A 72,089-nucleotide genomic window follows, 5' to 3' on the forward strand; every position below is an offset into this window, starting at 1 on the left:
GACCCAAAGCTCATGACCACAGGTGAGGATGGGAAGGTAGATCGACCGGTAAATTGAGAGCTTTGCCTTCCGGCTCAGCTCCTTCTTCACCACAACGGATCGGTACAACGTCCGCATTACTGAAGACGCCGCACCGATCCGCCTGTCGATCTCACGATCCACTCTTCCTCCACTCGTGAACAAGACTCCTAGGTACTTGAACTCCTCCACTTGGGGCAGGGTCTCCTCCCCAACCCGGAGATGGCACTCCACCCTTTTCCGGGAGAGAACCATGGACTCGGATTTGGAGGTGCTGATTCTCATTCACACTCAGCTACGAACCGATCCAGTGAGAGCTGAAGATCCCGGTCAGATGAAGCCATCAGGACCACATCATCTGCAAAAAGCAGAGACCTAATCCTGCGGCCACTAAACCGGAACCCCTCAACGCCTTGACTGCGCCAAGAAATTCTGTCCATAAAAGTTGTGAACAGAATCGGTGACAAAGGGCAGCCTTGGCTGAGTCCAACCCTCACTGGAAACGTGTCCGACTTACTGCCAGCAATGCGGACCAAGCTCTGACACTGATCGTACAGGGATCGGACTGCCATAATAAGACAGTCCGATACCCCATACTCTCTGCGCAGGACTTCCCGAGGGACACGGTCGAATGCCTTCTCCAAGTCCACAATGTTTTTATTCCCTTATTCCTATTTCCTGCGTAAGCTGATAATGAGTTTAGTTTGTGATGTTTGCAGATGTTTGGATGTTGGAGAAGTTCATTCAGATGGAACTCATTTAGCCGTGACACACAAATGAACTTTAAGACAACATTTACGGTTCAAGTAACGGTGTGCATGGAAGCCGATAAAAATGACAGTGCCTTAAACTTAACTTGTATCTCCATAGTCTAAAACTGATTGCTTTGTCAGGAAATTAGTTTGAGTCCTTGACTCCTTTGACATGATGGAAGCCTTTTGATTGATGCTCGCATGTCCAAGTTGATATCAGTTTGTATATACTTTTACTTGTATTACTTTCTCCCCTACTGTGCAGCATGAACTGACTTGGTCTGCACTCAAAAGAGTATGTTGCAGTGAGTATTGGCTTTTAAAAGCTGTTAAATGACAAATACAATTACCAACGTATATAACAGTGATGAGTACATATTACTTAAAGACCTACTGAAACCCACTACTACCGACCATGCGGTCTGATAGTTTATATATCAATGATGAAATATTAACATTGAAACACATGCCAATACGGCCTTTTTAGTTCACTAAATTGCAATTTTAAATTTCCCGCGAGTTTCTTGTTGAAAACGTCGCGGAATGATGACGCGTACGCGTGACGTCACGGACTGTCAAGAAATATTAGCGCTGCACCACTCGCGGCTAAAAGTCGTCTGCTTTGACCGCATAATTACGTAGTTTTTTGGATATCTGTGTTGCTGAATCTTTTGCAATGTGTTCATTTAATAATGGAGACTATTAAGAACAATGCTGCTGGTGGAAAGTGGTGGATTGCAGCTGTCTTTAGCACCGAGACACAGCCGATGTTTCTTTGTTTGTTGTGAAGCGGAGCGGTCAAGTGAACATGTTTTCTCTACGTCAACCAGCATGTTTTTGGATGGGGAAATTGTGATATATATCTTACGGGAGAAATAATTGGATTATTTGTCGTCCTGCAGCAGCTGTTTAAAAGGCAGCTGTGAGTTTGGCTCCTCGGCTTCTCTCTGAGACACTTCGTGTTCACCGCAGCCTTCCGACCTCGAGGTATGTCTTTACAATCTTTAAAATCTCACTAAAACACTATTAAAACAATACGCAGATAAGGGATCTTCCAGAATTATCCTACTAAATGTGTCTAATTACATCTGAAACGCTCACACTGCCGTCGCCAGGACCCGTCGTTTTTTTTTTTTTTTTTTAATTCCTTCACTATGAATATCCTAATTCACAAATCTTTCATCCTCGCTCAAATTAATGGGGAAATTGTCGCTTTCTCGGTCCGAATTGCTCTTACTGCTGGTGGCTCCCATTAAAAACAATGGAAATATGTGTGGAGACCTGCAACTCGTGACGTCATGCGCACATACTTCCGGTAAAGGCAGGGCTTTTCTATTAGCAACCAAAAGTTGCAAAATTTATCGTCGATGTTCTCTACTAAATCCTTTCAGCAAAAATATGGCAATATCGCGAAATGATCACGTATGACACATAGAATGGACCTGTATTCCCGTTTAAATGAGAAAATCTAATTTCAGTAGGCGTTTAAATAAAAAGACTTGCATTGATTTTATGAAAGTGACGTTTTGACTTTGAAACGGATTGTTTTAATTGCTATATAACTGTTATTCTTATGAGAAATGTGTTGTTGCTGAAATTAGAAAAAAGGGACATTGTGTATGCAAATTAAAGAAAAAACCAAGAACACTATTGTTTGAGTCTTCGCAGTCAAAACAACAAACTCTGCATAACGTAGCAGATAATAAAGATGATAAATAATACAATCGCAAATTATGTTTTTCCATATACACTTTGCATTAAATCAATGGATTTTTATTAAATCCAATCCCTATTTGCTTCTGTGTTTATTGAAGTCAGAGTGACAAACGTTTGACATGTTCACATATGAGCTGACATGTTCACATATGAGCATTATTGTGATTTTCTGAAGTCGACGACTGCACACGAAAATTTCCAAGCAAGTCCACCAATCATTTTATAGGTTTAATTGTCCTCCCACTTTGGAAGGGTTCAGCAGAAGTTGTTAAGATTATATGTGGGCGGTGGGTGTACACTGTAGGTCATAAGATAAATTGTTGACTTCCACATGCAAGTTACTCACACAAGTAAAGTATTGGTTCACTAGAAAATCAACAGAGTATGTCGCTGTGTGCATGGATTAAAATGGCAAATGTCAAATGTGATGGAAAAAAGATTACACAAAATGTTTAATTTTTGTTGCCCATTAGGCAAATTTGTTTGGAATGCTTAATGAAATTAACTATATGTACCCGATGCTAGCTAGTGTGGGTGTGTAATAGTACAATTCTCATTTACCCGGACTTTAAGAGTTGTGTTGGACAATGAGTTTACTGCCCAGGTTATTTATTTTTTTTTTTTTTTATTAATTGGCTTATCTCTCTTAGATTACCTCTCAATAAAGTTAGAAAGTGTGGTCATGAGTTTGCAGGGCTGGACTGCACACAATGATTACTATTGCAGACTGTAAAGATGAGAAGACCGATAAAGGATAGGATGGAATTCATTGATTCTACAATGGGGAAATTATGGTGTTGCAGCGCAAATACAAACGTGAAAACAAGAGGGAAACATCACAAACGATCGCACCATGCAGAGCTGCTGCAACCATCAGCCACGACAGCAACACCATTCCGCTGATTATGAGCTGTAAGTAGTTTGAGCCGTTCTCTGCCTGGAGTTAAAGGCCTACTGAAACCCACGACTACCGACCACGCAGTCTGATAGTTTATATATCAATTTTGAAATATCAACATTGCAACACATGCCAATACGGCCTTTTTAGTTTACTAAATTGCAATTTTAAATTTGAAATTTTAAAGTTTTTTTGTTGAAAACGTCGCGGAAAGATGACGTGTACGCGTGACGTCACGGACTGTAAGGAAATATTAGCGCTGCGCACACACACAGCTAAAAGTTGTATGTTTCAACCGCGTAATTACACAGTAGTTTGGACATCCGTGTTGCTGAATCTTTTGCACTTTGTTCAATGAATAATGAAGAAGTCAAAGTAGAAAATGGAGGTGAGAAGCTTTAGCCTTTAGCCACACAAACACACGGTGATTCCTTGTTTAAAATTCCCGGAGGTGAAGCTTTTCTATGGATCAGAGCGGTCAAGCGAACATGGATCCCGACCAAATGTCAACCAGCAGTTTTCGGTGAGAAAATTGTGGTAAAAAGTTGCCACTTACCGGAGATCAGCTGAGCTTGTGCCATCCATACAGCTGCCGTCGACTTCCATCAGACACTGGCCTCAAGACACCCATGGACACAACCTTCCGACTATCAAGTACTATTAAACTCACTAAAACACTAACAACACAATAGAGAGATAAGGGATTTCCCATAATTATCCAAGTAAATGTGTCTAAAAACATCTGAATCCGTCCCAATGCAATTGCTTTTTTTTTCTTTTTGTAGTCCGTCGCTATCAATATCCTCAAACACAAATCTTTCATCCTCGCTCAAATAAATGGGGAAATTGTCGTTTTCTCGGTCCAAATAGCTCTTTTTGTTGGAGGCTCCCATTAAAAAGAATGTGAGGATGTGAGGAGCCCAAAACGGGTGATGTCATCTTCTGCGACCTCCGGTAAAGGCAGGGCTTTTCTATTAGCAACCAAAAGTTGCGAACTTTATCGTCGATGTTCTCTACTAAATCCTTTCAGCAAAAATATGGCAATTTCGCAAAATGATCAAGTATGACACATAGAATGGACCTGCTATCCCTGTTTAAATAAGACAATCTCATTTCAGGAGGCCTTTAAAGTCAAATGTTCTGAAAAAGTGACCTACTTTTTGCCGGTTGAATAGTCTGTTTTACTTTAGAAAATGACAAGCGTAATGCAGCACAATTCTATTATGACCAATCAGTGCAAAGAAAATCCAACAACAGCGCTTGTCTTCTCTCGCTTTGTGTCTGTTTTGCTGTGATGCAACTAATATAAAGCATCAAAACAAAACAAATCGAAACAAAAGTGTGTTGTACTTGTGCAATGACGATAAAGATCAATCCAATTAGTTCATTACAGTGATGGAATAAGTATACCTCTGGAAAAGGTTTTCACTCATAAAAAAAAGGTTTTTCTAGAGTTATCTGTTATTGTTGCATATTTTGTACAAAAGTATCTGTAAAAAACGAAAAATGCACTTTTTTTCGTTTTTTATTTTGGATGTGAGAAATAATTAAATTGCAACCCACATCAGCAGGTTGACTGTTTCACGAAAAGCTCCACAAAATGTAACGATTGGGTCGCATTGTGATGCGGAGTCGTTCTCTCAGGGTTGCAGTTGGGCTCGGACACAGTGTGAAGGTAAGAACAAAAGATTCATTTAAAATTAAATCAGACCCTATTGTGTTGGCCCTGCGATGAGGTGGCGACTTGTCCAGGGTGTACCCCGCCTTCTGCCCGATTGTAGCTGAGATAGGCGCCAGCGCCCCCCGCAACCCCGTAAGGGACAAGCGGTAGGAAATTGATGGATGGATGGATAACAAAGAAAAACTTGCTCTAGGCACAAAAGGCATAACAAAAAGCCCTCAGCATGGGAGCTAGCATAAACAAAGGACCTAGCGTGGAAGCTAGCTGGTAGCGAACAGGAATACAGAATCAGAAACCAAAGTCGTTACTTGTGAGAACACAAATTACGAATCAAGCCAGAATGAACCAAGGAGGCAGGCTTAAATCAAGACAATGATTAACAAAAACAGGTGTGCGTCTGGAACCTGCGGCAGGTGAAAATAATACGTTACTATGGTAACAAACAGAGGAGCACAAACCCAAACCGAATGAGTCCAAAACAAACAGTAAACACAAAAAGACTCAAAAATCTAAATCAAAAATATGATCCGGCCAGCGGATCACAACACAACACATGAACTCAAAACAAAGAAAAATGGATACATTTGTTTTTGTCTCTGAATTCTTCATCTACTAGGGGGAATGCTGATCTGATATTGATATCAGATATCAGCAAAAACATTTAAATAAAAAGTATTGGAATGAATTGGCTTGCATCCAAAATCTTTGATACAACCATGAATCCTGCAGAATTTTTACTTGTGCAAAACTAATGTATCTATATCTTAATGTCCTCAAGTAATCAATCAAGGTTGGTCTTTACTTTTACTTTAAGCACACAACAGCCTACAAGCCAGATGTTACGTATGGCGGGGGAAGGAGACGACACCACGGGAGGAATTAGTTCAATATGTTTATTGAACTTAATGAATAGGTGGCATGTGTATGCTACTCTAAGTGGTAGGTGCAAAACGATGTGTAGAATTAACCATGTGAATGTTTGTTGTATGTGCGTGCTGGATGAATCCTTCATCAGATCAAAAGGGAGGAGGCGGGAAGGCAGTCCATGGGCAAGCAAGCGGTCGGGGACTGGAGAGAAGCAACATGGTCCGTGTCCAAGCAGGAGTTGAGGATCGAGGAAGGCAGTCCGGAATCCAGAGGGAAGATGAGGCACACAGCTCAATCACGGGAAACAGGGGAAGCACTGCAAGGAACACAAAGGACATAAGACACGGGAACAGGGAAGGCACAGAGAGGGAGAGCAAGTACGCGGTAGGGAAGCCAGAGATGAGATGCTTACTGCGAGAGTGAACTACGTTCCGGCACTAAATCTTCAGCTCCACTCATCATCAGGCTCCCTGCTCTTATCAGACCATGTGCGTTGACTGATGATTGCCTGCAAGGGCAATCCGAGCGAGCAGATGCGTGTCTCAGCACGCTTCTAGCGGAGGTGCCGGCAGATGACATGTGGGATTGTGCACGCGCTGTGACACTAGACATACATAATAAGCGCCCTTAATTGAACAATATTGCTGTCTAAAACATCCCATTTGTTGTACTATACTCAATATAAAACAATCATAGTTGTATATTACTTACAAATACAATAACTAACGTGTCCGCATAGTGAAATGTTAAATTGTACATGGGCTGTACTTGTGTAGCGCTTTTCTACCCCTTTTTTAAGGAGCCCAAAGCGCTTTGACAGTATTTCCACATTCGCCCATTCACACACACACTCATACACTGATGGCGGGAGCTGCCATGCAAGGCGCTAACCAGGTCCCATCAGGAGCAACGGTGAAGTGTCTTGCGCATGGGCACAATGGACGTGACTAGGATGGTAGAAGGTGGGGATTGAACCAGTAATCCTTCAGATTGTTGGCACAGCCACTCTACCAACTTCGCCACACCGTCCCAAGGAGTGAGCCAAACGAAAAAAATCATTAACTACTAAGTGTCACTAAAAAAACAATTACCGCTCCAGTTCAACCAAAAGACAGTGTAAGTCAAATCCAGGTGGTTCATAACAAATATGTTAGTGTTTTTCATACCTACCGTTGTTCTCTGTTTGAGTACTAGCACTTCCATTCATACATTTTCTACCGCTTGTCCCTTTTGGAGTTGTGGGGGGTGCAGGAGCCTATCTCAGCTGCATTCAGTCGGAAGGCGGCGTACACCCTGGACAAGTCACCACCTCACCACCGGGCAGTATTACCACTTGATCAAGGCTTTTCTAACATACCAAACAAAAAAAATGATAAACGTAAATATACTGATATCAACATGGACATACAACCAGCTTTCATCATGTCAAAGGACAAACTTTAAATCTAACTTTCTAACACTACAGCTACTCTTGGACCATTGAGATCAGCTATGATAGGATAGGGTTGGGTAGATTTTTATTTATCCCACACTGTGAAGTTTTTTTACATACAGGAGCAGGAGAAAAACGTAATAAAAAACAAAACAAACTAAATTTAAATACTACATATTGTACACCAATATGTATGGATAAAATATGAAATAAAAACAAAAAAAGAACACTAACATCTGTATTGCACACCAAGAAAAAAGATCCCAGTAATCACATAAGGGTGTTGTAAAGCGTAATGGCTGTGGTTAGAAAGGACCTGTGGTAGCGCTCCTTCTTGCACTGTGGATGTAACAGTCCAATATTGCTCAAGGAGCTACCCAGGGCCAACACGGTGGTAACGCTATTATCATTGGAACCCCTGCACACCATCCTTGGTCTGTGCATGTTGCTGTAATGTTCCTTTGTGTGTCATTGCTAAATGAGTTCCAGCTGAATTAGCCACTCCAGCATCCGGACATCTGCAAACATCACAAGCCAAACTCATTAGCAGCGTACGCAGGAAACAGGAATAAGGGAATAATAACAACACTTCCTTCATCACTTAACCAGAATTACTTTGTTCAACCTCATGGACTTATCGTCTCACACCATATAAATACCGGTCTTTAGGTTCTAGACTTCTGAGTAAAAACAAACAAAAATAAGTAATGTAAACATAGATAACGGATGAAATATATTTTAGGGGTTAGTGGAAAAGGTTATGTTGAATGTTTTGCTCTGTGATGCCTGTTAATCTGGGTTTATGTTTGATCATGTTATGTTTTGTTTTGGACTCTTGTTTCCCGTTTTTGCACTTCCTGGTTTGTTTTTTTTTCCATAGTTACTCATTAGATTCCACCTGGTCTCCAAGTCACGCCCCTGTCCTCAGCCTCACACCTGTTAGTAATCATCATCACAGTCATTATTTATACCATTCTGTTTTTCTGTCCTCTGTCTGGTAACTTTGTGCTTACTACTTGCTACATGCTTGTGTACTTGCTTTACATACCGGACTTTGTATCGAACCCTGATGACCACGCACCTACCTTGCCTTGCCACGCTGATTATTGATTTGACCATGCCACGTAAGATCTTGTTTATATTTATGCCTCCGTGCAAGTTGTGTGTTTGTTTTGTACCATTGATAGTATCTTTTGTTGATTTGTATATAGTCATGCCATTGTGCTGTTTTGTTTGGAGTTTAGTATAGATTATTATCCGCCACTGAGCGTGCCCTTTGTTTTCCCTTTTTGTATTATAGTGTATAAATAAATTAATCATGTACTCACATTCTCGCTTGGCTCGTTCCAAATTCCCTCTGTGTCGAAGAAGCAAAACAAATCCAAGTCAAAGTCCTGACATGCTCATATTTCCTTTGCTACTGATGATCTCGCCATTCTGGTCCAGCATTATTCTCACCATTAATTATGCTTCTTTTATTTTTTTAATTTTGTAACGATATCTTGTCTAAATTAAAAATACAGTAGTTTTTCTTATATTTTTTTCTGTTATTGCTGTTCACGTCTGATTGCCGTCACTCCCTAGCAACAAGTCAAGCGAAAAATGTTGCATAAAACGTATACAAAGAAGAGTTGCCGCTGTGTTAAACCCATCACTCTTCAGCCGAGTCAACAACACCATTGAGTTTGCTAGGAGCACTTTGTCAATGTCTGTAGGAACTTAAATTAGAATGTAAAAGTCTGTTTATGATTGATATACTTTTTGGACGGATGGGGGGGGGTTGGGGACCTGGCGGAGCATTTGAGACTGGTGTCGCCCTCAGTGCCTGCTTGCCCCACAGGAGTCAACACCTCGGGCCGCTGCCGCTGGGCTGCGGGTCTGGGGCCCCTGGGGCCCCTGGGTCCTGCCTCCCAACCATTTCCAGATGCCTGGCTCGGTGGAGGCCTGCTAGGTCTAGTACCCACGTGTAGCTTGTCGTGGCCACTCGGTGTGTCATGTGGAATGCTGTGTTGTTGCTCGGCGACCAGCTGCTGAGGTAATGGCCCTGTTTGTTGACCTGTCAGTGATTACCTCCTCTTTCGTTTTTTTTTATTCCCTCAAGGGCAGTTGTTGGATGTTCCATCGCCATTGTTGGGGTCCCTGCATTTGAGGGATGGGAAGTTCCCGTGGCCACGTATTGGGTGGTGTTGCTGCCGCCGACTGAAACGGGGAAGCCTGGGGCAGACCCCGCCGTTTTCCCAGGGGGGTTTGGGCCCGTGACGGCCCAGTTGCTTGTGGGCTGGGGCGGGTTACCTATCCGTCTGCGGGAAGCCTCTGGACCCCATCGGGATAGAGTGTCTTGTCTTTCTGCCCTTGTGGGGTGTGGTCGCTCGCTGGCTTGGGGGCTGGTTGTCTCCTGCTTCTCCTGTGCCTTGTCCTTGGTTGGGCGCTTCTGTCTACGGCCTGCCGTTGGCCTGCATTGTGGCACAGTGACCCCGGTTCTGGAGGTCCTGTTGCTGGCCGGCCTGCCTGTGTGGGGCCGGTCGTCCCATGTTTCCTGGGTGCCGCACCTGCTGTTTTGGGTTGGACTTTCTGGGTGGCTGGGGCTGTACCTTGGCTCCCGCACATACTGGGAGACATATATATTGTACATGGAAACATAAATACAAAAATACAAAATATAAAATATAAAAATAACACGATCAAAATATAATATTACTTATAAACTTCTAAAAGTTGTAATATTTTTTGACTGTCTTAATACAACAGAATACAACAAACAGAAGTTTAGTGGGTAAGCGTAATGGTGGCCAGACAGAGTGGCTGCGTGATAGTAAGTTGGGTAAAAATATTGACTGCCCTGATGCCTTAAGAGCTGTGCTGTACAGCAAGTGGCTTTTAGCTCACTGACTGGTGCAGCAGTACACTACAGCATTGCTTTCTTCTTCCCCCAAGGAAGAAGAAAATATTTTGCCCCACCCACTCTTCGCCGCGACTATACACGGTATATTTTATCTATACAATTGTTTTAAGTACATCTCTGCATAACAATGTGTTCTTATTAACACCAAATAAAACAAAAAACAAAGGAGAAAAATAATAAAATATCAACTTAGTACAAAAAAAAAAAAAACTTTACAAACTTTTCTTTTCAGTCAAAACTGAAATATATAAAGTGCATTAATTAGCCCAAAATAAAAATGTATCCACACATTTTTGGACTGACTTGAACCATTTGATACTGAAAAATAAAAATGAATAGCTCTAGACATAATAAAACATTCAAATTGATCAACAGTATTAACCCAGAAGCACAATATTTAAAACACTTTTACCTAAAAAAACAAAAATGAGTTAAATGTGTTTTTTTTATTTTCAAAATTAAAATAAGGGAGTCAGAGCTAGGGTTTCACGGTGGGGTTAGTGCGTCTGCCTCACAATACGAAGGTCCTGCAGTCCTGGGTTCAAATCCAGGCTCGGGATATTTCTGTGTGGAGTTTGCATGTTCTCCTCGTGAATGCGTGGGTTCCCTCCGGGTACTCCGGCTTCCTCCCACTTCCAAAGACATGCACCTGGGGATAGGTTGATTGGCAACACTAAATTGGCCCTAGTGTGTGAATGTGAGTATGAATGTTGTCTGTCTATCTGTGTTGGCCCTGCGATGAGGTGCCGACTTGTCCAGGGTGTACCCCGCCTTCCGCCCGATTGTAGCTGAGATAGGCGCCAGCGCCCCCCGCGACCCCGAAAGGGAATAAGCGGTAGAAAATGGATGGATGGAGTCAGAGCTAATAGCTACAATGAGTAGTTTTGTATCACACAGCTTTTCAAAGCGGTGTTTGATGCATGATACTTATAAAGCATGTTACCTTGACCATTGGAGAAAGAATGCACAACAGTTTGTGGGTTGCCGGTTTGATTCCGGCATCTGCAGGGCGGAACTGTTACTTACAGTGAGCCTACCTTGAAATAAATGTGTTTCATAAAACGAGTGATTGTTATAAAATTACTTTTAGATCATGCCCTGTACACCCAGGAGCAAACAGAGGAAGCTTTGTAAATTTCATTTGCAGTCTGGACGCGGAGGAATATGGGTCTCCTCTCAGTTCTGACTGCAGCTGGGACTGCTGCACGATGCTACTGACAACCTGCAAAGAGGGGCTCACGATATTGATACGTGCTTTCATGCCTCGAAAACTTTTGAAAAAGTTGCTCGATTTGTCGAAAAAAACGTCACTAGGAGGGTTGGAAAATCACCAGATTTAGGAAAAAAAGTCACAAAGTTGGCAACACTGATCTGTTGTGATCCGGCTTCCAGATCACATTTCTAGTTTGCTTAAGTCCTTTTGTATTGCCCTACTATGTTCTGATCATGTTTCGTACTCTGCCGATCACTTTGCTAGCGCACTTCCTTGTTTTCATTCATTACCATGACAACTTAATTTGCTCCTCCTGCACGCTCCGTCCACACACGGGTTTGTTATAACATTCTCTGTATTTAAGCCCACCTGTTATCTTAGTTCAGCCTGGCTGTTTCGTTTGCTCACGCAACAAGTTACGATTTGTTATTCCTCATTGTTTTTTTACTCTGCTAAGTTTTAGCTTAGCTTTCCGCGCGCTCGGCTCGCGCTCCTTACGGACTTTTGAACTCTACTCTTGTTACAAATAGCATTTAGCTTTCCGTGCAGTGGCACGCCTTTTCTTTTCCTTTGTCAAGTGTTTTGTTGTGTTTTATTATTAAATTTGGTTCCTACCTCCACTCCTGCTTGCTCCCGTCTTTGGCATCTTGGGGCCGACACCTCCGCGCATCACAATGCGCCCACCAAATCGTAACACTGATCCAAGCAACCAGGACCATGTGAGCCTGCACACATTCATGAACATTCAGTCAGAAGTTGTGGAAGTATTTTCAAAAGTGCACATTTCCACCGCTTCTGTGTTAAACACCATCTCCAAGCTCTGCAAGGGGAGCAACAAGGACATTGGAGGGAAAGAATGCACTCAGTATCTTGTCAAGAATCATCATGGAACAAGATGATTTGAGTTAAACCACTGGAGGTCAGTAAAGATATTTGATCTGAACCGCAGCATGACATTATTTACAGTCTGGCTGCACAGATGATGACATCACCACGGGCTAGATGCACAGTGCAAGTGAAGTCCCTCCTTCAGAAGATTCAAAATAGCTGACACTGCAGAAGTGGCCACCTGCAGCAGCATCCTTGTGCAACAAGTTTTGTGACATCAGGTTCAGAGGAAGAGCGACTCGCGGACAAAAAGGGATCAGACCCAGCTCCGAAAGACATACACATTTGTAAGTATTGAGATTTTGAAAATAATATCTAATTTGGCTTTGAAGGAGCATGAAAATCAACACAAAAAGTCAATAAATAAAAATGTTTTTTTTAACGTGGTATGTTTCTTTATAAGGAAACAAAATGCACAACTATAGTGAATGTCACTTATTAGTGTTTTTTTTTTGGATAAAAAAACAAAAAAACATGAGTTATGTATATCGTTTATCAAAAGTCCAAAGACAGTATAAGCCTCCTCTTTTGCAGTGCAGTTCTATACTAACTACAAAACAAATGTGTTAGTTAATTGTTATAGTTGCAGTGTTTAGATATGGTTTTATTGACACTGATTACCGCCCTCAGCCGTAATTGCACACCATACTTCATCAGTGACATGATTTTTACAGAATTTGTAGTCCATCCGCACAAAAAAACGTGGTAACACTTTAGTATGGGGAACATGTTCACCATTTATTAGTTGCTTATTAAAGTAACAAAGACTTATTTTAGAGTTATTTGGACACTGGGGGAACATATAAGGGTTAGGATTAGGGTTAGGGTTACTAATAAACAGTAATTCTGAGGTTATTGAGGGAAGACTCTTAGTTAATGGCTTACTGGTTGTATAAAAGAATAAGGCAGTGGTTCTCAAATGGGGGTACTCGTACTTGAAGGTATGCCATGGGGTATGTGAGATTTTTTTTTTAAATATTCTAAAAATAGCAATAATTCAAAAATCCTTTATAAATATATATATTTAATAATACTACAACAAAATATGAATGTAAGTTCATAAACTGTGAAAAGAAATGCAACAATGCAATATTCAGTGTTGACAGCTAGATTTGTTGTGGACATGTTCCATAAATATTGATGTAAAAGATTTCTTTTTTATTAAAGAAATGTTTAGAATTTAGTTCATGAATCCAGATGGATCTCTATTACAATCCCCTAAGAGGGCACTTTAAGTTGATGATTACTTCTATGTGTAGAAATCTTTATTTATAATTGAATCACTTGTTTGTTTTTAGTTATTTTTATATATTTTTTTCCAAATAGTTCAAGAAAGACCACTACAAATGAGCAATATTTTCTACTGTTATACAATTTGATGACTCAGAAACTGATGAATGCTGTATTTTACTTCTTTATCTCTTTTTTTCCAACCAAAAATGCTCTGATTAGGGGGTAGTTGAATTAAAAAAATGTTCACAGGGGGTACATCACTGAAAAAAGGTTGAGAACCACTGGAGTAAGGCATTAATAAGTACTTAATAATTACCAATTAAGAGCCATTATGTTATTTACTTGCATGTTAATAAGCAACTAATTAATGCTGAATATATTCCTCATACTAAAGTGTTACCAAAAATGTATATATTACAGAATCATTGATGTCTGTCTTTGATTTCATTTCCATTCCTCACCAAATCATGTGTCCCCGACTCCCCGTCCCAACACCTGCAGATGGAGCAAATTAATGAGACGCTCAGCAGCAACTCCACTGCCTGTCCGTCCATCGACGACTTCCGTAATCAGGTTTACACCACGTCCTACTCCATCATCACCGTCTTCGGCCTGGTCGGGAATGGCTTGGCCCTGGTGGTGCTGATCAAAACGTACCGGCAGAGTTCCCCTTTCCACGTCTACATGCTGAACCTGGCCGTGTCCGACCTGCTGTGTGTCAGCACTCTGCCTATGAGGGTGCTCTACTACGTGAACAAGGGCCAGTGGAACCAGGGCGATTTCCTGTGTCGCATCAGCTCCTACGCCCTCTACGTCAACCTCTACTGCAGCATTTACTTTATGGCCGCCATGTCCGTCACACGCTTCCTGGCCATTGTCTTCCCCGTGCGGAACCTTCACCTGGGGACAGTGAGCCGTGCACGTCTGGCGTGTCTGAGCATTTGGATTTGTATCTGTCTTGCCTCTTCCCCCTTTTTGATGTTAGGCCAGAAATTTGATCCTGTGACCAACAAAACAAAATGCTTTGAGCCTCCGCAAGGTCAAGGCGTGTCCGCACTTGTAGTGCTGAACAATTTTTCTTTGGTGGCGGGTTTTCTTCTGCCCTTTCTGGTCATACTGTTCTGCTATGCCGGGATTATCCGAACCCTACTTACCCGCGCTCCACTGGCTAGGTGCCACCAGGGCACGCGCTCTAAATCGATTAGTATGATCGTGATCATCCTTTTGACGTTCTTGATAAGCTTCATGCCGTACCACGTCCAGCGCTCCGTCCACATTCACTCCCTGTCCCGCACGGACACTCATTGCACGGAAAGGGTTGCCATGCAGAAGTCAGTCGTGGTGACTCTGTGCCTGGCAGCAGCCAATTCATGCTTTGATCCGCTGCTGTATTTTTTCTCAGGGGAAGGTTTCCGCGGCCGCCTGTCGTCCATGCGCCTCTATCGGTCGACCAGCTCCCAGACACGCTCAGTTAGACTAAATTCTGCTGGTTTACAGAACCGAAACAACCGACAGCAAAGTGCCACGTCGTTAATACAAATTAGCAGCACTGTAAAATAAAGGCAAAAAAAAGTAATTAAAAAACAATAATATATATATATATATATACAAACCCCGTTTCCATATGAGTTGGGAAATTGTGTTAGATGTAAATATAAATGGAATACAATGATTTGCAAATCCTTTTCAACCCATATTCAGTTGAATGTACTTCAAAGGCAAGATATTTGATGTTCAAACTCATAAACTTTTTTTTTTTGCAAATAATAATTCACTTGGAATTTCATGGCTGCAACACATGCCAAAGTAGTTGGGAAAGGGCATGTTCACCACTGTGTCACCTCTTCTTTTAACAACACTCAAAAAACTTTTGGGAACTGAGGAGACACATTTTTTAAGATTTTCAGGTGGAATTCTTTCCCATTCTTGCTTGATGTACAGCTTAAGTTGTTCAACAGTCCGGGGTCTCTGTTGTCGTATTTTAGGCTTCAGAATTTTCAATGGGAGAAAGGTCTTGACTACAGGGAGTCTAATACACCCGCACTTTTACTATGAAGCCATGCTGTCGTAACACGTGGTGTGGCATTGTCTTGTTGAAATAAGCAGGGGCGTCCATGACAACTTTGCTTGAATGGCAGTATACTGTATGTTGCTCCAAATCCTGTATGTACCTTTCAGCATTAATGGTGCCTTCACAGATGTGTAAGTTACCCATGCCTTGGGCACTAATGCACCCCCATACCATACCAGATGCTGGCTTTTGAACATTGCACCTATAACAATCCAGATGGGTCTTTTCTTCTCTTTTCCCGAAGACACAAATGTCTACAATTTCCAAAAATAATTTGAAATGTGGATTCGTCAGACCACAGAACACTTTTCCGCTTTGCATCAGTCCATCTTAGATGATCTCGGGCCTAGTGGAGCCGGCGGCGTTCCTTGGTCTTGTTGATGAATGGCTTTCGCTTTGCATAGTAGAGCTTTAACTTGCACTTACAGATGTAGCGACAAACTGTATTTAGTGACAGTGGTTTTATGAAGTGTTCCTGAGCCCATGTGGCGATATCCTTTAGAGATTGACGTCGGTTTTTGATACAGTGCCGTCTGAGGGATCGAAGGTCACGGTCATTCAATGTTGGTTTCCGGCCATGTTGCTTATGTGGAGTGATTTCTCCAGATTCTCTGAACCCTTTTGATGATATTATGGACCGTAGATGTTGAAATCCCTAAATTTCTTGCAATTGCACTTTGAGAAAGGTTGTTCTTAAATTGTTTGACTATTTGTTCACGCAGTTGTGGACAAAGGAGTGTACCTCGCCCCATCCTTTCTTGTGAAGGCCTAAACATTTTTTGGGAAGCTGTTTTTATACCCAATTATGGCACCCACCTGTTCCCAATTAGCTTGCATACCTGTGGGATGTTCCAAATAAGTGTTTGATGAGCAACTTTATCAGTATTCATTGCCACCATTCCCAACTTCTTTGTCACTTGTTGCTGGCATCAAATTCTAAAGTTGATCATTATTTGCAAAAAATATATATTTATCAGTTTGAACATCAAATATGTTGTCTTTGTAGCATATTCAACTGAATATAAGTTGAAAAGGATTTGCAAATCATTTTATTCCGTTTATATCTACATCAAACACAATTTCCCAACTCATATGGAAAAGGGGTTTGTACATGTAGCTAAGCTACGTAGCTTAGCTACATTTTCTAGTCACTTGGCGGTAGCTTAGCTACTTTTTAACGAGTAACTATTTCTGTAGCTTAGCTACATTTAGACCCTTGTAGCTAGGTAGTTTACATCAAAGCTACAATATTATAATATATTATATTTACATCTTAAACAATTTCCCAACTTATATGGAAACGGGGTTTGTATATATATATATATATATATATATATACATATAATTTTATTATTGTGTATTATTTTGTTGGATTGATTTAAAAATATATATATATATTTTATATCAAATCAATCCAACAATATACACACACCAATACCATAATAATACAATTACAATTCCAAAACAAAACTCTGCCCAGCATCATTCAGAATAGTAGTTAAACAAACATTAATACTATCAACAACAGTATCAATAATAATAACAATTCCAATATAGCAGTGATTAGAAATCCCCCATTAACATTCTCATCACAGCTATTTATGAAAAATAAAAACATTAAAAAAAGAACAATAGTGTCAGAGTGGCCTACACTTGCATCACATATCACAAGCTTGACAACACATTATGTCCAATATTTTCCGCAAAGATAAAATAAGTCATATTTTAGGTTAATTTAATGGTTAAAACAAATTTAAAAAATGGATTCCATATTCCAATATATGACTCATTATTATCTCAACTAAATGCAGTTTTTTCGAGTGATATAATTTCCATAAAAGTATTGGAAAAAAACAAACAATATAAATGTAATAGACTGTAACCTGGGATGCATTTTGGGGCTAGGGATTACATTTGTGTGTTTTTTTTGTTTTTTTTGTCAGTAAAATAGGATAATAACAAATGTTACTGATTGATGCCAAAATAAAAAAATTTTCATAAAAGGTTTTGTGGTTGTCTTTTCTCAATTCATTTCAATTCTACTCATTTCAGCAGAAAAATTCACAATATTTTAATGCAAATATTGCCCAAGTTTTTTGCTTAATATGTTCCAGGGGTGTCAAACGTACGGCAGGTTTTATTCGGCCCGCGGGATGAGTTCGCTAAGTATAAAAATGAGCCAACATTTTTGAATGAAAGAAACTGCTTTTTTGAATGTGTCCACTAGATGTCGCAATAGCAATTCTTTTTATATTTGTAGATGATGTTACATATGTAAAAAAACAAAAACAAAACATGTTAGTACATCAGTCAAGGAAAATGATCAAACTACATAAATAATATCCTGTAAATTGATTTTGATCTTATTTTTTTATCTTGATGGATTGAAAACTAACACCAATGAGTTGACTGATGAACATTATCACATCATTCATTCAGAAAGTGTAACGACAAATAAAGATAGAATACTATTAAGTAGAGATGTCCGACAATATCAGACTGCCGATATTATCTGCGAATAAATGCTTTAAAATGTAATATCGGAAATTATCGATATCAGTTTCAAAAATTTAAATGTATGACTTTTTAAAACACCGCCGTATACATGGACGTCGGTAGAAGTACAGAGCGCCAATAAACCGTAAAAGCACTGCCTTTGCGTGTCGGCCCAGTCACATAATATCTACGATTTTTCACACACAAGTGAATGCAACGCGTACTTGCTCAACAGCCATACAGGTCACACTGAGGGTGGCCGTTGACACAACTTTAACACTGTTACAAATATGCGCCACACTGTGAACCCACACCAAACAAGAATGACGAACACATTTCGGGAGAACATCCGCACCGTAACACAACATAAACATAACAGTACAAATACCCAGAACACCTTGCAGCACTAACTCTTCTGGGAAGCTACAATATACACCCCCGCTACCCCCTACCCTCACCACCCCCCACCTCAACCCCGCTCCCCCCAACCCCGCCCACCTCAACCTCCTCATGCTCTCTCAGGAAGAACATGTCCCAAATTCCAAGCTGCTATTTTGAGGCATGTTGAAAAAAATAATGCACTTTGTGACTTCAATAATAAATATGTCAGTGCCATGTTGGCATTTTTTTTCCATAACTTGAGTTGATTTATTTTTGGAAAACCTCGTTACTTTGTTTAACGCATCACGACAAAATTAGGCATAGTAATGTCTTAATTTTACGACTGTATACAGTATATTGGTATCGGTTGATATCGGTATTGTAATTAAGAGTTGGACAATATCGGAATATCGGATATCGGCAAAAAAGCCATTATCGGACGAAAAAAAACAACAATATTGTGACAGACTCTTGCGTCGTGCGGGTTCCCAAGACCATCAAGGAAGGACATTTTGCTTGAGCAGGTTTGACTTTTGTTTATTTTTCAATAAACCCCAATGTAGGTAGGGAAACTTATCAGGTCCTTCCTCCACTGCACGTTTGCTTTACAGCCATCGTCGTTGTCGTCGTCTGCTCTCGGTTGCTTCCGCTCTTCGATAGCTGCTACGGGCTCTCCTCCTCCTTCTGCCCCGTTCTCTCCTCCTCTCCCCTTTTATACACTGAGAGGAGATATGTTAATTGGCTCCCGGTGCGCGAGCCACGCACCTAATCTCGCTTGTAGCGTCGCTCCCGGCACGCCTCTCCGCCTCTCTATTCGGTCGTCATCTCGGCCTCCTCGCCGCCATCTTGGTCCGGGCTCCAGCGTGCCCTGCCCCGCTGTTGGACTGCCAGGTCCGCCTCTCCACATACCTCCATCGCCAGACGCAAGCCGGAACTCCAACCGGCTAAGCAAACTCCCCTCTTCTTTTTTTGAAGGGGCGGGAAATGAAGATTGCCACGGCCACCTGTCTTTTCTCAATTTTCTTCTGCCATTTTGTCTTTGTCTTCTTCCTTGTCTTTGTCTTTTTCCGTGTCTTTTTCTTCTTTGTCCTTTTGTCTTTGTCTTCTTTCTTGTCATTTCTCATTGTTTTTCTTTTTCCTTGTCTTTTTCTTCTTTGTGCTTTTCTTTGTCTTTGTCTTCTTTCTTGTCATTTCTCATTGTGTTTGTCTTTTTCCTTGTCTTTTTCTTCTTTGTCCTTTTCTTAGTCTTTTTCTTCATCCTTTTCTTCCTTCTTTTCTTGTCTTTTTCTTTGTCTTCTTCATCTTTTCCTTTGTCTACTTTGTCTTTGTCTTTTCTTCGTCTTCTTTGTTCTTTTTTTCGTCCTTGTCTTCCACTACCACCTCTTCTTCTTCTATTTTTACCACTACTTCTTCTTCCACCACCACCACTTCTTCTTCTTCTTCCACCACCACCACTTCTTTCGCCGCTTCTTCTTCCACCACTTCCTTGGGGGAAGTGGTCGAAGGGTACTGGTCCGCCAGTACCTGCAGGAGCCGCAATTGTTGGCGGGACTCCTCGAGCCGCTGCCGGCTGCCTGCCGCCTGCTCGGTGAACGCGCCGTCTAGAGCCCAGAGGAAATCGTCCTCCCTCGCCTCCGATGGTCCTTCCGGGTTGGGCGCCAAATGTGACAGACTCTTGCCGTCGTGCCGGCCCCTAAGACCATCAAGGAAGGACATCTTACTTGAGCAGGTTTGACTTTTGTTTATTTTCCAATAAACCCCAGTGTAGGTCGGGACACTTTTCAGCTCCTTCCTCCACTGCTTGTTCGCCGGTCGCTTTTCAGCCGCCGTCGTCGTCGTCTGCTGTCTGTTGTTTCCGCTCTTCAGGTGGTCGGGGTGGGGTGGAGGGAATGGTCGGGCAGGGTCGGGGGGCGTGGTTAAGAGGCGAGGAGTATATTTACAGCTGTTGTGTGTGCAGTTGTGCACTGCACTTTCTAAATAGATGTTATTGTCACATATCAATCAATCAATCAATCAATGTTTACTTATATAGCCCTAAATCACTAGTGTCTCAAAGGGCTGCACAAACCACTACGACATCCTCGGTAGGCCCACATAAGGGCAAGGAAAACTCACACCCAGTGGGACGTCGGTGACAATAATGACCCAGTGGGACGTCGGTGACAATGATGACTATGAGAACCTTGGAGAGGAGGAAAGCAATGGATGTCGAGCGGGTCTAACATGATACTGTGAAAGTTCAATCCATAATGGATCCAACACAGTCGCAAGAGTCCAGTCCAAAGCGGATCCAACACAGCAGCAGCGAGAGTCCTGTTCACAGCGGAGCCAGCAGGGAAACATCCCAAGCGGAGGCGGATCAGCAGCGCAGAGATGTCCCCAGCCGATACATAGGCGAGCAGAACATGGCCACCGGATCGGACCGGACCCCCTCCACAAGAGAGAGTTGGACATAGGAGAAAAAGAAAAGAAACGGCAGATCAACTGGTCTAAAAAGGGAGTCTATTTAAAGGCTAGAGTATACAAATGAGTTTTAAGGTGAGACTTAAATGCTTCTACTGAGGTGGCATCTCGAACTTTTACCGGGAGGGCATTCCAGAGTACTGGAGCCCGAAATGAAAACGCTCTATAGCCCACAGACTTTTTTTGGGCTTTGGGAATCACTAATAAGCCGGAGTCCTTTGAACGCAGATTCCTTGCCGGGACATATGGTACAATACAATCGGCAAGATAGGATGGAGCTAGGCCGTGTTGTATTTTATACGTAAGTAGTAAAACCTTAAAGTCACATCTTAAGTGCACAGGAAGCCAGTGCAGGTGAGCCAGTACAGGCGTAATGTGATCAAACTTTCTTGTTCTTGTCAAAAGTCTAGCAGCCGCATTTTGTACCAACTGTAATCTTTTAATGCTAGACATGGGGAGACCCGAAAATAATACGTTACAGTCATCGAGGCGAGACGTAACAAACGCATGGATAATGATCTCATCGTCTTTAGTGGACAGAATGGAGCGAATTTTAGCGATATTACGAAGATGAAAGAAGGCCGTTTTAGTAACGCTTTTAATATGTGACTCAAAGGAGAGAGTTGGGTCGAAAATAACACCCAGATTCTTTACCGTGTCGCCTTGTTTAATTGTTTGGTTGTCAAATGTTAGAGTTGTATCATTAAATAGAGGTCGGTGTCTAGCAGGACCGATAATAAGCATTTCCTTTTTTTTGGCGTTGAGTTGCAAAAAGTTAGCGGACATCCATTGTTTAATTTCATTAAGACACGCCTCCAGCTGACTTCATTCCGGCGTGTTGGTCAGCTTTAGGGAAATGTAGAGTTGGGTGTCATCAGCATAACAGTGAAAGCTAATACCGTATTTGCGTATGATGTCACCTAGCGGCAGCATGTAGATGCTGAAGAGTGCAGGGCCAAGGACCGAACCCTGGGGAACTCCACACGTTACCTTAACGTAGTCCGAGGTCACATTGTTATGGGAGACGCACTGCATCCTATCAGTAAGATAAGAGTTAAACCAAGACGGGGCTAAGTGTGACATACCAATTCGTCCTTTGATACGTTCTAATAAAATATTATGATCGACGGTATCGAAAGCAGCGCTAAGATCGAGGAGCAGCAACATAGATGACGCATCAGAATCGATCGTTAGCAATAGATCATTAGTCATTTTTGCGAGGGCTGTCTCCGTGGAGTGATTTGTCCTGAAACCGGATTGAAAGGTTTTACATAGATTGTTAGACGCTAAGTGTTCATTTAACTGCTCCGCAACAATTTTTTCGAGGATTTTTTAAATAAAGGGAAGGTGAGACACCGGTCGGTAATTTACCATGAGGTCAGGATCGAGGTTAGGTCTTTTAAGAAGAGGATGAATAACTGCTTTTTTGAATGCTAGGGGAACAATGCCCGAGGAGAGTGATAAGTTTATAATATTTAGCACTGATGGACCTAATAATACAAAGAGCTCCTTGATCAGTTTCCCAGGAAATGGGTCAAGTAAACATGTTGTTTGTTTTATTCCATTTACACGTTGTAACAATTCCTCTAATGTTATTTCCTCAAAACAAGAGAAACTATTTTGGAGGGCATTATCCGCCGTATACACAATCGTGTCAGTGTTAATAGAACCCCGTTGTAGCTGGGACGCATTGTCTTTAATCTCCTTTCTAATGACTTCAATTTTCTTACAAAGAATTGCATAAAGTCATCAGCTGAGTGGGTGGAGCTACTGGAAGGAGTTCCTTGTTGGGTTAGCGATGCTACCGTACTAAACAAAAATTTAGGATCGTTTCTATTACGGTGCATGAGATTTGAGTAATATTTAGCTTTAGCTAAGGTAAGCATGTGTTTATAAGTTATTAAACCATCACTCCATGCTTGATGGTGCACCTCAAGTTTAGTCGTGCGCCATTTGCGTTCCAGCTTTCTACATAATAATTTCTGAGCTCTAGTTTCTTCTGTAAACCACGGGGTACGCTTTTTTGGAGCCTTTTTTAACTTTAGCGGTGCTAAGTTATCAATGGTTTCGCGCAGGGCGTTGTTAAAGTTGTTAGTGAGGTTATCAATAGAGCCCACATACTTTGGGAATGGTGCCATTACCGAGGGCAGTAGGTCAGCAAGAGTTGTCGTTGTGGCCGTATTAATGTTGCGGCTGCTATAGCAGTTATTATTATTATTAGTTTGCCGAACATGCGTCTGAACCTCGAATTTTATAAGGTAATGATCGGACAATACTTTAGTATACGGGAGTATTGTAACTTTGGAAACGGTGATACCCCTGACAAGCACTAGGTCTATCGTATTACCGTTGCGATGCGTGGGTTCATTTATTATTTGTGTGAGACCACAGCTATCAATTATAGTCTGGAGCTCGGTGGGTCCGATGGGGTATTCATATGGATATTAAAGTCCCTCATTATGATTATATTATCGGCGTGTGTCACTAGATCAGCAACGAACTCTGAGAATTCATTGATAAAGTCCGAATAGGGCCCTGGGGGGCGGTAGATAACAGCCAGGTGTAGAGGCAGCGGTGTGACAGACCTCATAGTAAGCACCTCAAACGATTTATATTTATTATTTATGTTAGGACTAAGGTTAAAGTTTTCGTTGTATATTAGTGCGACCCCCCCCACCCCTTTTCAGAGGACGGGCAATATGCGAATGTGTAAAGTTAGGAGGACATGCCTCGTTTAGCGCAAAAAAGTCGTTTGGTTTAAGCCAGGTTTTGCTGAGACCGATGACGTTAAGATTGTTGTCTCTGATGATATCATTAACTAACAACGTTTTGGGAGACGATCTTATGTTTAAAAAACCTATATTATAGATAGTGGGCTGTTTTAGGGAATTTTTGATCAAATTATCCGTTGTAGCAATATTAATAATGTTGTGTTTATTATGCCCAGTGCATTTAGTATAATTACGACCATATCTAGGAATTGATACGACGGGAATTTTCCGATTGTTTGTTTGTTGCTTTGATAAACTGCACGCATCATAGTTAGCCACCTCAGTAAAACACATGTCCAACTATGCAACACTCAAAGCAGAAAAAACTTGTTCTAATTTAACTGACTCCTTACCCAGACCAGTAGTCTCGCATCTTCCATTTAAATCCGGCTTCAGGATGGAGGGAAGTGGATATATATGCATGATTGATTGATTGATTGAAACTTTTATTCGTAGATTGCACAGTTCAGTACATATTCCGTACAATTGACCACTAAATGGTAACACCCGAATAAGTTTTTGTACTTTTTTAAGTCGGGGTCCAAGTTAATCAATTCATGGTACAAAAATATACTATCAGCATAATACAGTCATCACACAATTTAATCATCATAGTATATACATTGAATTATTTACATTATTTACAATCCGGGGGGTGGTATGAGGAGCGTTGGTTGGTATCAGTACTTCAGTCATCAACAATTGCATCAACAGAGAAATGGACATTGAAACAGTGTAGGTCTTAGTAAGATATGTACAGCGAGCAGAGAACATAGTGAGTTCATATAGCATAAGAACAAGTTTAAACATTAAAAATACATTTAATTATTTACATTAGGTTATTTACAATCCGGGGAGATGGGATATGAATGGAGGAGGGTATTAGTAAAGGTTTGAAGTTTCCTGGAGGTGTTGCCTGGAGGTGTTGTGGTGCATGTACAGTAGATGGCAGTATTGTCCTGTTTAAGAGTGTCACAACATTGCTGTTTACGGCAGACAAACTGCTTTACGGTAGATGAAAATGTGACTGCTGTTGTTGTGTGTTGTTACCGCGCAGGGAGGACGTTATAGAAACTGCCTAACAATAAACCCACATAAGAAACCAAGAACTTGCCCTCGATCATTCCACAGTTATATTGTCATTGGGCAGACACGCTGTGTATATTGTGGGAAAGCGAACGTGAAAACAGGCTGTCCTCACTCGGGTCCGCATGGAGCTGGAGGGGGCGTGGCCTCCAGCTCTCCCTGAATTTCGGGAGATTTTTGGGAGGAAATTTGGCCCGGAAGGTTTTCGGGACAGGCGCTGAATTTCGGTAGTCTCCTGCAAAATCCGGGAGGGTTGGCAAATAGGACTATGGACTAGACTCTCATTCTATTATGCTAGATCCACTATGGACTAGACTCTAATACTAGTATGATGCTGGATTCACTGTGGACTGGATTCTCACACTATTATGTTAGATCCACTATGGACTGGACTCTCATACTATGATGCTAGATCTACTATGGACTGGACCTTCACACTATTATGCTACATCCACAATGGACTGGACTCTCACACTATTATGCTAGATCCACAGTGGACTGGACTTTCACACTATTATGCCAAATCCACTGTGGAATGGACTCTCACACTCTTATACTTGATCCACAATGAACCGGACTCACACTTATGCTAGATCCACTTTGGACTGGACTCTCACACTATTATGTTAGATCCACTCTGGACTGGACTCTCATGCAATTATGCAAGATCCACTATGGACTGGACTCTCATACTATTATGCTAGATCAACTCGACATTCATTGAACCGGCTGCTCAGGGGAAGGGTCCCCACATCTGTGGTCCCCTCCAAGGTTTGTCATTGTAATCCCATTGGGTTTGACTATTTTCTTGCCCTGATGTGGGATCTTAGCCGAGGATGTTGTTTGCCCTTTGAGACACTTGTGATTTAGGGCTATATAAATACAATTTGATTGATTGATTGACACCCTGGACACATTGCCACCTCATCGCAGTTAAAGTTGCCAACCAGCCTATCCCCAGGTGCATGTCTTTGGAGGGCGGAAGAAGCCGGAGTACTCAGAGAGAACCCACATGAAAACTCCATACAGAAAGACCTAAATGGTGTCATGATCCGCTGCTCGGATCATGGCATATTCTGGTTTTTGGTTCTGTGTTTGTATTTTGTCCTGTTATTTGACTTCCTTAGTTCCTGGTGGCACTTCCTGTTTGGTTACGTATTAGTGTCACCTGCCTTGTGTTTTGTATGCACACCTGCCTCCTAATTGTAGTCCTTATTTAAGCGGGCCTCCTTTGTTCATTCGTCTTCGCAGTCTAAACAACTTGCTTTCGGAGCAACAGGTGACATCGCTATCCCTCATTGTGGTAAAGACTATTTTTGATACTTTTTAGCTTCCACGCTATTCATTTATTTCCCTAGCTCACATGCTAGCGTCTTTCGTTCTTTCTAGCTCACATGGTAGTTCTGTTGGTTTGTTTGTAGTGCCTTTATGCAAGTGTTTTTCTTCCTAGTCTGTTTTTATAGTAGAAATAAATCATCATTCTTACCTTCACGCTTTGTCATTCCGCCTGCATCCAAAAGAGAACAAAACCACACCATGATGACAGCCAAACATCACAAGTGGAACCTTAAAATACACTAAAGTGCCTTTAACCTTTAAGGTATGCAGCACTAGATCATCATAAAATCATCAATTAACAACTGCCTGTCATGTCTATTTCCAGCTAACACTGTCTGAATTAACCTTCCTCTTGTGTTAGCTTTCTGTTACCATCTCTTATGTTAACGGGTCGGTTTTGACCCATGTCTTAAATCAGCTGTAAAATACACTAAAAACAATTATCTATCATCCAATTTGTTTCTCATCTCTTGGTTACCTCGTTAGGTTTCCTTATCCATGAAAATATTGGTTTTATATTTTTGGTGTGGGCCATTGGGCCTTTTTTTTTCAGTATACCCCTCGATTTCAATTGAAAAAAATAGTAAAACGAACCTCAAGAGAATGGTATAAATAAAAAAAAGGTTGTTGTGTTACCTGACCATTACTGAGGGGTATTAGAACACATCTCTTAAATAAATTTGTTTTATTTATTTTTTCATTTTAATAGTTTTAACATGGTAACAACTCTACACTGAATTGACCTCAAATGTCTGGACATTTTAGTTTTTAAATGCATAAAAGAACCACATAAATTTTGTTTGTTTTTGTACTGGATAACAAGGTAAAATGAGAATCCACTAAAGCTCACATGATTGGGAGAGGAGCTGGCCGTCAGTGTGTTCAGTTTTGGCTCTACTTAGTGCTTTATAGTCTTATTTTTATAACTGGGTCGAAACCGACCCTAACAACACCAAGGTCATAATTTCAACCAGAGCATTTTATAATTTAGTGAAACAAAAAAAACAAGTTTTATTTTGTTGAAATAAAGGTTCCTGACAAAGTCAAAAAGCCTTGATGCATAAAAATAAATTTATGTGGTTCTTTTATGCATTTAAAAACTAAAACGGGTCGGTGCCGACCCTAACACAAGACGAATGTTAAACACATATAAAGAGTTTTGACTTCAGTTCTGACATCTGTACCATGCACTCATTGGGGGAAGAAAGGCCATGGACAGTCTGACGACCTCATGCTCAGCCACGTGGTCAGTGCATATGCCCCTAGGGCTGACTATACTATTGCATATCCTACTGACTGCAAGAAGGGTTACAAGCTGTGTCTACTAGGCATTACACCAACACAGATATTGGTCATCTTCTCCATTCAACAATAAAACCTAATAACTTTCAAACAAAAAAAAAAGGTCTATTGTCAGCTGAACTTGCAACAAACAACTAACCCTGGTTGTTTGGGGGTTGGTCCCTAAAGCTTAACGGTGCCTCATCATTTTAACTGACATCTCTTCTGCAACACCTCAACGAGCCACATTCCAGTTGGCTAGACAGTCGCCAATATGCGGTGTATTCATCACTAAAAGATTCATTCAATTACCGTATCGCTCTGTAGCCACAAAGACAGTATGTTCCTCGAAAAAAAAAGGTGAACTTTGGTTGCGCATAGAGGCCTACTTGGACATGCCTTTAACCTACATAATGAGAAACACAACACGACCCAGGGATCAGACTGCTGAGGATGTTCACGAGTACAGAGAAGGCCACTGTAGTGCATGAGCGCGTCATAAACAGATAAGCACATGATCGGCTGCCTCCAGTGTTTGCACAAAAAATGTTTGTTTCAGTCGTGGTGGATTGACTACTCTATCCTCTCGCCCATAAAAAGGTCCCATGAAAACTGTTTTATTAAGTACTGGAGGCTGAGACAGCGACCCATTTAGGGAGCATTTTTTTCACGACAATGATATAATATGCGAGATATTGTGTAACTGTATCATATTTTCAACAATTTGTACATACTAAGCCATTATCAAAACAGCATGGTTATAGAAGGTTGTAAGCTTAAAGCAGGGAATAAAACATATAAATGTAAATAACTGTAAGTAACTCTAAAATATATTTCATATTTAGTACTGTGCCCTTAACATTAATCTGAGTGCAGCTTTAAAGGCCTACTGAAACCCACTACTACCCACCACGCAGTCTGATAGTTTATATATCAATGATGAAATATTAACATTGCAACACATGCCAATACGGCCTTTTTAGTTTACTAGATTGCAATGTTCCCGGGAGTTTCATCTTGAAAATGTCGTGTAATGATGACGTGTACGCAAGACATCACGGGTTTTTAGGAAGTATGAGCGCTGCACACACACGCAGCTAAAAGTTGTCTGCTTTAACGGCAGAATTACACAGTATTTAGGAGATCTGTGTTGCTGAATCTTTTGCAATTTGTTCTATTAATATTGGAGAAGTCAAAGTAGAAAGATGGAGTTGGGAAGCTTTAGCCTTTAGCCACACAAACACACGGAGGTGAAACTTTACTATGGATCAGAGCTCGGTCAAGCGAACATTAATCACGACCGAATGTGAACCAGCAGGTTTCGGTAAGAAAATTGTGGTTAAAAAGTCGCTTCTTACCGGAGAAAAGCTGAACTTGTGCCATCCATAGCTGCCTTCGACTCCCCAGAGACACTGGCGTCAAGACACCCGTGGACACACCCCTAAGACTATCAGGTAATATTACACTCACTAAAACACTAGCAACACAATAGAAAGATAAGGGATTTCCCAGAATTATCCTACTAAATGTGTCTAAAAACATCGGAATCCGTCTCAATGCAATCGCGTTTTTTTTTTTAACTTTTTTTCTAGTCGGTCGCTATCAATATCCTCAAACACGAATCTTTCATCCTCGCCCAATTTAATGGGGAAATTGTCGTTTTCTCCATCCGAATAGCACTTTTTGTTGGAGGCTCCCATTAAAATCAATGTGAATATGTGAGGAGCCCCCACACTTGTGACGTCATCATCTGCGACTTCCGGTAGAGGCAGGGCTTTTCTCTTAGCACCGAAAGTTGCGAACTTTATCGTCAATGTTTCTCTACTAAATCTTTTCAGCAAAAATGCCCGATTGTGTGTTTGCAGGCACGCTCACTTTGTTGGCAAGGAAAACAGTAACAACACCAAGAAGCAGCCAAGCGAGTTAGCGTATTTGTTTGATTGATCCTCAAAGAGTGATTATTTTTCCATGGTGTTGTCCAGAAAAACATATTTAAATTTAATCGGAACAAATACAAGGAGAGTGAGTGTTCCAAAGGGTTTACTGTATAAATGCAGTGTTTGTGGAACATATTGAGTCATCTGTCTTATTAAACAAGTACAACACAATATGTCTTTTACATGCAGTATATGGAATGCATTGAAAGATAGTGGTGTATGTATGCATAGTTATTAGTCATGTTTATTTAAATAAGACCATGTTTTTCTGTTCTTTATTATGCAATCACCCCTACCTACAGTTTGTCATTTGGGGGCCAAAAGGCAAGCCAGTCATTGGGGCCCTTAAACAACTTAATCCAATCATGGACCTGGATTATGCGATTAGAACCAGATCTCTCAGGGGTTGGTGGGGGACCCTTCGTATCACGCAGGCGCCAGTCACTCTTTTTTTTTTTTTTTTGCATGGGATACAACCCAGAAGCAGATACCATTAAATAAAAGTGTTGCAACAATTGTAATGAAGAGGAGACTGTTTATTTGCCTTCACAAATAAAATGAACATAACATTTTGAAACGCATCAATGGTAGAAAAAAATTAACAGAGATTTATTTAAGAAGGCAGCTAAGGGAATGTAAAATTCCGGTTATATTTGGACTCCTGAACCAAATAAAAATGAGATGAAAGATAATGAAGCAAGTATATAAAAAGGAGAAAACTAAAGCGTCCATATTTACAATGATTTTCGTCCAAAAATTCCTTCTAAAAAAAACTCTTCCGCCACCTTTCGTTGCATCCGACCCGATACATTTTTGGTAGTAGCGTCATGCTCATAGTGCAATCCAAGATCATTTGTTGATACTGTCTGCTATTTAACATCAGCGTAGCCGTTAGAGACGTAATATGTTGCTACTATATCAATCAACAAGGTTTAATATAATATAGAACTCTCCTGAAGGAATAATCAAAGTACTATCTAATCTAATCTAATACATTTATCAGCTTTATTTTGTATTTCAAGTTTTCATTACATATATGTATTGGTGCATTTGAGCAATTGTATTGGTGATAATAGAGGTAAATGATTATTATTCATTATCAATAGTGCTATTTCTATTGGTACATGTATTGCTCCATTTGTAGTTGTCACGCCCATGGGATCATGTTTTGTTTTTGTCATGGTTGGTTTTATTATTCGGACACTCAGTTCCTGTTCCAGCAGTTTCTTGTTTTCTTTGTTACCATGCCAACTCAGTAGTTTGAGTTGGTATGTCTTCATGTCACGCCCTTGTCTTCATGTCTCACTCCTGTTAGCACTTCTGTTCATTATTTAAACCTGTAGTTGCCAAGTGGTCAGCCTGGCGACTAGTTTGTTAGTGTTAGTAATAAATAAATATGTACTCACATTCGCGTCTCGCTCGTGCCAACTTTCCTTTGCATCGGAAAAACAATCAAAGTCATAGTCCTGACAGTAGTGTAATAATGTTCATTGTCATTTCGGTGTTATTTATTTCACTAACTGCTTCTTTGCTATCACTTTTATTATCTTATTTCGCATTACTATCACAAATCGTATTTGCTGATGTTGTTGTATTGTTGTTGGTATAGTTGTGTTTTCTGGTGTTGTTTTTGTCTCTCTGTCTTCCTTTTTTTCCTCTTTTCAATCCCCTCCTGCAACAAATAATATAAATACATTTAAGTCAAATATGAATAAAGCAGCAAGAGAAGTATCCCACACTTCTCTTCTGTAAAGTAAATTTGTACAGCATCTACATCAACAATATGATTTGCCTGAGAAGCAAGACAGGACAAAACAACAATAACAACAAAAACAGACATAATATGTGTAATCTGTGCCAATATTACACCAGACATCACTTGTAAGGATCCATAAATCCTCACGCGACATCATAGGTTAACTGGAAAAGAATTTCAGTGAATGGGAAGCATATGGTGTATGACGAATTGTTGCATTTGAGAGTGTGCACGGACACTTGGACTTTACACATGCGTGTGAAAATACAAAAAAAATTAATCATTTGAGAAATCAGACTAATTTACTGCATTGAAACTTACTGACTGATTCCAATACTTTTACTGTAATTAAAAGTAAGATTAATCAATATTTAATAAAGTGTAAGCCTTTTTTGGAAACTATATGTTAGCGAAGTTGGCCAGAATTCCTTCATTCATGTCTTTATTTGACTGGGACAGTACAATTAAACATTGCTACCAACAGGTAACCGATGTCAAAGTACATAAGACTCCCAGCCACAGGCCAATTTGCAACCCTCGTACCAGGTTAGGCTTTTAAAAAAAGATGAGAGAAGTGTAGAACACATACAGTAGTCGCCTGGACTACTGCAATGCACTTTATGCTGGCATTAGCCAAAAAGCTCTCTCCCGGTTGCAGTTAGTCCAGAACGCGGCAGCACGACTTAACAGGGGCCAGGAAACGCCAGCATATAACCCCAATTCTTCAGAGTTTGCATTGGCTCCCTGTTCATTTTAGAATTGATTTTAAAACATTGCTGTTTGTTTTTAAATATTTACATGGACTGGAACCTCAATATATCGCGGACCTTATCCAAATTTACATTCCTGCGCGCGCTCTGAGGTCCGAGAGCCAGTTCCAGCTCGTGGTGCCCAAGACCAGACTTAAGACCAGCGGAGACAGGGCCTTCTCTGTGGTCGGCCCTAAGCTCTGGAACACTCTGCCGCTCCATGTTCAAACTGTTTCCACAGTGGAGTGTTTTAAGTCTCGTCTTAAGACCCACTTTTATTCTTTGGCTTTCAACACTACGTGAGTTGTGTGGTCCTCTGTTCTCTGTTGTCCTCTGTGTTTTTTATACACTTTGATTTCTATTTTACTGTTTTAATTGATTTTACCCTTTAAAATAGTTTTTAATCATATTTATATTCATTTATTTTTTGTTTTTATCCAGTCATTGGTGGAGCATAATATATATATATATATATATACACTTGTTTTTAATTTTATTTTATTTATTTATTTATTTATTATTTTTTACAATTGTTTTTAACATGGCTGTGCAGCACTTTGGAAACGTTATTGTTGTTTAAATGTGCTATATAAATAAAGTGGATTGGATTGATTGGATACAAAAGGATTAAGAAAAGTACAAAATAAAAACACATTGAAAATAATTGGCCCCATTTGTCTATCCTTTTTGATTGATTGAGACTTCCATACAACTGACCACTAAATGATAACACCCAAATACGTTTTTCGAACTTGTTTAGGTCGGGGTCCACATTAATCAATTTAGGGTAATGCTACATCCAGATCAGGTGTTCACACTTATGATTTTCCTTAAGCCACTTTTTCAGTTTTGTGGAGAAAAGTTTCATGTCCAACTGGGAGCTTAACTCCAGTGGCAGAGAGTTCCACAGATGTAAAGGCCTTCACTGAGAACGCAGACTGACCCAGAGTCGTCTGGCAACCTTTCACTCCACAGCTCCCACCGAGTGCAGTTCGAGTCTGCACACCTTCACCTATGTATCTTTGTATTTTCTTGACAAGTCACACCAGTCAATCCATTAAGACATTTAAAAATAGCTTTTAAAAAAAAGAAATGTATAAAATGATCAAAACGTATGTTATATTTTTGGCAGTGATGATGCTTAATTGGTTTTGACTTAAATATCTTTAGGGATTGTTTATATAATAACAGAGGCTTCACTAAACATCTCGTGGCCTGTCCCCAGACCATGGCACATTAAGACCTATGGGATAAAGTCATTGCATGCATGTAAACTTGTGCAGCTTGAACATACAAACAAGGTCTAATTTGGGGCAGACACTCTAACCACAAGGCCTATGAGTAGGAGATGTGTGATTATAATTAATTTCGAGTTTTGAGGTCCACAGACCGAAAGTGGCCCCTGTGGAATTCACTGTAAATTTTCATGATAGGAAGGGGCGGAATAGCTCTGTTGGTAGAGTGGCCATGCCAGCAACTTGAGGGTTGCAGGTTCGATCCCCGCTTCCGCCATCCTGGTCACTGCCGTTGTGTCTTTGGGCAAGACACTTTACCCACCTGCTCCCAGTGCCACCCACACTGGTTTAAATGGAACTTAGATATTGGGTTTCACTATGTAAAGCGCTTTGAGTCACTAAAGAAAAAGCGCTATATAAATATTCACTTCACTTAATTTAATTTGCCTGAAACAATTTATATTTTTTTGTATGGTCATAGTGATTTTTTTATAATATGGCCATCCAATTTTAGCTTAGGGTCCAAAATAACAGCCAAATATTTATATTCCTTTACCTGCTCTATTTTATTTTGATTGATGTTGACCTGAATTACATTAAATGATTGTTTCTTTAAAGGGAAACACATTGAGACTGTTTTCTTATGATTTAGGGTTAAACAGTTACTGTATTTTGTAGCCATGTTGATATTTCAGCAAGATAGCATTGTTATTCTTACAAACGTATTTCTTGACCAGCAACTATTACCATGTTGAATGCTATAGCAATGCTGCATAAAGAGAGGTATATAAAATATTTGGTCTAAATAATTCCCTCAGACAAAAAAATAATACAAAACTTCATAGGTCACAGTTGGACGACAAAAACATGAGTAAAACTCTGGATTCTGTCAGAGCATATGTATACCATGACGCTCAAAGCGCATTCTTTGGCTAAATAATAGAAGAACATCACAACCGATCAGGCGATTGACTTTCTTCAATGACTCTCAAGTATTAAGCCAAAGGTTGGCCTTGTCATGAAAAACAAGCGCCTGCCTTGAGTTACTCATAGTCATCACTTCACATGATCCCCATGCACGTCACTGAACAAAACCTTCATTCTGAATAATACAAGGTTAATGATTTTATGCAGAAAATGTTCTAACGCCTATTCCAGGGGAGTGAAACTCACTTTAGCTCTGGGGCAGTATGGAGGAAAAACCATTCCCACACAGGCCGTACTGGTAAAATTGTGACATTAAAAAAAACTTCAAAATAAAGAAAACTGTTTTCTTTGTCGTACTTTGGCTGTAAACAGAACAAACTCATTCTGAAAGTGTACATGTTATAAATAATCCTCTTGACAAAACATTTCAATTTATTTGAAAACTCTGAGGAAATATATTGGTGCACTTTCAAAAACACCATGAAGAACACAAATATATATTTTGTCTCTCTGTTTTCACAAACCCATTACATTTTTAACACTTCCTGTTTTGAATTCACATGTTGGCAGTTCACGAAAAATGTTTGGAAAAGTGTTTCCCCAAACCGCCACATTGGTGAAATCTGCATCTGCCACAACACATATATTTATTATCATTCAAATATTACAATACAAACCACAGTTATCAAAATTACACCAAAGCCGAAATTAAGGATGACATAACTACAAATTTAACCAATGTGAAGATAGATAGATACAAACTTTGTAGATAGATAGTACTTTATTTATTCCTTCAGGAAAATTCAAATTCCAGCAGCAATGTACAGAGTTGTGATCAATTAAAAAAGTAACCAGTAAATAAAAGGGGGTAAAAATGGAAACAAAATATAAAACATTACAAGAATAAAAATAAAAAGCAACAATAGGAATAAAAAGTAACAGTAAAATAACAATATAACAAGAGAAACTAGGCAGTAGTGACTATGTTATGAAAAAGTATTGTACTGTTATTGTTTTGCATCCCTTGTCATCCTAGTACCCCCTGCCTCCCTCCCCAAAGAGGAGTTGTACAGTTTAATGGCATGTGGGACAAAGGAGATTTTGAGTCTGATGTGAACATGGTAGATTCAGCATAAAATAAAATAATACAAACATAAAAAATGTACAAACACACAGTAAAGGGTGCGCACATCGTGCATTCAACTAATTGCAAGCGCTGCATGGAACTACAAAGATGATGGTCAAATTCACTTAAGCTTAGCATCTTACCATTTTGTTATTTTATTTGTTGTGAAAAATGTATAATGAAAGAGTGCAGCAATACTGCCGCCAATTTCTGCCAACCACAACAGTAGCAGCTGATTGCTTACACCTGTGCTGATTGTAGTAGTGGCAGCTAATCCAGAGGGCACTCAAAGTCAGCTGACACATCATCTTTAAACACTGTCACGTGTGAAATGGGTGACACTTGATTTGCTATTGCGACATCCAGTGGACACGTTTAGAACAGCACTTTCTTTCACTAAAAAATGCAGCTCATTTTTATATAGAGCAAACTCATCTTCCGTACGTTTGACACGCCGCCCTATTCTATTGCAAACAGACACTTAAAACCCTGCACACTAGCTGTACTATAACATTACCAAACATTTGTCAACATGTTGGGGATAAGCTGCTGCAAAATCAGGGACGTCTAATAAGTCAGCAAGATGGGGGGGTATTGCTGGGGTAAGTTGCTGTCAATGTTATACATTTTTGTTTAGTATACAAATAAGGCACATTCGATTAAATTAGCGAAATCCTGAGCTTTTTGGGATAAAAGTTACAAAGAACACTTAAAAATTCATAAAACAAATCCATAAAATCAACACTACAGTATACCAAGACAAGCTCTCAGCCTCCCTTGCCCTTGATGACAAGAATGTGGGGGTCCTGGCGTCATGGGAGCCAGTTAGCAGCCGCTAGACTCGGCCAGTCGTTCAGATTTTTCAAAAGGGTGGCAGCTTGCGTCCCCACAAATTGGCAATTCCAATGAAGAGGGGTACTAGGATGAAAGGGGATGCAAAACAATAACAATGCTGTAATAAACTGCAACAAAAACAGTGCAATACATTTTCATGACATGGTCACTACTACCTAGTTTCTCTTGTTATATTCTTATTTTTACTGTTATATTTTTCTTATTTGTTGCTTTTTATTAGTTTTTTTTAATTGTTATATTTTCTATTTTATTTCCATTTAAAGCTCCATTATTTACTATTTACTTTCGATCTAATTTTTGTACACTGCTGCTGGAATTTGAATTTTCCTGAGGCAACTCTCCTGAAGGAATCAATGAAGTGCTATCCATCTATCTATTCTTGTACAATTCCTACATGTTTTATTTTGTTAAACTCTACAGAAGAATATTTCGTTCTTATATTTATTTTCCAAAACATTTCTTTCCATGCTATGTGCCTCTTAAAACCTCACTGTTGGCTTTGTAAGGTCATGTTAGCCTTAAACCATCCAAAATTAAAGTCAACCCACCTTTTTGTTACCTCTTTTTTTTTTTTTTTTTTAAAGAAGAATGGATAAGAGAACTAATAAAGAACCAAATCGTCAAGCTGTAACAAAAGTGGAATTAAAACTGGAAAAAATGTATAGATTACCATATACTGCTCGCATTATGGTTTAAATACATCAACTATAGTCTCATAGCTACACAGTTACAAAACACCTACTCAAGTGAGTTGGCTTTAAAATATCTGCTATACAGTAGTTTGTTTTCCTCAGGTCAATGCAACATAAATATGTCTTTCCATCTGTCGTCTGCACAAGATAAAGCGTGTGAGCTGAAGGCAAAATATTAGTTTTCAACTACACATGTGCATTTTCATCACACATGCTGGAGAAATGTGTGTTGCGTCAGCTTATATATTTTCTGTCCACATTTTAGTCGCGCCAGGCCACAGAAAGAGGATGAAAGCCATAAGGCGAGTCCGGCTGGTTGTAATGAATGCCCCCATGGCCTGCACGATATTTCACACTCACTTTAATGTATGGTCCCTAACCGACATCAAAGGCCCCATGCGGATAGGATTTTCTTTCTTTTCAGAGTGCAAAGTCAAAGGCCATAATTAGATGTGGTGGACATTGTGTTCAAGGTGAAGGAAGGAGATGCAGCCAAAATTGATTTGGGTGTTTTTTAAAGAATGACAATTCATGACACTCAAAATATGTCCAACTCCAATTAGTGTGCAAACGTTCAAGACTGTTTGCACAGTTGTGACTTTGAACAATAAAGGTATGTGATGATTTCATTTAAAAAGGGATCTGCACTTCTTTGGAATGTTGCCTATCATTCACAATCCTTATGTAAGACAAGAACTCATAAGGTTTCCTGTTTTTAATGCATTCTAAATAGTAAATAAATGCGATCCAAAGTCTGTTTACAATGGAGCCTACCGAGTCGCTCTATTCTGCCTATAAAAGTCCTTAAAATACATCCAAACTCTTGTTTTAAGGTTGTATCTATACACACCGTCTATGTAATGTAGTTATTAGCATGTTTACAATAACTAGGGCTGTCCAGTGATTAATTTAGTAAATCAGAATAATCACACTTTTGAGCTGTGATTAATCATGATTAATCACAGGTTATTACTCACTTGCATATTTAAAATGTATAAGAAAATACCCCATTTGGACACAAATGCAAGTTTGTAGTCAAAATGTAATCCAGGCACGTTTTGAAACGTTTTACTTAACTGCAAGACATTAATTTGCTTAAAACCTGGTGACAGTAAGTGTAGTAAGAAATAAATGTACATCACGTATAGTTGTCGGTGACAAATTATATCGTCTACATTTCAGTTTAAGCCATCCACCCATTTTCTACTGCTTGTCCCTTTCGGGGTCGCGGGGGGTGCTGGAGCCTATCTCAGCTGCAATAGAGCGGAAGGCGGGTTACACCCTGGACAAGTCGCCACCTCATCGCAGAGCCAACACAGAAAGACGGACAACATTCACACTATAGGGTCAGTTTCAGTTTATTTCGAACATGCATACGATACAATGTAACGCATGACATATTTCCACTTGTTTCATTGCAGCACGTTCGAAAAGTAGTAGGAATAAGCTGAGTTTATTTAATCCTATACCTTTTCATATTTTAGCAATATTTCCTTGTTTTCTGTAACAGAACAGTGAATAAATAATTAACATAGTAAGTAAACATATATCAAATACAGAAATAATCTTTATTTAGAAAAAAGAAAAAAGTTCAAGATGTTCATAATTGTTCTTTGTACTTTGTGAACACTTGTAGTGTGAACAGTCTATTAAACTGAATTATAAAGGTGCTTTGTTGGATTTCTTTGGTAAATCCATTCCATTATTTAATTTCACATACTGATATGCTCAAGGTTTTTAGTGTTGTACGTCCATAGAAATGCACTGTATGTGGACAAAAATATCAACAGTAGTATTGTAAATGATATGTGTTTAGCTGTTGAGGAACTCTTTGAATGCGTCACTGTGGAATTGCCATTTTTAAACAGGAAACACATTATTGTAAGCTGCGTTTATAGAACACCCGGATCCGACTTGAAAATATTTAATGAATGGATGGAAAAATGAAAAGGAACAAAAAATATATAGTATGCGGTGACTTTAATATCAACCTTTTGAATCCTAATAAGCACAACCACAGAGCAGAATTTATTGACAGCATGTTCTCCATGGGCTGAATACAAGACCCACAAGAATCACAACACACAGCACCACACGTATTGGCAACATATTCTGTAACATTGTAGGTCAGACTGTAACTGGAGGCTTGTTAGTGAGTGACGTCAGTGATCATTTACCGGTGTTCATGGTGTACAATAATAACCGCAAAATATCCAAACCTTTAAAAAGTGAATATTATCGAAGAGCCACAACTGAACGCTCATTAACAGCACTTGAAAATGATTTAGCGAAACAAAACTGGGTTTCTGTTTTTCAAACGTCAGATGTAAATGCAACTTATAATTTTTTTCATTACATTTTTTTCTCACTTTATGATACACACTGCCCCATCAAAAAATGCACTTTAAGTAACTCCAAAAAAAACTCCCTGGATAACCAAAGGGCTTGCGAACGCTTGCAAAAAGAACATTTATATAGGACTTTTTGTAGGCATCAAACCATAGAAAATGAACTAAAGTACAAAACCTATAAAAATAAATTAACCAGCATATTAAGAGCAAGCAGGAAAGAATAAACCACCAAACTATTAATCCAAAAGAAAAATTATATAAAGGGAATTTGGAAGGTATTAAATACAATTATTGGGCATGGTTCAAACTGTCCTTGTTATCCGGAGTTTTTTGTTGAGAACGATCAAATCATAACTGACAAGAAGATGATTGCTGACAGCTTTAATATGTTTTTTGTTAATATTGGGCCTAAACTGGCAAAAAAAATCCCAATAGATGAACAGCCCATGGAATTAATTGAAAAACATCCTTATTCAATGTTCCTTACTCCAACTGTCGAAAAGGAAGTCTTGGAGGTTATTCAGAAAAGCAAGAACAAAACATCACGTGACATTTATGACCTCGACATGAGGACGGTCCGGAACCTAGCGGAAGAAATCAAACCATTCACACACATCAGCAATTTATCTTTTCGACTTGTACAATTTCCTTCACAAATAAAACTCTCCAAAGTCATCCTTATCTTCAAATCTGGAGACAAACACCACCTTACAATTTACCGGCCTGTCTCCCTCCTGCAGCAATTATCAAAAATATTGGAAAAATTATTTGATAATAAACTTTGTGGCTTCATTGAAAAGCACAAATTATCTGATTGACAAAATAGGTCAACTTCATTAGCCTTAATTGATTTAATAGAAGATTACTAATGGTATTAAGAATAAATTTGTAATAGGAATTTTTATTGACCTACAAAAGGCTTTCGATACCATTGACCACCAGATTTTGGAAAATAAACTGGAAAACTACAGCATAAGGGGATTGGCAGGGAAATGACTGGAGAGCTACTTAAATGAGAGACAGCAGATTGTTCAGATGGACCAACATCAATCTACACATGAACAGAACCTGTGGAGTCCCCCAGGGCTCGATACTGGGACCCACACGAATTTAAAAAATATATATCAACGAAATATGTAAAGTATCAACACTGCTGAAGTTCATCCTCTTTGCTGATGATACAACAATCACATGTGCAGGTGATGACATGAAGCAACTTCTGGCCTCTGTAACTGAGGAGATGATAAAGTGAAAAAACTTGGTGTAATATGAACAAATTGTCTCTGAATTTAAAGAAGACCAAAACAATGCTCTTTAGCAATCGCAAAAGTATAATACCGATCAGGATTGTTGCTGATGATACACCAATAGAATATGTTCAACAAAATTATTTCTTAGGAGTGGTAATAGATGAAAATATCTCATGGAAGCCTCATATAAGTTACCTGAGGACAAAAGTTGCTAAATATGTTGGAATGATGAGGAGATCATGTCATTTATTGAACACCAATGCTCTGCTGTTATTTTATCATTCATTTATTATGTCATATTTAAACGATTGTGTTGAAGTCTGGGGAAATTGTTATAAATCACATTTACAGCCTTTAGTCACTCTGCAGAAAAAGGCTATCAGGATTGTGTCCAATGTTCACTACAGACATCATTCAAATCCACTATTTATGGACTTAAAGCAAATTAAACTGAACGATGTGATCAACTTTAAAACTGCTCAAATTATGTTTAGGGCATCCCAAAACTCTCTACCATCCAATATACAGAACCTATTCCATGACAGAGATGATTACCATAGTTACAGTTCAAGAGGAAACAAATCATATTTGCCTAAATTTAGCACAACTTTAAAATCAATGTGCATTTCAGTGCGTGGAGTCAGTCTGTGGAACAACTCATGGGACAACTTAAAAATGTGTTCAACAATGATTTAGTTTAAAACACTGTTTAAAAAAGAAGAACGAGGAGGAAAGAGGGTGATGCCCTCAGCACAGAGCGATGGGATAGATGTCTATGGTCAGAGAGTGTTTGGGCCTGTGTGTGTGTGTGTTTGTTTGTTTGTTCTCGTCTCATAATAACAGTTGTACTATAGTATTGTTAGTGTAAAATAGTTTTTCTTGTTTTTTTTATATAATATTGTTCTTGTATTATATTGTTTATGTTAAATGTGGAATGAGTGAGAGGGGTTGGGATAGTATAAGCATCTGCTTCATCCAACCCCTTTTCAAGCCTTGCGTGATTATCTCTGCCAAAATGTAAAAAAAAAAAAAAGGGAAAAAATAGTGTTTTGTTGTACTGTTCAGGTTTGAAATAAATATTTCAATCAAACAAATGTTTTAAATTTGATTGTCCTCTAAGCTTATATTTCTCTTTTGTTTAGAGTTGTTGTAACAGGTTATAGTTTCCTTTGAACATCATTTTAGCTGTTTGTAAATGCACCAAATTGTTGAATTTCTATCATTTTTAATTTACTAAATAATGGGTTCGTATGTTCTCTATATCCAGCATTATATATTATTCTAAGTGATCTTTTTAGTAACACCGTTAAGGAATGAAGCACACATTTGTAGTTTCTTATATTTCTGCACAATAACTCAAATAGTAACACTAGCGAGCAGTAAGAATATGAAGTGATTTTTAGTCTAGAACATATTTTGCTTTATTTTAATTTTTTTTGTTAAATCTATTTACACTGCAGCAGCATATGTTTTACTATCTATTGCATTGCTCGTCTCTTCCGTTATTTCCATTAATACCATTGATGTTGAAATGTTGGCTCTGTATCTGTATTGGTTGTCTGTGAGTGTTTTTTTTTATTTTTATTTATGAATGTGTCCAATCTGTTGTTAAAAAGTTTTTCAACAATTTTAGAAAACTGTAGAAGTAGAGAAACAGGTCCGTAGTTTGTAAACTGGTGTTTGTCACCAGTCTTGTAAACAATGTTGACTAATTTCACACCATTATTATTACTACTAAGCAAGATGATCTGGATTCAGGAGCACATTCATCTACACTTATAGAGACTATAGAAACAACATTAGAGATTGCTGATCAAGAAAATATAGACCTGGAAAAACTTCTGCAACAAAGACCATAAAAGCCAGGATTTGGAGAATGATTTAGATCCAGATGAAAAATGTTTCTCCCACTTCAGTAACAATTGTTTATCACACAAATGAAAAATATAATAGAAACATTGAATGTGACAACAAACTGTCAATTATTCATGTCAACAGCAGAAGCTTGTACGCAAATTACAACAACATGAAGGAAGCGATATTTAAACTAATTCACTGAACCCTTCAACGTGATAGCTGACAAAAAAACATGGATTGATGATAAAGGAAAATATTTTGATTTGGAAATAAATTACATCAACAGAACCAACAAAAACAGAGAAGTAACGGTGTACCTGGTGAAGAGTCTGAACTACAAAGTGTTAATAAATGTCACTTGCTCGTGATAATATCTTAGAATGCATAAAGTCAAGTATTGAAACGTTTGAGGACTGAATCAAAACATTTTTAATATTAAGTGGTTACTTTAATATTAAACTATTTAACCCTAATAAGCAAAGGCAACAATGTATAGCATTAGTTTGTATCGTAAAATCACAAAGCAAGGCAGAATCACAGGACATTGTGTCGCGCTTAGTGATTATATTTTTACCAATGATTTTGATACTACAAGCGATCTGCTCAAAAAGGACAACGATCATCTGCCAGTTTTCACAAACTACAAAAAGAGCAACACGGACAACAAAAATACATTACAAAGACCATGAACTGAGAAGAGTATGATTGCTTTAAAAAAAAAATCTAGAAAACCAAAAATGTTTACAGTAAAAATGATGTAGATAAAGTATAAGGTAAGGTTTTAAACACATTTCTAATGCTTTATTTATGACAAAAGCATCATAAACTGGGGGTAGGTGATATCTGGAGGTCCCTTCCAAGGTTTCTAATTTTTGTCATTGGGTTTAGTTTTTTCTTGCCCCGATGTGGGATCAGAGCCGAGGATGTTAAGGTTTATGAAGCCCTTTAAGGAATTTGTGAAAAAGGACTATATAAATAAACTTTGATTGATTAATAATGCTAATAATGTAAACACCTTGTGATTGCTAGAAATACCAATTCTTCTTAATCATATACAGTGTTCTGCTTTTTTTAGCTGTGCTTATCCCACACTTGAAAGGATGTACAAATGCTGAATATGGCTTCTGGATTTCACCCAAAAAGACCAGTCATTTTTTTTCACCCTTCTATTTTCCTTTAGTTTGCAACAATTTATTCAAACAATGAAACAGCTTATTTTGCCTTTTTTTTTGCAGCCTTTGGTAGCTTTTAGGAGCTTTTGGAGTCTTTGGTAGCTTTTTGTAGTCTTTAGGATCTTTTAGCAGTCTTAGTTTTTAGCTTTTAGGTGAAAAACCTTGAAGGACAAAACACCACAAGATTAACATGCTGTACAAAATCAATCAATTATTAATCCCATAATTTACAATTACTAATTAGGCTATCGAACTTTTAACCATTAAACAAGTGTGATAAAATTGACTAATATTTTCCCTTTAAGTTAAAACAGATTTTAAATAACTTGTCAACATAAATGCACCAAGATACATATTAAATACGTTTAACCCCAGAAACAATTAAATGCATCAGAAAACCCAATATGCAGATACATAAATCCATCCATCCATTTTCTACCGCTTATTCCCTTTCGGGGTCGCTGGCGCCTATCTCAGCTACAATCGGGCGGAAGGCGGGGTACACCCTGGACAAGTCGCCACCTCATCGCAGGGCCAACACAGATAGACAGACAACATTCACACACTAGGGTCAATTTAGTGTTGCCAATCAACCTATCCCCAGGTGCATGTCTTTGGAAGTGGGAGGAAGCCCGAGTACCCGGAGGGAACCCACGCAGTCACGGGGAGAACATGCAAACTCCACACAGAAAGATCCAGAGCCTGGATTTGAACCAAGGACTGCAGGACCTTCGTATTCTGAGGCAGACGCACTAACCCCTCTTCCACCGTGAAACCCCAGATACATAAATACCTCACCAATTAACCACCTATTTTATATACATATTTAATATACGGATCCTGATCGGCGCGGCGTCTTCAGTAATGCGGACGTTGTACCGATCCGTTGTGGTGAAGAAAGAGCTGAGCCGGAAGGCAAAGCTCTCAATTTACCGGTCGATCTACGTTCCCATCCTCACCTATGGTCAGAGCTTTGGGTCATGACCGAAAGGATTAGATCACGGGTACAAGCGACCGAAATGAGTTTCCTCTGCCGGGTGGCGAGGCTCTCCTTTAGAGATAGGGTGAGAAGCTCTGTCATATGGGAGGAACTCAAAGTAAAACCGCTGCTCCTTCACATCGAGAGGAGCCAGATGAGGTGGTTCGGACATCTGGTCAGGATGCCACCCGAACGCCTCCCTAGGGAGGTGTTTAGGACACGTCCAACTGGTAGGAGGCCACGGGGAAGACCCAGGACACATTGGGAAGACTATGTCTCCCGGATGGCCTGGGAACGCCTCGGGATCCCCCGGGAGGAGCTAGACGAAACGGCTGGGGAGATGGAAGTCTGGGCTTCCATGCTTAGGCTGCTGCCCACGCGACCCGACCTCGGATAAGCGGAAGAAGATGGATGGATTTAATATACATATCCAACATAGATGCATTATCAATTTAGCAGTGAAACACCCAATCTTAAAAGCTGTCTACTGGTAGAAAAATTACAAGTTTCCTAAGCCCTCACTCACAGCCAATGATCCAGCACAGTTCAATCCAACATTTGAAATTGAGCAACTTCACCCTCCGGATGAAGCAAACTGTTCCAACATTTATCAGACCAAGTAAAGAATATGCGTTACCATTTCCTTCCCAATGTTTTTAACAAACTGTGTATTTAGCCTCCAGACAAGGCACACTACATGCACACTACCTCTCCCACTCCATCCCATCTCACCAGTGCAACAGGTAAGTCACACCCACAAAGAGAAATAAAGCTTAAACTTACCGGCTGTCCGTTCAGCTTTTGGTTTTGATACTTTTTTGGCACAACTCTGGGTTAAAATCAAGGATAGTGAACTTTCTTCCAGTCAGCGCTGCGGTGGCGTCTTATGCACTCCTTGATTAGACGCAGCTGTCTAATTATCGGGCTCGCGCACCAGCAGGTGAGACGGGAGCGCGCTGCGCGAATAGATCGGCTTTGATCATATAAACAGACTGGCTGAACTAATGCCGAATATATATATATATATATATATATATTATTTTTTTTGTTTGTTTTTTTGTTTTTTGTTTTTTTGTTTGTTTGTTTGTTTGTTTGTTTGTTTTTAAATGGGGTTTGGCTGGTTGCCAATTAAGTCGCCGCTTTTGCGAGCTCGCGCATCAGCTGACGAGACAGCTGTTTGCCGCTACAATCACTTTTTAAAACAACATCCAGCGCCCTGCCCCCCGCAACCCCAAAGGGAATAAGCGGCAGGAAATGGATGGATGGATGGATGGATGGATTAAACCAGTGGTTCTCAGCCTTTTTTCATTGATGTACCCCCTGTGAACATTTTTTTTAATTCAAGTACCCCCTAATCAGAGCAAAGGATTTTTGGTTGAAAAAAAGAGATGAAGAAGTAAAATACAACACAAAATCTTCAGTTTCTGATTTATTAAATTGTATAACAGTGCAAAATATTGCCCATTTGTAGTGGTATTTCTTGAAGTCCATCCATCCATCCATTTCCTACCGCTTATTCCATTTCGGGGTCGCGGGGGGGGGGGGGGCCTATCTCAGCTACAATCGGGCGGAAGGCGGGGTACACCCTGGACAAGTCGCCACCTCATCGCAGGGCCAACACAGATAGACAGACAACATTCACACTCACATTCACACACTAGGGCCAATTTAGTGTTGCCAATCAACCTATCCCCAGGTGCATGTCTTTGGAGGTGGGAGGAAGCCGGAATACCTGGAGGGAACCCACGCAGTCGCGGGGAGAACATGCAAACTCCACACAGAAAGATCCCGAGCCTGGATTTGAACCCAGGACTGCAGGACCTTCGTATTGTGAGGCAGACGCACTAACCCCTCTTCCACCGTGAAGCCCTTTCTTGAAGTATTTGTAAAAAAATATATAAAAATAACTAAAAACTAGTTGAAAAATAAACAAGTGATTAAATTATAAATAAAGATTTCTACACATAGAAGTAATCATCAACTTAAAGTGCCCTCTCTGGGGATTGTAATAGAGATCCATCTGGATTCATGAACTTAATTCTAAACATTTCTTCACAAAAAAAGAAATCTTTAACATCAATATTTATGGAACATGTCCACAAAAAATCTGACTGTCAACACTGAATATTGCATTGTTGTATTTCTTTTTCACAGTTTATGAACTTACATTCATATTTTGTTCAAGTATTATTCAATAAATATATTTATAAAGGATTTTTGAATTGTTGCTATTTTTAGAATATTTTTTTAAAAATCTCACGTACCCCTTGGGATACCTTCAAGTACCCCCAGGGGTACGCGTACCCCCATTTGAGAACCACTGGGTTAAACTGTTGAATGACATCCCAATGAATCCATACTACTACAAACCCCGTTTCCATATGAGTAGGGAAATTGTGTTAGATGTAATTATAAACGGGATACAATGATTTGGAAATCATTTTCAAACCATATTCAGTTACAAAGACAAGAAATTTGATGTTCAAACTCATAAACTTTTTTTTTTTTTCAAATAATAACTAACTTTGAATTTCATGGCTGCAAAACGTGCCAAAGTAGTTGGGAAAGGGCATGTTCACCACTGTGTTACATCACCTTGTCTTTTAACAACACTCAATACACGTTTGGGAACTGAGGAAACTAATTGTTGAAGCTTGGAAAGCGGAATTCTTTCTCATTCTTGTTTTATGTAGAGCTTTAGTCGTTCAATAGTCCGGGGTCTTTGCTGTCGTATTTTACATTTCATAATGCGCCACACATTTTCGAGGGGAGACAGGTCTGGACTGCAAGCGGGCCAGGAAAGTACCCGCACTCTTTTACTATGAAACCACGCTGTTGTAACACGTGGCTTGGCATTGTCTTGCTGAAATAAGCAGGAGCGTCCATAATAAGGTTGCTTGGATGACAACATATGTTCCAAAACCTGTATGGACGCATTCAGCATTAATGGTGCCTTCACAGATGTGCAAGTTACCCATGCCTTGGGCACTAATACACCCCCATACCATCACAGATGCTGGCTTTTGAACTTTGCGCCTATAACAATCTGGATGGTTATTTTCCTCTTTGTTCCAGAGGACACAATGTCCACAGTTTCCAAATATAATTTGAAATGTGGACTCGTCAGACCACAGAACACTTTTCCACTTTGCATCAGTCCATCTTAGATGAGCTTGGGCCCAGCGAAGCCAGCGGCGTTCCTTGGTGTTGTTGATAAATGGGTTTTGCTTTGCATAGTAGAGTTTTAACTTGCACTTACAGATGTAGCGACCAACTGTAGTTACTAACAGTGGTTTTATGAAGTGTTCCTGAGCCCATGTGCTGATATCCTTTACACACTGATGTCGGTTTTTGATGCAGTAGCGCCTGAGGGATCAAAGGTCCGTCATATCATCTCTTACCTGCAGTGATTTCTCCAGATTCTCTGAACCGTAAATGGTAAAATCCCTAAATTTCTTGCAATAGCTCGTTGAAAAATGTTGTCCTTAAACTGTTCGACAATTTGCTTACAAAGTGGTGACCCTCGCCCCATCCTTGTTTGTGAATTACTTAGCATTTCATGGAAGCTGATTTTATACCAAATCATGGCACCCACCTGCTCCCAATTAGCCTGCACACCTTGGGGATGTTCCAAATAAGTGTTTGATGAGCATTTTTCAATTTTATCAGTATTTATTGCCACCTTTCCCAACTTCTTTGTCACGTGTTGCTGGCATCAAATTCTAAAGTCAATGATTATTTGCAAAAAAAAAAATGTTTATGAGTTTGAACATCAAATATGTTGTCTTTGTAGCATATTCAACTGAATATGGGTTGAAAATGACTTGCAAATCATTGTATTCCATTTATATTTACATCTTACACAATTTTCCAACTCATATGGAAACGAAGCAAAACATGCATTGTACTGGGGAAAAGAGTATTAAGTGTGAGCTTGCAAAATTCCTTTATGACTATGATACCATCTTCTAACCTTGTTGCATTTTAATAATGAAGAAAATACAATGCAGAATCGTGCACTTTCCTAAAAGAGCTGTCACAATATAAAGTGGTCATTGTGTTTGCTCCCACACATCACATGACACCTGGTCACAGTCTCCTCATTAGGGTTGTCTTTGAATACCTGTTCCATCACAAAGACACACACACACACACACACACACAAAGAAAATCACTCAGATACACACAATGGGGCAATTGTTGCTTCCAGATAGTGTACAGAAAGTCTTTTTATATTTGGGTTGAGTCCAGAGGGTTGCGGTCATGAAGCTGGCATAAGCCTCCTGGTGCTCTTTTTTTGGCTACGCGTGGTCTTAAATTGTTGATGGAGAGCGGTGATTTACCTCACTTACAACATCTGCTTACTTGCCAAGTTGCTCATGGACAATGGAGAGGAATTTACATGTAATTGAAAAGTTTTGGAACTCTCAAAAATGTGAATTCTGTTTGATTATGTCCATCTGAAAAATTGTTGTAGAAAGTTATTAACACATGTAGGCAGACCAAAGCCAACATTATATATATATATATATATATATATATATATATATATATATATATATATACATATTCATATATATATATATATATATATATATACATATAGATATATAGATACGGTGGGGCAAAAAAGTATTTAGTCAGCCACCGATTGTGCAAGTTCTCCCACTTAAAATGATGACATAGGTCTGTAATTTTCATCATAGGTACACTTCAACTGTGAAAGACAGAATGTGAAGAAAAAATCCAGGAATTCACATTGTAGGAATTTTAAACAATTTATTTGTAAATTATGGTGGAAAATAAGTATTTGGTCAACCATTCCAAGCTCTCACTGATGGAAGGAGGTTTTGGCTCAAAATCACACGATACATGGCCCCATTCATTCTTTCCTTAACACGGATCAATTGTCCTGCCTCCTTATCAGAAAACCAGCCCCAAAGCATGATGTTTCCAACCCCATGCTTCACAGTCGGTGTGGTGTTCTTGGGATGCAACTCTGTATTCTTCTTCCTCCAAACACGACGAGTTGAGTTTATACCAAAAAGTTATATTTTGGTTTCATCTGACCACATGACATTCTCCCAATCCTCCGCTGTACCATCCATGTATCCATTTTGGTATAAACTCAACTCGTCGTGTTTGGAGGAAGAAGAATACTGTGTTGCATCCCAAAAACACCATACCTACTGTGAAGCATGGGGGTGGAAACATCATGCTCAGAGAGTGCAGGGGCGTGTCCTGGCATACTGCCAGATAGAGTGTTGAATCTTGCTGTGGAAGGTTTGTGCGTTTGAGGCCGCGTTGTGACACATTTAACACTAATCCAAAAATGACAACTGTACAGTCCAGTTCTTCCATATTGTTTTCCTCCACTTCAAGTATAATTTTGCAAGTATGCATTATTGCCGTTTGTTTTAGGTGTGTTTCCGTCATCAGAAAATAGTTAATTAGCATTAAGTTGGATGTGCTGGTCTTGTCTTTTGTTAAGCCCTACAAAGTGTTTATACTATAAGTATTGTACTTATTATGCAACAACTAGTTTATTGTTACATGCATCTTAGTTATATTTTAAATTAACAAATTTGGAGGTGTTGAAATCGCCATGTAAAACCACCAGTGGTAATCAGTAGCATGTACCGCATATCGTATAACAAATGTACATTAGCATTAAGCTACTGTAGAATGGAAAGTTTAGCCTCAAGTTAGACCGCTTTCTATCAAAAAAGCTTTCTTTGTCGACTTAAAAAATGGCAGCATTATTTAGAGGCAGTCTGCTATGAATACGCCCGTTTTCCCACCAAGCCAATCCTATGTCTGCAAAGGCACCTGTAAAAAAACAGAATTCAGGATGTCCCCGCATGAGCTTATCGGGGTTAAAAATGTGACCTTATTTTTTTGTTGTTTTATTGGCACTTATGCTAATTTGAGCCGTCAACTCTACCATTCTTTTTACTGACCTGTCGTGTGTAACTTCTTTTTTGTGGATTGCACCTGCGAAATGGATAAAAGTGAAATATTTCCTTTAAATTCTGCTGCTAAGAAATACCCTTTGCACAATTTTCCTTTTAAAATGGCTTTGCGACGTTTCACATACTTGGTTGTCCGTATGTGGGGTGGTTGCACATACGCTTGCAGAGTTTTTAAAAAGCCAACTTTGTTCCACCGTTGTCCAGAATCCAGAAAGTGTTGGATTTCTGGTCCTTACTTAATTTATCTGCAGTGACTCGTGTCAACTCTGTTAAAACGAATGTACTTCCGCAATTTTCTTATTTGTTCCAGAGTATTAAACTTGTTCGTTAGTTTTCATAAGATAGATTTTAGACTTCATTTGGAAAATAAAAAGACTAAGAGGTTTCGCAGACAATATCTACAGAGACCCAAATCGTCGGGAGAATTAGCACTACCTAACTTTTGAGTTTATTTCTGGGCCACCGAATTCTTAAAGATTTGGCTGCAATATGAAGCATTTGATTCCCCTCCTTTATGGCTAATTATTGCGGCTGACTCAACTAAACATGTATCTCTTAGGGATCAATCAATCAATGTTTATTTATATAGCCCCAAATCACAAATGTCTCAAAGGACTGCACAAATCATTACGACTACAACATCCTCGGAAGAACCCACAAAAGGGCAAGGAAAACTCACACCCAGTGGGCAGGGAGAATTCACATCCAGTGGGACGCCAGTGACAATGCTGACTATGAGAAACCTTGGAGAGGACCTCAGATGTGGGCAACCCTCCACCCCCCCTCTAGGGGAACGAAAGCAATGGATGTCGAGCGGGTCTAACGTGATACTGGGAAAGTTCAATCCATAGTGGCTCCAACACAGCCACGAGAGATAGTACTTTATTGATTCCTTCAGGAGAGTTCCTTTAGGAAAATTAAAAAGAGTTCAGTTCAAGCGGATCCAAGACAGCAGCGAGAGTCCCGTCCACAGGAAACCATCTCAAGCGGAGGCGGATCAGCAGCGTAGAGATGTCCCCAACCGATGCAGGCGAGCGGTCCATCCTGGGTCCCGACGAGCGGTCCATCCTGGGTCTCGATTCTGGAAAGCCAGTACTTCATCCATGGTCATCGGACCGGACCCCCTCCACAAGGGAGGGGGCGACATAGGAGAAAGAAAAGAAGCGGCAGATCAACTGGTCTAAAAAGGAGGTATATTTAAAGGCCAGAGTATACAGATGAGTTTTAAGATGAGACTTAAATGCTTCTACTGAGGTGGCATCTCGAACTGTTACCGGGAGGGCATTCCAGAGTACTGGAGCCCGAACGGAAAACGCTCTATAGCCCGCAGACTTTTTTTGGGCTCTAGGAATCACTAATAAGCTGGAGTCTTTTGAACGCAGATTTCTTGCCGGGACATATGGTACAATACAATCGACAAGATAGGCTGGAGCTAGACCGTGTAGTATTTTATACGTAATTAGTAAAACCTTAAAGTCACATCTTAAGTGCACAGGAAGCCAGTGCAGGTGAGCCAGTACAGGCGTAATGTGATCAAACTTTCTTGTTCTTGTCAAAAGTCTAGCAGCCGCATTTTGTACCAACTGTAATCTTTTAATGCTAGACATGGGGAGACCCGAAAATAATACGTTATAGTAATCGAGACGAGACGTAACAAACGCATGGATAATGATCTCGGCGTCTTTAGTAGACAAAATGGAGCGAATTTTTGCGATATTACGGAGATGAAAGAAGGCCGTTTTAGTAACGCTTTAATCTGGTTCCCTGGTTCCCATCCACTCTTCCAACCATCCTTTCTCTCCCTCTCTTGTCGACAGCGCCTTTTTAAGGTGGTAAAGTCTGGGGATTAACAAGACGTTTGCCTCTTTGCAGCAACTTTTTGATACATTTTCACTCCGTAATCATCACTTTCGACTTTAAAAGAATCAATTACATGTATGTACAATCACATTTTTCATTATTTCCTGAATCTCTAAATTCAATTAGGACACTTAGGGCGGGTGGTTTAGGAGTATATACAATCAGGTTTTTCATTATTTCCTAAATCTGTAAATTCAATTAAGACACTTTGGATGTTTGGTTTTGGAGCGGTCTTACATGAGGACAGCTGAACAGAGATTTTAAGTAGAGGTTATAAGTTTTCTATTCGTGCAAGACAGAGCCTTATTCAATGCAAGCTAAAACATCACGGCTATTATACCAAGGTCTGACTAGCTAAGAGATATGACGGAATATTGGTATCTTGTGATCAGTGTCAACAGTCTCCAGCTAATTGAATGCATGTGTCTTGGCTTTGCCCATCCGTGTGCAGTCATTGGACTGATTTTGTTTTATACTTTGTCTTTTGTATTAAGCCAAAAGATCGAAACCTCAAAGCAAACTATTTGGGGTAGCCACTCTGTCGTCTTGTCTTAGCAAACAACTTGATAGAATATACTACTGTGTTGGCTGGAAGACTCATTGGGTTAAATTGGAAGGCTGCAGCGCCTCCCTATACATACACTGGATTGAAGATGTTCTTTATTTTTTTCAAACTGAAGAAAATTAGGCTGACATTCAACGGTTGTTATGTGAAGTTTCAGGAAGTACTCTTTCCTAAAAGAGAATGATTTCAAATTTGAACCCGAGTAATTGAAAGGTCAATAATTGATTAACCTTTTGTCTGCTTTTGTGTTTTGCCGCACCACATTGGGGACATTCAGGAGTGCAGTTTTCTGTGGCTTCATGCCTTATTTGACTGATGCATGTTTGATTTTTGGGGTTTTTTTGCAAATCATTTTTGTTTGTCACCCCGAAAGAGACAAGCGGTAATAAATGGATGGAAAAGATGGACTTGTATAGGGGAGAAAATAAGAACATTTTGTATTTCTGGACTGTATGTCAAAAATCCGATTGACAATAGGTGTTATTTTCCAAAGTGCAGAATTTAGTGCACATCCTTACTAATGACATATATTAGTTATTATACTAATTGGCTTGTAGGGCAGAACAGGGGTTAGTGCGTTTGCCTCAAAGTAAGAATGTCCTGGGTTCAATCCCCGGGCTCAGAGTCTTACTGTGTGGAGTTTGCATGTTCTCCCCGTGACTGCGTGGGTTTTCTCCCACCTCCAAAAACATGCACCTGGGGATAGGTTGATTGGCAACACTAAATTGGCCCTAGTGTGTGAATGTGAGTGTGAATGTTGTCTGTGTTGGCCCTGCGATGATGTGGCGACTTTTCTAGGGTGTACGCCGCCTTCCGCTCGAATGCAGCTGTGATAGACTGCAGCTACCCCCGCGACCCTGAGAGGGACAAGCGGTAGTGAATGGATGGATGGACTAAATGGCTTTGTCTTTTGCTATACAAAGCGTATGTAGCTAGTGACACAGCATATTGACCTACATTAGTTTGGTTTGTGCTGGGATGTGTCAAATCGACCGGCCACCGATTATTAGCGGATGATTTTCGTGAAAAAGGACATAATCGCCGAATAATGCTTTTTAATGCAAATCACAAAAAGAGATGCCGTCTAGCTGACACTATTTATTTTTAGTCCCCCGCCTGACAAGAGAGAAACAAACTATGTCTCAATGCACAGTGTGGAGCTGCTTCTTAAGCCAATAATGATTACCTTCATTGTAGAAAATAAACTACATTTTTTTTAGTATCTTAAGTAACACTGACTTTTACATAAAGGCTGAGCAGTTTAATGTTAATATTCAGTCTCCAAAAACTAACCAGACTGCGGCCTTAGAATCTAAGTACATATCATACCATTCATACCAAGAGGCAACGTGGGTCACCCCTCCAATGGGCTCACCACTCATAGGAGGGGCCATTGAGGTCGGGTGAGCTGGACGGAAGCCGAAAGCAAGGCACTTGGCGGTCTGATCCTCGGCTACAGAAGCTAGCTCTTGGGACGTGGAACATCACCTCACTTGGGGGTAAGGAGCCTGAGCTAGTGCGCGAGGTAGAGAAGTTCCGGCTAGATATAGTCAGACTCACCTCGACGCACTGCAAGGGCTCTGGAACCAGTTCTCTCGAGAGGGACTGGACTCTCTTTCACTCTGGCGTTGCCGGCAGTGAGAGGTGACAGGCTGAAGTGGCCATTTTTGTTGCCCCCCGGCTCAAAGCCTGTACGTTGGAGTTCAACACAGTGGACGAGAGGGTAGCTTCCCTCCGCCTTCGGGTGGGGGGGACGGGTCCTGACTGTAGTTTGTGCTTTTTCACCAAACAGCAGTTCGGAGTACCCACCCTTTTTGGATACACTCGAAGGAGTGCTGGAAAGTTCTCCCCCGGGTGAATCCCTTGTCCTAATGGGGGACTTCAACGCTTATGTTGGCAACGACAGTGTAACCTGGAGAGGCGTGATTGGGAAGAATGGCCGCCCCGATCTAAACCTGAGTGGTGTTTTGTTATTGGACTTTTGTGCTCGTCACAGATTGTCCATAACAAACACCATATTCAAACATAAGGGTGTCCATATGTGCACTTGGCACCAGGACACCCTAGGCCGCAGTTCCATGATCGGCTTTGTAGTTGTGTCATTGGATTTGCGGCCTCATGTTTTGGACACTCGGGTGAAGAGAGGGGCGGATTTTTCTACTGATCACTGGTGAGTTGGCTGCGATGGTGGGGGAGGATGCCGGACAGACCTGGCAGGCCCAAGCGCATTGTGAGGGTCTGCTGGGAACGTCTAGCAGAGTCTCCTGTCAGAGAAAGTTTCAATTCCCACCTCCGAAAGAACTTTGAACATGTCACGAGGGAGGTGCTGGACATTGAGTCCGAGTGGACCATGTTCCACACCTCCATTGTCAATGCGGCTGATTGGAGCTGTGGCCGCAAGGTAGTTGGTGCTTGTCGTGGCGGTAATCCCAGAACCCGTTGGTGGACACCAGCAGTGAGGGATGCCGTCAAGCTGAAGAAGGAGTCCTATCGGGTTCTTTTGGCTCATAGGACTCCGGAGGCAGTGGACGGGTACTGACAAGTCAAGCGGTCTGCAGCTTCAGTGGTCGCGGAGGCAAAAACTCGGACATGGGAGGAGTTCGGGGAAGCCATGGAAAACGACTTCCGGACGGCTTCGAAGAGATTCTGGACTACCATCCGCCGCCTCAGGAAGGGGAAGCAGTGCATTGTCAACACCGTGTATGGTGCAGATGGGGTTCCGCTGACCTCGACTGCGGATGTTGTGGATCGGTGGAAGGAATACTTCGAAGACCTACTCAATCCCACCAACACGTCTTTCTATGAGGAAGCAGTGCCTGGGGAATCTGTGGTGGACTCTCCTATTTCTGGGGCCTAGGTTGCTGAGGTATTTAAAAAGCTCCTCGGTGGCAAGGCCACGGGGGTAGATTAAATCCGCCCGAAGTTCCTTAAGGCTCTGGATGCTGTGGGGCTGTCTTGGTTGACAAGAATCTGCAGCATCGCGTGGACATCGGAGGCGGTACCTCTGAATTGGCAGACCAGGATGGTGGTCCCTCTCTTTAAGACGGGGGATTGGAGGATGTGTTCCAACTATTGTGGTATCACACGCCTCAGCCTTCCCGGTAAGGTTTATTTAGGTGTACTGGAGAGGAGGCTTCGCCGGATAGTCGAACCTCGGATTCAGGAGGAACAGTGTGGTTTTCGTCCTGGTCGTGGAACTGTGGACCAGCTCTATACTCTCGGCAGGGTCCTTGAGGATGCATAGGAGTTTGCCCAACCAGTCTACATGTGCTTTGTGGACTTGGAGAAGGCATTTGACCGTGTCCCTTGGGAAGTCCTGTGGGGAGTGGTGCTAGCAGGGTGTATAGTATAGCCAAGAGTCATGGATGCATTGGAATTCTGGGTAATTCTTATGTTGCGTTTATAATGTGTTACAGAGCCAATGTTCTCCAGAAATGTGTTTGGTGTGGATTCACAGAGTGTGGCGCATATTAGTAAGAGTGTTAAAGACAAGTTGTTTTATATCGCAACCATCAGTCAGTGTGATCTGTATGGCTGTGGAACAAGACCCCTGGTTTACACAAAGTAAAAGCAAAAAAAACCTCCTCCGCCATTTTGGAAATGACGACAGGGGAAGCGTCACTCGTGACATCACGACTTTGACCCGGCGGTAAAAGTAAGCATGCACTAATACATTTGGGGAGCGAGTTTGACCAGGCAGTAATTCAAGGCAGGCGCATATTACATGGCTGGCGGCTATTCAAGGAAATACGGTATATCAAAACTGATGCAAAGATTGATCAATATTGTTTTTTTGTTCAAAGCTTCACTGTGATCAGGGGTGACCAAACTACGACCCGTGGGCTAAGTGTGCCCTGCCCGCATCTTCACGTGAGGCGTCACAAGTTTATAAAAAAAAGTTTGGCCCGCGGAGAGTCTTGAGCCCCCTTCTGATTATCTGGGGGGTTTTTTTGTGGAAATTCTGCGGCCATCCTGAGGTTCACATTAGTATTTTTGAATTTAATTTAAAGTGTATGGTGCACAGTGTTAATTTATATGACCCAATGAAAACAACATTTACCACTCAAGGGAAAAATACATTTTAACTAACACAGATGTTGCTTTGGCTTGTTAAAGCATTGGTCGTGACCCCAAAATACAGGAGACAGCAGGCAGTGTGCATGCAGGTAGAACGAGAGCAGGGGTGTCAAACTCAAATACAGAGTAGGCCAAAATTTAAAACTGAACAAAGCCACGGGCAAAGGTTGAACAAATTAACCTTTTAATAGGGACCCAAACAAGTTTTGCATTGAACATTGAACAATTAAGGCTTATATACAGTAAGTTTATAGTGACATGCAAAATCGAGCATCAAATAATAAAAATGATAATTTAAAAATATTAATGGCTTTTCAAATTAATTTTAAATACAAATGTAATGCCTCTTTTCTATTTGCAGCCTTCTGAGGTAAATGTCAAAATATATTGTAGCGTCCCGAAAGTGTTAGTGCTGCAAGGGGTTCTGGGTATTTGTTTTGTTGTGTTCATGTTATGTTACAATGCAGATGTTCTCCCGAAATGTGTTTGTCTTTCCTGTTTGGTGTGAGTTCACAGTGTGGCGCATATTTGTAACAGTGTGGAAGTTGTTTATACGGCCACCCTCAGTGTGACCTGTATGGCTGTTGACCAAGTATGCCTTGCATTCACTTATGTGTGTGTAATAGCCGCATATATTATGGGAGTGGGCCTGCACGCTGTTTGTATTGAGGAAATGCGGACGTGACAACAGGTTGTAGAGAATGCTAAAGGCAGTGCCTTTAAGGCACGCCCTCAATATTGTTCTCCGGGTGGAAATCTGGCGAATGCTTGTCCCGGGAGATTTTCGGGCGGGGCACCGAACTTCGGGAGAATTGGCAAGTGTGAGAAATTGCGGTGTTACAGCGGCACCGCTGCTGTGTAATAACGTCGGGCCAGCTGTAATGTTGATTTGATATTGCCTCAAGGGCCAAATTAAATTACACGGTGGGCCAGATTTGGCCCGCGGGCCAGAGTTTGACACCCATGAACTAGAGTATTTAATGTCCAAAGTACAAAAACTCAAATAGAGTGCAGCAGAAAAAATGCACCAAAGAGAACGCTTTAGGTAAAGCTAATCACCAAAAAATACAAAGCGAAAATTTGAAATACCTTATACAGTGTCCGTAACTCCAAACGGTATCTAACAAACTCAAACATCCATAAACAATGATCCCACAGTCAAGTAAGCTGTGAGCCTGGCGTGAATAGTCCTCAGGTGCTCATTAGCAGCAGGCGAAAAATATAACTACTAAATCACTCGCAGGTGAGGGAGTCAGTGCTCATAGGCAAGGAGAGGTGAAGCTATTGCAGGACTACACATATGGAACAAGAAGTGGAAACAACAGAAGAGTGCAAAACAGGAAGTGAACCAAAAACACAGGAAAAAAGGCCAAAAACTAAACAAAGAATGACCTGGCAGAACAGGGCATGACAACAAAGTTAAGACACATGTCTCACATAACACACCTCCTGCTCATTGAACTTTTTGGACATTTTAAAACATGTCCAATCTCCATTAATGATTTCCAAATGACACTCGTATAAATCCACTCCAATGCATGTTGGGGGATGCGCAAAACACTCTCTCCACTCATCCCCATGTTTGGCACATTTTAGCTGCTTGATTTTATTGACCAGGGGTGCCCATTACGTCGATCGCGAGCTACCAGTCGACCGCGAGGGGTGTGTCAGTCGATATCGAGCCAGGCTTTTAAAAAAAATAGACCTAAAAATTAGTAATCATCAATCTTCACCAAGACGTCACTTAAATGACATTCACGGTACCGGAGGGTCTTGTGAGATGACGCTGGCTGCTGCAAGATCATTATTATTAAAATATGACCGAGAGGAAGGCGAGAAACACTTTTTATTTCAACAGAATCTCGCGCCGTACCTTCCGTCAAAACTCTAAAGGCCGACTGCACATTTCCTATCCTCACAATAAAAGCCCTGCTTCATGCTGCCTGCGCTAACTAAATACAGAGTCTCGGAAAACTGGCGTGCACAAGCGATCCCTCAGAAAGCTGGCGTGCACATCACTTGTGCACGCCAGCTTTCCGCGACTCTTATTTTGTTAGCGCAGGCAGCATGAAGCAGGGCTTTTATTGTGAAGATAGGAAATGTGCAGTCGGCCTTTAGAGTTTTGACGGAAGGTACGGCGCGAAAGTCTGTTGAAATAAAAAGTGTTTCTCGCCTTCCTCTCGGTCATTTTTTCATAATAATGAACTGGCAGCAGCCAGTGTCATCTCACAAGACCCTCGGGTGCCGTGAATGTCAATCAAGCAAGCTACGGAATTTGCCGCCAATGTTTTTCTTGTAAAGTGTATGGAAGCTGGATGAATTAGATGCCAAAAACCAACCACTTTCATGTGGTATTGTACAGAAAGGACAACTTTTTTTTCTCCTCCATTTGAAAATGTGGGCGTTATCATCATTACTGTCTGATTTCAATCAATGCAAGTCATCAGAATCAGGTAATACACCAACTTATATTATTGTCTTTGTGAAAGAAAGACATCTATATGTGTTACACATGCTTGTATTATCATTAAACACATTTAACTTGTTTACAAAAATGTCTCTTTCATAAATAGATAAATATAAATTATATATATAAATGATGTAGATCCCCTCGAGTTGGTCTATTGAAAAGTAGCTCGCCTGCAGAAAAAGTGTGGGCACCCCTGTTATTGACTGTTTCCGTCGTCACAGAAGTAAACGAGGGAAGAGTCAAACTTTCACATACTCTTTACATTTATTGTTTTATCGCTTATGCCCCATATTGGGTGTCATCGTGGTCTGATGTGGGGCAGGGGGGCGGTTTGAATTTCAGTAGTTTCAGCAAAGTGTTGTTGTTCAGTCTGTTATAGCTTTCTTAAATCAATGCAAACTGAAATGTCCCTGCTCATTTCCTGGTAATATTGTAAATCCTATATTCAATATTTTTGTACAAAGGATTGTTGTTAGGTCACAATCAATGTATCAACGTATGTATACATGTGTGTGTGTGTCTGTGTGTGTGTGTGTGTGCGTGTGTGTGTGTGTGTGTGTGCGTGCGTGCGTGCGTGTGTGTGTATGTGTGCATTTGTGTACTACTGTAGAGCAGTACACTAACTTCATAACAGTAAAAATATATATATTGTTTATACATTGTTTGTGTTTTTATATATATATATATATATATATATATATATATATATATATACATATATATATATATATATATATATATTGTATATATATAGATATATATATATATATATATATATATATATTAAATCAGAAGTGTTCAGTGGTCATTTTCTGTTGTTATATATTATGCAGGGCTTCACGGTGGAACAGGGGTTAGTGTGTCGGCCTCACAATACAAAGGCCCTGAGTAGTCCTGGGTTCAATCCCAGGCTCGGGATCCTTCTGTGTGGAGTTTGCATGTTCTCCCCGTGACTGCGTGGGTTCCCTCCGGGTACTCCGGCTTCCTCCCACCTCCAAAGACATGCACCTGGGGATAGGTTGATTGGCAACACTAAATTAGCCCTAGTGTGTGAATGTGAGTGTGAATGTTGTCTGTCTATCTGTGTCATCCCTACGATAAGGTGGCGACTTGTCCAGGGTGTACGCAGCCTTCCGCCAGATTGTAGCTGAGATAGGCACCAGCGCCCCTGTGACCCCAAAGGGAATAAGCGGTAGAATAAATGGATGGATGAGTGTATAAGGTTACGGTAAGACATGATCTGGCGTTTTGTATCGCAATATTATGCAAAAGCAACTTTTCTTACCTTCTGGTACCTGCTGATTTGTATTTGAGATATGCATAAGTCCTGAAAATTTGCGCTCGTCCGCCTATGTAGGCTGTGCCAAAATCGTACTCGATAGATTTCTTCTTTTCCTCTATCTTCTTGTAATTGGACTTTCATCCTCCGCTGTTGCCATTTCTAATATAAAGTAGTGTAAAGTTCTTACTTATATCTGTCAGTAAACTCGCCATGAAAGCGCTAAAACATACCGTTGTAGTGAGTTTACATTATTCAACGTTGGACACCCTTGACTTAGACCTTTTAATTTCACAATATGGAATTTGTATTATCAAACTGATATCCCAAAGCAACTTATTGTACAGTCCTGACATCAGAATGTGAAATAGGATTAAGGTTGGACAGCTAAAGTTTGCAGATGTGAGAATCTATCCATCTGATTTTGCCGGAGCATAAAATAACCTGGGGATAGGTTGGTTGGCAACACTAAATTGGCCCTAGTGTGTGAATGTGAGTGTGAATGTTGTCTGTCTATCTGTGTTGGCCCTGCGATGAGGTGGCGACTTGTCCAGGGTGTACCCTGCCTTCCGCCCGATTGTAGCTGAGATAGGCGCCAGCGCCCCCCGCGACCCCGAAAGGGAATAAGCGGTAGAAAATGGATGGATGGATGGATGGATAAAATAATCACTGACGGCCAGATGTCATGGTTACAGATGTACAAAATATGCTGATCAAAGGGGAAAATAACTAGCGACTTTTCGTCTTCAATTACAGAGTCTGCCAACCAGTAACTTGGAACATGAGAACTTCATCAAGAGGCCAACGGTGAGCACTCTTTCCTGCATAAATGACCTGCGGATTAGGTGCACACAAACACACTGTAAACAAACAAGAGACTACAGCGGACAACTTGGTTTTGTCCAAACAAATACTCGACATTCCTGAGAAGTGGCCACACACACTCTCACATATACTCCCACCGTGGTGGGCCACCATTCAGAGACCCTATCTCTAAAGTGGAGAAAGGCAAACAATGTTGTCTGTGAGTATGTGCAGAAAATATCCTTGAAAAACTCTGAGGGCCTGATTTACTAAGGTCCAAATACTACCCAATAGACAACTCTGCCGCCCAGCTCACACTGCGCCATGAGCCCTTTGGAGGATATATTGATATATTGTATTAGATTGTTGTATAATATATACAATATATTAAAAAATCCCAATTACCATGTACACTATTAAAGTATATGTAACAGCTGCAGCAAAAAAGCAAACATACTCGTGTTATCCGGTGCTTCGGGAATTTTTACCATTATCATAATATTTGGTTATGCCTATTGGAAGTAAAGATGGTGAGTGGTGCCTCAATTGATGCTATTCTAGCTTTCCCAGTTGTAGGAAGACAAATGTGTGTCTGTGGAAGAAGACCATTTGTGGGAGTATAGGTTAGGGTTCTTTGCAAGTTCGTAGACATAAACCAATCCGACCACTCCATTTCTGGCGATGCTTCACAAACTACCATGCAAGAAACAGAAATAAATATTTCCCCCACTTTTGGTCGCTCATCAATTTCAGAGCACACAGACAGAAACATGAAATATGCAGTGGGTATATTTACTGACTTGAAAAAAGCTTTTGACACAATAAACGGTTTAGAAAAATGGATGAAAAGTTGCATTCAAAAAAGACAAACTAAAGTTAAAGTACCAATGATTGTCACACACACACTGGGTGTGGTGAAATTTGTCCCCTGCATTCGACCCATCCCCTTGTTCTCCCCTAGGAGGTGAGGGGAGCAGTGAGCAGCAGCAGTGGCTGCGCCCGGGAATAATTTTTGGTGATTTAACCCCCAATTCCAACCCTTGATGCTGAGTGCCCATTCGTATAGTCTTTGGTATGCCTCGGCCGGGGTTTGAACTCACAACCTACCAATCTCAGGGCGGACACTGCATATGGTGTCCCACAGGGGTCATTATTGGGTCCCCTACTATTTATTATGCACAGCAACAGCATTTGTAAGATACAAGACACATTGAAGTTTGTGTTTTTTTGTTTTTTTTATTCAAACTGCAAATGTAATGTTAAAAGCATTAAATAATCTTCTAACACCAAATATCCCAAAAATGTTCTGAGATAAAGATGAAAATAATGACTTGAGGGGTAAATTGAGTTTAAAACAGCCTTGTGTTAACATAACTCTTAAATGTCTGTGCATATCAGTTTGGGGGGATGACTCAGTGCAATAAATTAAACAAGGAAATTAAACAAAGCAATAACATCATGGAATTTAAAAATAAATACCTTCGTACACGCATCATGTTTATTTGTACAATCGTTTTAGTAGCGCTGATTTTTTTGCAGATTTAGAATTGTATTGAGATTGTTTTTTTTGTTTTTGTTTTTTATTGTGTAGATAAGGGGTGCCCACACTTTTTCTGCAGGCAAGTTACTTTTCAATTGACCAACTCGAGGGGATCTAACTCATTTATATATATCATTTATATTTATTTATTTATGAAAGAGGCATTTTTGTAAACAAGTTAAATGTGTTTAATGATAATACAAGCATGTGTAACACATATAGGTGTCTTTCTTTTACAAAGACAAGAATATAAGTTGGTGTATTACCTGATTCTGATGACTTGCATTGATTGGAATCAGACAGTAATGATGATAACGCCCACATTTTCAAATGGAGGAGAAAAAAAGTTGTCCTTTCTGTACAATACCACATGAAAGTGGTTGGTTTTTGGCATCTAATTCATCCAGCTTCCATACACTTTACAAGAAAAACATTGGCGGCAAATTCCATAGCTTGCTTGATTGACATTCACGGCACCCGAGGGTCTTGTGAGATGACGCTGGCTACTGCCAGTTCATTATTATGAAAAAATGACAGAGAGGAAGGCGAGAAACACTTTTTATTTACACAGACTTTCGCGCCGTACCTTCCGTTAAAACTCTAAAGGCCGACTGCACATTTCCTATCTTCACAATAAAAGCCCTGCTTCATGCTGCCTGCGCTAACAAAATAAGAGTCTCGGAAAGCTGGCGTGCACAAGTGATGTGCACGCCAGCTTTCTGAGGGATCGCTTGTGCACGCCAGTTTTCCGAGACTCTGTATTTAGTTAGTGCAGGCAGCATGAAGCAGGGCTTTTATTGTGAAGATAGGAAATGTGCAGTCGGCCTTTAGAGTTTTGACGGAAGGTACGGCGCGAGAGTCTGTTGAAATAAAAAGTGTTTCTCGCCTTCCTCTCGGTCATATTTTCATAATAATGATCTTGCAGCAGCCAGCGTCATCCCACAAGACCCTCCGGTACCGTGAATGTCATTTAAGTGACGTCTTGGTGAAAATTGATGATCACTAATTTTTAGATCTATTTTTTTTAAAAGCCTGGCTGGAGATCGACTGACACACCCCCCGCGGTCGACTGGTTGCTCGAGATCGACGTACTGGGCACCCCTGGTGTAGATGGTTTGTTGTGTTGAAAATAAATTGGTGAACTGAACCAAGCAGACTTACACTGAGTGAGAATCAACACAAACATGAGGTTTGTTTGTTACTGTCAGTTCTTCATAGCACAACACATCCATCCTTCCATTTTCAACCGCTTGTCCCATTCGGGGTCGCAGGGGATTGCTGCAGTCTATCTCAGCTGCATTCGGGCGGAAGGCGGTGTACACCCTGGACAAGTCGCCACCTCATCGCAGGGCCAACACAGGTAGACAGACAATATTCATACTCACATTAACACACGAGGGCCAGTTTAGTGTTGCCAATCAACTCTTTTTTTTTTTTTTTAACCAATGATTGTCACACACATACTAGATGTGGCGAAATTATTCTCTGCATTTGACCCATCACCCTTGATCCCCAGGTGCATATTTTTGGAGGTGGAAGGAAGCCGGAGTACCTGGAGGGAACCCACGCAGTCACAGGGAGAACATGCAAACTCCACACAGAAAGATCCCGAGATTGAACCCAGGACAACTCAGGACCTTTGTATTGTGAGGCAGATGCACTAACCCAGGGGTGGGCATTACGTAGATCGCGATCGACTGGTCGATCTCGGAGGGTGTGTCAGTCGATCTCAAGCCAGGCATTAAAAAATAGACATAAAAATGAGCAATCATCAATCATACCAAGACTTCACTTTCGTCAGTTGTTTGACATTCTCTGCACCCGAGGATCTTGTGAGATGACGCTGGCTGCTGCAAGCTCATATTTAAGAAAAAAATCACTAACAGGGCGGACGCAGAGAAACACATTTTATTTCTAGAGACTCCGTACCTACTGTCAAAACTCTAAAGACCGACTGCACAGTTCCTGTCTTCATCATAAAAGACCTGTTTCATCCTGCCTGTGCTAACAAAATAAGAGTCTCAGAAAGCTAGCGTGCACAAGCTAGCAAGCTACGGAGTTTGATGCCAATGTATTTCTCCCCCACCCTCAGCGACCGCTTTCTCACTTGCTTGCCCACCCGCACAGTCACTGACGTCACTCACCTGCTGCCAGACATTAAAGGGCCACACACATATGCTACTCTCATAACAAAGTGTTTAAAAACGAGTATGCAAGTTGGACAAATGAGATGCCAAATCCAACCACTTTCATGTGGTATTGGACAGAAAGGAGGACTTTTTTTTCCCTCCATTTGAAAATGCGGACGTTATCAGCACCACTGTCTAATTCCAATCAATGCAAGTCATCAGAATCAAATACACCAATTTATATTCTTGTCTTCATGAAAGAAAGGAATCTATGTGTGTTAAACATGCTTGTATTATCATTAAACACCATTAACTTGTTAACAAAAATGTCTCTTTCATAAATAAATAAATATAAATTATAAATAGGAATGAGGTAGATCTCCTCGACTTGGTCAATTGAAAAGTAGCTCGCCTGCAGAAAAAGTGTGAGCGCCCCTGCACTAACCCTCTGCCACCGTGCTGCCGGCACAACACATTATTATTGAAACAACCTATCCAATGTTTTCTTTCAACAATTGTGCCCATATGATGTGGGTCTCATCGTGATTTCAATACATAACAGTTCCTGCATGAGCAAAGCAGCTACTGAAAGATGAGAAATGACGGACCCTTAAATTGCACACTGGCAAAAAGAAGCTGACTGCTGTCTTTTCTGGTATTTTTCAGAAAGCCAAGACAGACACGTGGGCTGCGGCCCCGCGGCAGACCTGATGCATATCACTCCTGTGAGCCCTCATGTTCCCAGCGGGAGCACATACTGTAGGATTTAACAAAGCATTCCTTGAACCTGTTCTCCATTACCTTTGTGTTTTATGTTTAGCGCTGGCAGTGGATGGATAAACTTTGATTGATTGATTGATCAGCATGAAGCCTACAGTCATCAGCACCGGTGAAAACAAACCTGCTTGCAATAACGCCGTCTGACCTACATCACTCTCAGGCTGTTCTTTAACATTTTGGTCATTTGTAGCATGTCTCGGTCTTCATTCCTTTTGTAAACGTACAATGACCTTTCACCTTCATCGTAAAATGGACAGACAAGGTAATATCTTTGTGTAAAATTTCACTCCACGTTATGTGAAATGAAATGTCAGAAAAATATGTGATCTTTTTGTACCTTCTTTGCTCTGTTTTTTCTTTCATTTATCTTCTTACTTACTTTTTACCTTCTAGCTGCTTTTACCTACTTTTTCCCCTTTTATATCTACTTTTATCTATTTTACCTAACTTTGTACCTTCTTCTACCTGTTTTTACCTATACGTTTACCTTCTTTGTTACCTTATTTCAACTTGTTAACCTATTTTTTACCTTATTTTACCTAGGATTACCGACATGTTTGCCTTATTTTTTCCTGCTTTTGACTTTCTTATACCATTTTGTCTATTTTGTTTTACCTCTGTAATCTGCTTTGAACTGCTTTTTACTAAAAGTTAAAGTACCACTGATAGTCACACACACACTAGGTGAGGTGAAATTACTCTCTGCCTTTGACCCATTCCCTTGTTCCAGCCTTTGGGAGGTGAGTGGAGCAGTGAGCAGCAGCAGTGGCTGCGCTCGGTAAACATTTTGGTGATTTATATATGTTCACTCTGGCTTTTTATCTTCCTCTACTTGCTTTTTACATTATTTTTACTGTATTTTACCAATGTCTACCTCAGACCTGGAAAAATTAAGCTTTTCAATCTGGCGCGCTGGACATTCCCAAATATATTTTTTAGATTTTTAAGATCCAAACTGTCACTGCCATTATGAAGTGCAGTGATGTTTTCAAATTACAGTAAGTTTTGAACTATAGAAAGTATTTCGTTGGAATCTGTGCTTTTGCATGATATACTAGTTACTATGGTAATCTAAGTCACAGCAGCTCAGACGAGGCACCAAGCAGTGTGGGCGGGGAGCGTTTCCACAGAGTGTTTCCAGAGCGCCCAGCCTAAAATGTGGGTGTCAGGGACTGACTCGGAATGAGACTTTTACAACAAAGTTCCAAAGCTTAGTGATATATCAGCTATATCAGATTGTAAGTCGTTTTATTTTTTACCCTTTGCGTTCATATTTCGCTGTTTGTTGCGTTTTGCTTGATTGTAAAAATATGTCGATCGAGAGGTGGTGTGACGTTCATATGTTGTCAATATTCAGTGTTTTATCGTTCATAGTTAATATTGTAAATCACACATTCTTTTCATGTACATTTTGGGTGTCTCATTCAGCAAAAAAAAGTAAAATTCCATTCAGTTTTTAAGGCGGTCTGTCATCACGTTTTTAGCATTCAATCAGACATTCAATCAACTAATCAATCAATGATTATTTATATAGCCCTAAATCACCAGTGTCTCAAAGGGCTGCACAAACCACAACACAAACCACTACGACATCCTCGGTAGGGCCACATAAGGGTAAGGAAAACTCACACCCAGTGGGACGTTGGTGACAATGATGACTATGACAAACCATGGAGAGGACCACATTTGTGGGCCCCCCACCCTCCCCCCCAGGGGACCGAAAGCAATGGATGTGGAGCTGGTCTAACATGATACTGTGAAAGTTCAATCCATAGTGGATCCAACACAGCCGCGAGAGTCCAGTCCAAAGCGGATCCAACACAGCAGCGAGAGCCCCGTCCACAGTAGAGCCAACAGGAAACCATCCCAAGCGGAGGCGGATCAGCAGTGCAGAGATGTCCCCAGCCGACAGACAGGCGAGCGGTCCAGTCCAAACACAGGCGAGCGGTCCATGCTGGGTCCCGACTCTGGACAGCCAGTACGTCATCCATGGCCATTGGACCGGACCCCCTCCACAAAGGCGAGTGGAACAGAGGAGAAAAAGTAAAGAAACGGCAGATCAACTGGTCTAAAAAAGGGGATCTATTTAAAGGCTAGATTATACAAATGAGTTTTAAGGTGAGACGTAAATGCTTCTACTGAGGTGGCATCTCAAACTGTTACCGGGAGGGCATTCCAGAGTACTGGAGACCGAACGGAAAACGCTCAATAGCCCGCAGACTTTTTTTGGGCTTTAGGAATCACTAATAAGCCGGAGTTCTTTGAACCTCATTGTTGTGAGGTTTTGTATTAAAGTTCTTAAAAATATATATACTGGCCCCCAGACACATTTTTGTCTCTAAATGTGGTCTCCCCCAGTCAAAATTATTGCCCAGGCCTGGTCAACCTACTTATTTTACCTTTTACCTGCTTTTACCTGTTTGCATACATTTTACCTTCTTCTACCTTTTATCTTCTTTTACCTCTATTGACCTACTTTTACCTACTATTTAGCTTTAGTTTTTCACCTCCTTCTTCATGCTTTTTACCTTCTTTCAGCAATGTTTACTTTTGACCTTCTTCTACAGACCACTCGGCTTACTTTATGCACATGTGCAATATTGTTTTCTTTAATAATGAGAATTTTCCCAGTTTGAACGTGAACATAAAACAGCTTTCAGCCTTGAATATATCTCTAGTGGCTATTGTTGAGTTTCCTGCACAGAGACACAGTCAGGGGAAGTACCCACCTATCCTGACTCCTTCTTTCTTTACAATCATATGGTTTTCAGAACCTTTGCCCTGATACCAGAGCTCCTTGCAAATTCTTCTAGCCAATAATACACCGGATGCATGCGGCAGGTTTGCTATTTTTTTGGTGTCATCTGGAAGTCACTGTTCCTGTTCTCAGGATGACACTGTCACGGTGAAGACATTGTGCGAGTGTGAGTTAGTTTGTTTTCTGGTTGCATACTGCACAGTACAATGAGTTCCAAGGAGAAACATTTTGTGCAATCCCCTACTACCTCACCCCAACCCCAAAATATCCTGTCTTTGCTTCTCATTGACGTTTGTGAAACATCCATCAAACGGTTAGTTTCCAAAACACCACAGTCTACTGTAGTGTTGAAAAAACGAGGGGGAGAGCGCACATCTCATGTAGAGATGTCTGGCTTTTTTAATCCCAGTCTTTCATGATGACATACATCAACTATAGAAACCATACCTGTTAACCATCCTGCTTTTCAAGAAAAACTCCCTTAATTTTTTTTTTTTTCCCAGCTGGAGCAACACAGCTTTCAGTTCTCTCGGCAACACAGGGGAAACATTGACATAGCACACCCTGTTACCAATAAAGTCAAGCCTTTCTGGCCTGCATATGAGGGCATGTATCTACTGTACATAATTTTATGCATGCTACATCAAAGGAGATAGCTGGGCAATCCAACCTTTACAACGTCATTAACTTGGCATGAGTGACTTTTCTGGCAAAAACATCTCATTAAACATGATAAACTGCAAAGGCTATTATATACATTCGGGGGAAACCCTCAGCACAGGGAAATGGGAATAGGTTTTGCTTACATGTGCAGTAAATTTTCACTCTGTAGAATAGGAAACAAGGATTCAAGGAACTTTGTCACAACAGCGTGCGAGACACATGGGGTGGTATCAAATTTGGTACCGTAAGTCCCAGGTTTACCACAAAATTTAGCACTTAGTACAACAAAAACGATAGTATATACGTAAGAGTGGAAATAAAATATAATGTAAATAGAGTAGGTTATAAATACACTATTCAATCAATTATGTTGTGCAAATAGAATGTAGAACAATGACAGCACACCAAAACCAAATAAAAGATTGACTGATAGATAGATAGATAGATAGATAGATAGATAGATAGATAGATAGATAGATAGATAGATAGATAGATAGATAGATAGATAGATAGATAGATAGATAGATAGATAGATAGATAGATAGATAGATAGATAGTACTTTATTGATTCCTTCAGGGGCTTCACGGTGGAAGAGGGGTTAGTGCGTCTGCCTCACAATACGACGGTCCTGCAGTCCTGGGTTCAAATCCAGGCTCGGGATCTTTCTGTGTGGAGTTTGCATGTTCTCCCCGTGAATGCGTGGGTTCCCTCCGGATACTCCGGCTTCTTCCCACTTCCAAAGACATGCACCTGGGGATAGGTTGATTGGCAACACTAAATTGGCCCTAGTGTGTGAATGTGAGTGTGAATGTTGTCTGTCTATCTGTGTTGGTCCTGCGATGAGGTGGCGACTTGTCCAGGGTGTACCCCGCCTTCCGCCCGATTGTAGCTGAGAAAGGCGCCAGCGCCCCCCGCGACCCCGAAAGGGAATAAGCGGTAGAAAATGGATGGATGGATGATTCCTTCAGGAGAGTTCCTTCAGAAAAATTGATATTAGCCGCGTCCCGATGCAATACTGATATCGGATATTGGTTCGATATGAGCTAAAAAACAAGTATCGGATTATATCGGCTTGCATCTACAATCTCTAATATAATCACTGATAGAAACAGTCCTAGAGCACCTTTACTTGTGCAAAGATGGCTATAATTGGGGTCCCCAAAACACCGGATCCGATCCTCCAGTGTCCACAATCTACGTGGGACGAAAAAAAAATAAAAAAACATTTCCTTTTTTTTTTTTTTAATCTGTCCTGTCCTGCTGCTCATAACAAAAAATGTTGTAGAAAGAGGCTGAATCAAATATAACTTGTCGCTAATGGTAAACGAAATACCCATTCCGAGTCAGTGGTAAGACCGGGTATATAGGGAGCCGTGATTAATGTAAACTGCTTGTGGGGACACTGATCACTAAACAAAAGCAGATGCAGAGGAAGGCGCTCAAACCAGAAGGTAAACATACAGTGAGAATGAGCGCTAAAACGGAAGTAGACCTGAAACATAGGAAAACTATAACGTATACCAAACAAGGTATGGCTAAAGTGACAGGCTGTGTAAATAGCTAGATAGCTAGATAGATAGATAGATAGATAGATAGATAGATAGATAGATAGATAGATAGATAGATAGATAGATAGATAGATAGATAGATAGATAGATAGATAGATAGATAGATAGATAGATATGTACACACCAGGGGTGTCAAACTTACGGCCCATGGGCGACTTCATGCCACAAACATGTTTAATCCTGCCCGCGACCCGCAAAATAAGTTTGCCTAGTATATCAAATATATCCACTGGATGTCGCAATATCAATTCCAGTGTAATCCACATCACATTGATGAAAGATGACGCGTCAGCTGACAATAGGTTCCCTAAGAATTGGCTGCCGCTACTCCAACAGCACTGCTTCTGTTGTGGCTGACGGCAGACTAATGCACTCGATAACTTCTTTAATTGTGAATTTTCCACTCAACAGATAAAATAATAAAACGGTAATGTGCAAAGACTTAAGTCAACTTGAACATCATCTTTGTGGGTAAAATTCCGTCTCGGGCTCGCAATTTGTTGACGGCACGATGTGCACACTGAACTCCATTGTAAATATGTGTTGTTCTATTGTTGTTGTTGTTTTTGTTGTTATTGTTGTGTTTGCTGTTGTTGTTTTTGTCTTCATGTCTAATCCCCCTCTTATCCCCACAATTTCCCCCTCTGTCTTCCTTTTTTTCTCTTTCTATGTCCTCCTGCTCCGCCCCGGCTGCACCGAATGAAAATATAAATACATTTAAAAAAAGTAAAATTCAAATAAGGCAACAAGAGAAGTATCCTACACTTCTCTTTTGTATAGTAAATCTGAACAGCCGATATGGGCATCTATAATCCACTATATGATTTGCCTGAGAAGCTGGATAGGACAAAAAAAAAGGAAAAAAAAAGATAAAATAATTTTGGGTTTTTTTACATTTGTTGTTTGGTATATTTAATTTTATGCTTACATCTAGCATGTTCATATTGGTTAAGTTTGTAGTTATGTTACGTTTAATTCATGATGTCATTTTGACAATTGTTTTGAATATATTTTTCAGTGTGATATTTCAATGATGGCTTCACGGTGGAAGAGGGGTTAGTGCGTCTGCCTCACAATACGAAGGTCCTGCTGTCCTGGGTTCAAATCCAGGCTCGGGATCTTTCTGTGTGGAGTTTGCATGTTCTCCCCGTGAATGCGTGGGTTCCCTCCGGGTACTCCGGCTTCCTCCCACTTCCAAAGACATGCACCTGGGGATAGGTTGATTGGCAACACTAAAATTGGCTCTAGTG

At 40.4% G+C, this 72,089-nt stretch overlaps 1 protein-coding gene and 1 long non-coding RNA gene across 3 annotated transcripts; one reads left to right on the top strand and one right to left on the bottom strand.

Annotated features, from left to right (window-relative positions):
* Positions 1 to 7,432: 7,432 nt before the first annotated feature.
* LOC133553511 (uncharacterized) lies at positions 7,433 to 45,340 on the bottom strand. 2 transcript variants are annotated; one of them, XR_009806930.1, is made up of 4 exons: positions 45,157 to 45,340; positions 12,095 to 12,204; positions 8,693 to 8,721; positions 7,433 to 7,882 (listed from the first exon to the last, which is right to left on the bottom strand). It is a non-coding gene; the product is annotated as an uncharacterized LOC133553511 (long non-coding RNA). The 2 variants fall into 2 exon arrangements; XR_009806931.1 differs by lacking the exon at positions 8,693 to 8,721 and having other exon boundaries at positions 45,157 to 45,336.
* LOC133553508 (cysteinyl leukotriene receptor 1-like) lies at positions 12,479 to 16,970 on the top strand. The gene is made up of 2 exons (XM_061901779.1): positions 12,479 to 12,654; positions 14,102 to 16,970. Exon 2 carries the CDS (start codon positions 14,102 to 14,104, stop codon positions 15,158 to 15,160), a length of 1,059 nt encoding a protein of 352 aa, XP_061757763.1. The 5' UTR covers positions 12,479 to 12,654; the 3' UTR covers positions 15,161 to 16,970.
* Positions 45,341 to 72,089: the final 26,749 nt, after the last annotated feature.

Source organism: Nerophis ophidion, linkage group LG05 (assembly GCF_033978795.1).
Source record: "Nerophis ophidion isolate RoL-2023_Sa linkage group LG05, RoL_Noph_v1.0, whole genome shotgun sequence".
Taxonomy (NCBI): Eukaryota; Metazoa; Chordata; class Actinopteri; order Syngnathiformes; family Syngnathidae; genus Nerophis; species Nerophis ophidion.

Bases quoted from the DNA above. Each gene is read 5' to 3' on its own strand.
- LOC133553508 (XM_061901779.1), top strand. From the start codon at position 14,102: ATGGAGCAAATTAATGAGACGCTCAGCAGCAACTCCACTGCCTGTCCG.